Genomic DNA, 72,089 nt, shown 5'->3' with positions numbered 1-72,089 from the left:
ATACAAAGAGAGTTCTGTCTCATTTTGGCTCTTTATTTGAGTGATTGTAAGATTTTACATTTGGGTTTATCAATTACTTTATAATTTGCCTGTTCTCTGACAGACAACTTATGGTAGGAACTTTACCTGCTTTATCCTTCTTCTGCTCAGTAGTATTTTTCTTCACATCAGAACAAGTAAATATTCAATGTAAGTTTGTGAAAAAGAAGCAAATATGTGTTAGTCAAGTTTTTTTTTTTTTTTTTTTTTTCCCATTACTGTGTCAAAATACCAGACACAAACACTTTACAGGAGGAAGGACTAATTCTGTCTCAGGGTTTTAAGCCAAGCTCGTGTGGAGTCATTGTTTTGGTCCTAAAGCATGGCTTGAGGAAGAGGGGGCACTCCTTGTGGTAGTCATAAACAGAGCTAGTGAGTGAGGGGAGAGGGGGAGGGAGGGAAAGGAAAGAGAGGGGGAGGAAGAAATACAACGACCAGGCAGATCTCTTTGACAGCATGACCCTGGTGACCTCCAGTTAGGCCCTACTTCCCCAAGTTACCACCAATTCCTCCACAGCACCTTCAGCTGGGACCCAAGCCTGTGAAGGACATTTCATATGAAAATGTAAACACTATGTGATGATTCTGCGGTATCCACCAAATCCTCAGCTTCTTCTAGGGTGAGACCATTCTATGGGAACAGTATAACTAAAGGACCGTGTTCACGATGAAGTGCTTAGGCTGCTACCGCCACCATAACATTACCTTCACTTAGCTTGATCTGTTTAAAATAATTTCTCTATTCTCTCTCCCTCCCTCATTCCCTCCCCCCTTTCTCTTATTGTGGGTGTGTGTCTGCATCCCTCCCCTTTCTGACTCTTTCTCCCTCTTCCTTTTTCTGTCCATACTTCTCACACACCATCTTTCATCCCTTAATTCTTCATACAGATCCACACCACAAATTTTAGTCATGCAAATATTTAGTGATTAATTAAATATTAATCAACTGTAGTCTGTTATGATAATATATCTTAACATGTATAACAAATACCAGAGAAAAGAAACAAACAAACCAACAAAAGACCCCTCCCTCAAAAATAAACCCAGCCAAAAACCTTTCAGTTGGGCAAAACAAGATTAGTAGTATAGTTTCCCCTCTCAATGCCTTTGCCTTTTTTCTTCTTGGATCCATTTAAGAATTCTACAAGTTGCAGAGAACTAGTAATCCAAGTTCTTATTATCCACAGGAGTGCAAAATGGTTGTTTGTGCTGGGATGCTATGGAGGCAAAATTCTAAGGTGACCTTTTGCTGTGTGACTTTTCCTGGACAGATGTTTATTTGTCCCAGATAGGGCATGAATGACAAGCTTTAGAAATGATTCTACTCAAAATCTAGCTTGGTGAAAACACGAATTTATTGAAGTTACTTACAAGAGCGTGGGGTGAAAATTACTTACTGGAGCAAGCATCCGCTGAAAGTCCGCCCAGGCATGTGATGACTCAAGAGAACAACATTATTGGAGTTACCTCTTCAATTTGCACTCAGTTCCACTAAAAAGTCTCCTCCCACCCAGCAACTGTTTACTGCTTTTATAAACATAGGGAAGTGCCTTGAGACTCTCTTAACTTTCTGAACTTCCTGGGTCTTCTATGTTTCTTTAGATTCTTGAGTCTTATGAGTCTCCTTCTCCCCTCCAGGAGGAGATGCCTCAATTCAGAGGAAATGAACACCTCATAACTTCCTCTGGCTTTTACATTTTCTAATGTTCCATCTTTGCCCATGTTCTATGATTCTAGGAGGGTGTGTTGTAGATGTCTGACATTTTTAAAAAATTACGTTTTAGCTCTGAACTACAATGTTATGGCAGTTACTTATTCTCAACAGCTTGACCAGTTACGAGTTTCTTCAGAAAACACTGCTACTTCAAAACAAAATAAAAAACAAAGGAACAAACTCACACACACAAAGACAAGTTACCCTCCATTATCAAGAGAAATAGCAGTGGTGTTCTATGATGACAAATATAAATGTTTAGAAGTCAATTAAACAGGCATATCACGTTCTTTTAACAACACAGTAGTAGTTGCTTCCCCACTGTAGCCAATGACATCTCCAGCCATAGGTTGTTGTCTCATGAAGCCAAATACTGTTTCTCTTCCATGGAAAGTGCCTTAAATCCAACTGGAAAACAGTTGGTTGCAAAAACAACAGTTATACCACTGTTTCATCAGTAGGTATAATCTTACCTAGTATCTTGGTAGTGTAGCACACAGGATCTATATCTAAAAGTGACTGCCAGCAACAACTCTATTCCAGTGATTTGCATATTGTCAACTAGCAGGACAAAAGCCAGTTGTTAGGGTGACAGCATCCCAATCAGTCTCAGTCTGAGCATTAGGTATCTTCAGCAATAAAGTCTTATCTTCTAGTTCTGGCATATAACTAACAGCAGTAATAACAGTCCATATTGAGTTGTGGGTTACTGCACACATCTCCAGCACTGACAGTTTTGTTTTTTTGTTTTTTTTGTTTGTTTGTTTGTTTTTTTTGGGGTGGCTTGTGCTGCTGGTCCTGACTCAGGCCCAAAGTAGGGGCATTTTCTAGCCTATCATCGCTACAACTGGACATGGTTCACTAGTTCTGATAAACTATGAGTCAGGACTGTGGCACTAGCTTTCACATAAACTATATCTAGTTGTTGAAAAGAACCCAGCAGGGGAGGGGGAAAATGATCATTATCCCCAAAATGCTTCTTATAGGGAAGGAATGTACACAGCACACTTTGGGGAGATAATTACCCCCGCCAAAAACAAGCTTAATCTTTTCACCTGCACTATTGCATCGTTTATGCCATTTGTGGATTGTTTCTCAGGCTTTCAAGTCTTCCATGGGCTAATTAGCACAAGTGGGTTTTTTATGGCATTATTTTTACTGACAATAAATTACTTTCACACAATATATTCTGATCACAGTTTCCCCTTCCCCAGCTCCTCCTAGATCCTCCCCACCGCTCTATCCACCCAACTCAATGCCCTCCTTCTCTCTTTCTTTAGAAACCAAATAGTCAAACACTAAAGTAATCAAGCCAGAATTTAAAAATATAACAAAGGCAAAGCACAAGAAACACACACACACACACACACACACACACACACACACACACACACACACTATAAAAATACACAATTGGAAACCATAATATCAAAGAAAAAGACCAGAAGGACAAAAAAAAAAAAGCCCAAACAAAGTCATGTTAAATAAAAAGTCTACAAAAATGCCATTGAATTCATTGTGTACCTTAGGTTTTTTTTAATCAAATATTTCCCTAGGTACTCCTAGCTTGTCACAGTTTTTCAGTTTTGCAGTCAAGTGGACAGAGCCCTGTGTCTGTTTTGCTTTATTTTCATGATCTTTATCAGTTTGTCCATTTTACAAACAGGAGCTTGAGTGGTAAAGTTTTAAGAGGAAGACTGGATGTGGTGGCAGGAAGTGAGTACCCAGGAAGTGAGGCCAAGAGGAACAAGCAATTCTAAGTCATCCTAAAGGACATAATGAGGGAGACCAGCCGAAGCTACAGAGACCCCATCTACAAATGAAAGAAAAACAAAGAATGATAGAAAGAGAAAGAAAGAAAAAAGCATAAAGAATATGACTTGGTTGATAAAGCACTTGCCTTGAAAGCGCACAAAACCGAGAACTTAGATAAAATTCAGAGTGTGGTAGCACACACTTGTAATCCCAGTGCTGGGGGGAGTGGTGTGGAAATGGATCCCTGGGACTCACTGGCCAGCCAATCCAGTGACTTGAGAAGTTCTAGGTCAATGGTGACTCCATTTTAAAAAAACAATGCTAAGCCAGTGAGATGGCTCAGAGGGTAGAAGCACTAACTAGGAAGACCTGACAACCTGGGTTCTAGACCACATCCCATGGTGAAAGGATAGAACAAATTCCTGAATGCTGTCTTCTAATCTCAAAATACACACTGTGGCACAAGTGTGCCAGAACTCATTATGTATTCACATGTGCCTGTGCACATGGACACACACACACACACACACACACACACACACACTATAAATTATTTTTTTCCATGTGGGAAAGTGGGGGATGGGATCCAAGGCCTAACATGAGACACCCGAGATTGTCCTCTGACTTCCATTTGCATACATACACATGTGCACCTGCACACACAAACATTCACACACCAAATGCTTGTTTTCTGATTATAGCACCTTGATAGCTTCAGAATGAATCTAGAGTAAAATTCAGTATTCCTGAGGGCTCCGCAGGCCTGGCGTTGTGGTCCCTGCCTACCTCTTCAGGATCAGCAACACCACTTTCCTGGTCTTCTGTTTGCTGTATCAATACTGATTCTGCTACTGTGTCACATTCTACCTCGGGAATATTCCCATTTCTCCTTTCACATGACTCTGTTGTGAGTGACTGTCCTTGGAGGCAAGCAACTGCTGTCTTAGGGAGTCCAGTTGTATCCCCTACCAAAAGGATTATCTCATCTGAGCTTGTTGACTATCCTCCTCATAGAAGAGTAGAAGGCATCATGAAACTCTCACCTGAGTTTCCAGCCTCTCCCTACTGTATGTTAAAGGCTACTCTGCCTTCATTGCACATGTCCTCTCACAGGCACTAAAGTACATAGGCTGGGGCAGACTGGAGTGAGGGTTGGATGAGGAGGATGCACATATTGGGGCCACAGGGAAAGCCTCAACTCTGCTAAGTGAAGACTTTCCAGATGCTGCCTGTTGGGGGAGGAGCACCCATACCCCTGTAAGTAACCCTTCACCTATGCTCTGTAAGGGAGCCCAATTAAGCTCATTGGTTCTCCAGACTGACCACCTCATGTTGGGACCTTAGGAGGAGTAGATGTTGCTTATGTCCCTGACTCCTAAAACTGTCTCACCCCTGCACTATAAACAAAGGTCTCCCTCCCCATCTTCATTTTTCTTTTACAATAACAATAAACATTCTGCAGAATTGTATTTGTTTGCTACTTTTCTTTTCCACTTGACTTCAAACTCCATAAATATGAGTACTATGTCTTGTTTACCACCACCTGCATGTCTTGACATCAATTGGCAAGATTTGTTTATCGAATGGATGGTTATTTGTTTGGAATTTTAGTAACCCAAATCCAATCCTGGCCCCTCTACTTCACTAACCATGAGAAATTGGGCAAGTTACTCAACATTTTCCTCAGTTTACCTAATTCTAAAATGAGAGTGTCAGGAAGTTACTGTGAAACTTTAAAGGAGAGACTATGGGGAGCAGTTTCCATCAGCTGGCATTTATTAAGTGCTAGTTGATTTTAGATGTTAATCATATCAACAGTGGAGTGTCTGACTTGAGTTCCAAGAGAGTACAAACTTGGAGAAAAGTCAAATTAAAGGATCTTTATCATCTCTACATAAAGTTACATAGTTACTTATTGACTTTGACAATAATCTTATAAACCTGTCTTTCCAGAAATATACTATGCAAATGGATGAGTACAGAGGACAGTATTGATGTCTAACACATTCTTTCTCTTCCTTTGACTAATAACATGATTCCTATCCCATGCCTTCACCAAGGACTCGTTTTCACCTTGACCTAACTATATGCCTTAATGGCAGACCCCATTCCTGGTTCAGTAAAATTCAGATTAAATAGTCATGAAAAATCCCCTTTATTGGCAGTGATAGACTAGGCACTGGACATATAGTTCTAAGAACTAAGGTTCTTGTCAATGGAGAGGAGGGAACTTGGATAGACATTGAATGCAGCTGGGGATACTTCTTTTTATAAATGATCACAAAAATAAACTGCCCCTCCCGTGCCTGAACCCTGGCTGTAGCAGGCAAGCACACAGTCATTTTTGTGACTGCAAATGGAAATAGCTTTAGAAAGAAGCTGCTGTAGAGATGGTTTCGCAATGGTATTACCACATTACCATTATTCCATGCCTAATAGTCACTGCTACAGTTTGGGCAAGGTTTGTTCCCATTGGAACTCATTTCTCCTTCCAGCTCCTGGCAGTAGGAGGCAATTTCCCCTAACATTTAGGTCTAAGTCAAGACGTAATGTGAGATGTAGCATCTCAACCAAAATCCAATGGCTAGTTAGTTCTTCAGAGGCTGTATGACCCTGAGGGCTAAGGACCTTGTGCTGCCCTTTCAGCTTTGAGATAACATAATGACATTTAGTCATTTATTAGACAAAAATTACTTGATGGAGTTGGGGGAGAGTTTAAAAACAGTTTTGCCAGTAAACAGAAGTTCATATTTGAATTTTTGTAAGTGGGTGGAGTGATATAAACACACCACTCCCAGCAGCAGGATGGTGCCACAATGGGTCCAGTGAATAGGCTCTTGTTTCCACAACATTATTCTTCCACTGTCTTGCCAGTTGGAAAACATGGTGTGTTTTTCCTCTAGAGATAGGGGATCAATTCATTTCTCAAGTGTACCATAATAACATCCATTGCCCTGAATCTTTAGCCCTGTATTGGATAATTTCTGTTTCTCTGCCCTAAACCAAGAAGTCTTAGGAGACTCTAAAAAGGATGTAGGATTGTCAGGCCTACCTGAATAGGAGAACCAAGTGCCAGGTCCTATCAAGCCCTAGGGCAATGGAGTTAGTGGCGAACTGAATATTTGTGGTCCAAGAGCACTCCTCATGTATTTGTCTCACTCTACACTGAGGCCTGTGTTAAGCCCAGGAAACTGAGAAGCACAGTGGCGTTGCTGTTTATGTCTGTCTAGCTTGCAATGTTAACATCTGAGGCAATTACATGTAGTAAAATCATTCTTGAAAGACCCCTTAAAATAATTGATGTAGAACAGTGCACATATAGTTTGCTGTGTACATCCCTGTGCATATATGTGTATGGTGTGCAATGTATTTGGTGATGTAGAGCAGTACCTAAGAAAGAAGTCAAGAATGTGTGAAAAAAAAAGTGGCTATCTTGGTTAACACTCATCTAGGCAAGAAGCCTACGGCATGGAAAGTCAGAGGAAACTGGGCCCACAAAGGGTACAACAGCAGTTCTATAAAGAAACTTCTACAAAGAGAGAGATGGATCTTCAAAGGTATCACTGAATTACTATTATTCCATGCCTAATAGTCATGTCTCCCAACTTGATACTCTTTTCATAAACACAGTTCGTTTAGCCAACTATGCTTGCAGTTTTGATACTGGTGGGGCGTGGCCGAGGACACTTTCTGTCCTAGGAGAAAGACCAGGAAGCTTGTTCAAAGTCCTTATAATCATGGAAGCAGAACTCTTCAGTGCCTCGCTCTGGCTGCAGTAGACATGTACGTCCAACACCAGGAGGTTTTGTTTGTGCTAGAGCTCCACATACCCGCCCAGGTGTGCCCCATTTTTTAAGAAATATGATGCTTTTTATAGGACACCTCGTGGGGAAAAAAAAATCAGTGTGTGTATCATAAAATGATTAAATGAGTACATGGCTGCCAAATCCAATCTGCAGTATGTTGGCAAGAGTGAAAGGCTTAGGAAACATCATCCTTCCATTCACTTTCTTCTCAGGTCTGCTCTATCCTCCTGCTCCCTCCCCCTTCTTTTTCACAAAGTTGTTACAAAAGTTTAATGTTTATCAATTTCCTCAGTGGATTTCAAAGTGTGTGTGTGTGTGTGTGTGTGTGTGTGTGTGTGTGTGTGTGTGTGTGTGTGTGTCTATTCTGATCAGGGGTTAGAATTTAGGACCTTGTATATGTTGAGCAAACATTGTACTACTGAGCTATATCCCAAGCCTCCAATATGTTAAATTTGTATTATTTTGAGAGTCATGAATATGGTTTATAAATTCAATTTCATGAGACATCAAATTGGGTGGTGAGGAGCTGTGGATGTGGACTTTGTACATGGCTTCTGACAGCCTGAAGATTGATTTGGGTTTGGAAAGAGGTTGGCTGAAATTCTTTTGCATTGAGTATTCCTCAGTATTGGTGGACTGGGGTCATAACCAGTGGAACTTTTGAAGATAGCATTATGGGAGGAGGAGAGGAGGCTAAATGTGATGGAGTACTCAGTTCTGCTAAAGAAATTAGCTTGAATGAGACAAATTACTTTCATCAAAAATGGGGCCTGTTTGCCTGATGCTTTTAAATAATTTGTTGTAAGGTCCCCAAACTCTTCCTCATTCTTACTCTACTGAAAATCTGAGAGAGTTAAGGGAGAGAAGATACTTTAGACTCCACTTTTATGTATTTCTAATATTTAATACAGAAAAATAAATTGTACTTGATTTATAGTACCTTTTTGTGCTTGTATTTCTCCTCGTATCTTTTATCTTACCTGGCATTGGGTGGGCAGTTGCAAGCAACTCCCAGGGAATGTCCCTACACACATCTCCTGCTTCCTGTAGTTTATTTACTGGCAGCCAGAGCACTTGTTTCAAAACATACACCACAGCAGTGTCAAAAAGAACCCTAATGTGAGCCACACACATGAACTTAAATATGCTAGTAGTTATGTTAATAAAAAAGAAACGTAAAAGTAATTTCAATAATATATTATTCAATGCATTATGTATCTGTAATACTATCAACATGCAATGTAAGGCAGCATGTAATCAATGTAGAAAAAAATTATTGAGGTGTTTAACATTCTGTTTCTCATACTAAGCTTTTCAAATCCACTACATATTTGTACTTACATTGCATCTCAATTAGGGACATCTATGCTTCAAGTGTAGATGCCTACATATGTGCATTGACACCCAGAAAGGACGGGGCAAATATAATTAACCAAGACACTCCTTGCTATAACCCATTTCCCATGCGGGATATTTTCCATCTGTTGTGCATTATTTATATGTAAATTCTGTGAAAGCAGAGATTTAGGTTACACCTCCAGCACCTAGAACAACAGTGCTTATCATGCATCAGAGACTCAGCAAACACTTGTTGAACAAGTAGTTTATCTATGAATGAAAGGGAAAATGATTCGTAAGGAGCTGGACAGGAAGGCTCATATTTGTAATCACAGTACTTGGGAAGTGGAGGGAGGAGGATTGGGAGTTCAAGGTCATCTTCAGCTGCCTAGAGTTTGCTGAGGTCAGCTTTGATTAAGTAAGACTCTGTCTTCAAAAAAGGAAGAGAGACTGTGGCTGCCTTGCTCTCTTGCTGATGGGCCTCATATGGGCAGCCAGCTCCTGTCTCAAGATATTTAGACTTGAAGTTCCCACTACCTATAAGGCCTTCCCCTCAACATCCAAATGGTTTGCTTCTTTAATTCCAGCCTTTCTTGACCATCTCATTTAACACTGGACCCCTAGACCCCCAAACAACTCAAATTTACTTTTCTCATGTTACAACATAAAATGTATTTACTTACTTACATTACTACCTCTTATTTCCTGTTAGATTTTATACTTCATAAGGCCAATGGTTTTGTTGATAATGATCTGTTTTACTCACTGCTTTAGGTTAGCTACTTTCAAAAACACATGGGCTTTGGTGGGCATTCAGTAAATACGATAATAAGTGATATTGAGAAAAGAGCACTGGTCTTGAGAATCCCTAGCTTCTATTTTGACCATGTCAAGACTATCTATGTGGCTCTAAACAAACACAAAATACCAGACAAAAATTATGACAAGTGGGTACTATCATTGACTAAGCACTAATTTCATGTCAGGCACTGGTTTGTAATTATACATTATTTAATCTTCACAATGGGTATTCTTATTGGTTTTCATTTGGAGGTGAGGTTTAAGGAGGCTGAATTTTATCATCTGTAGAATAAATAAACTGGAGCTAAAAAAAAATCCCCAATGTCTCTTTCTCCCTCAAAACTTCCAAGATAATTATGTATTTCTGTTGGTACAGATCCATTTATTTACCCACTATGACTCAAAGGAAGGAAGGATAGTCCCAAAGCTTGCTCACAAATGTGTACTTCACCTTACTGTAAGGTAAACTGTCTTCCACATCTTTGAATTCTGAAATGCTCACCTAGTTTGGTAGATCTTGGGTAAGGTCTATGGAGATCAGAGGCCCCATGACACACTCCTTACACTTGTAAATAGCTTCACATATGAAGCAGTCTGGAGCAAAAACCTTACATTTTACAAGGAATTCCATGGCCAGTTATTTTTAGGGAAATGGGAGCTTGATGTTCATTATCATTTTTCTATTAGGGGTGGGATTCAGAGCTATTGTCGCCAATCCTCTTTGCTTCCAGCTCAATAGTCTTTCCTTAACAGCTTGTCACAAGAAAATGGGTTCAGGCAAAGACTCACAAGACTGCCTTCATACCCCAAATTACACACTTGAGGACTGGGAAGGACCAGAATAATAACCTGAGGCAACTGTCTGATTTTGCAGATGAGAAGAAAGGCTCAGAGAAGGTAAATCACACACCAAGCACACCCAGCCACCACCCGACCAATTTAAAAATATGAAAAACAATCGATTTTATGCCATCGTATAGCAATCCCTCACAGTAGATTGAGGAACAGTTTCTTGTTTCAGATTTTATTCAAAGCATTTCTCCCCCTCATAGCAAATGTGGTAGAAGAGACTAAATGTATAACGTATTCTTATCATGTATTTGTCACATATCCCATTGCTGTACTCAAATACCCAACAAAAACAGTTCAATAAGGAAACGTTTGTTTTGACTGACAGCTTCAGAGTACAGCCCATCACAGTGGGGAATTCCTGGGGCTGGGGCTTTCATCAGCTGATTACACGGCATCCTTAGTCAAGAAGCAGGGGAATGAATGCTGGTGCACATTTGGTTCATTTTCTCCTTTTAATTCAGCCTGAATCCATGGCTAGCACATTTAGGGTTGATATTCCCATTTCAATTAACCTAATCTAGATGATCAGAAATTTGTTTCCCATGGTGATTCTAAATACTATCGAGTTGACAAGATTAACTATCACACACAGCATATTCAAGATTTGATAAAAATCAAATAAGATTTCGAACACAAATAGATTAAGATTATTGTAGGGGTAACTGCATTACCAGAATTTGTAAATGGCACAAATATGCAAAAGATAATAAGCAATAGACTGAGTTATAAGTACTTCTTTGTATTTGAGACAACATAATGACAATGAATAGCTTTGGTTAAGCCCATTTACATATTTTTAATCTATCAGGCATTGTGCGATCAGTTTTAAGCTAAAACTCAGATGCAGCAATGTGTAGTGGTTGCTTGTCTCTACATTTGCTGGATGTTGAATGTAGGCTCACTGTGTGTTTAACTTCTCTATAAAATAGAGATTACTATGATACTTTTTAAATATTGTTTTTAAGGATTAAGCGTGAAGTTTTATGCTACTTGCCAGTCTCCATTAAGAGTCCTCAATGAGTACACTCTCATTTCATTTAAGCTTTATTGAAATACATCAACAATGGCTCTGAGATGTTTATTTCCTTCACTGTCACTGGCACAGTTATGTAAAGGATATAGCAACAGTGTCTGGAACATTCCAGAAACTCAATAAATTTTTATTTAATGAATCAATTCCTGAGCTATGTGCCTGTATAGTCCTCATTTTTTCAGACTGAGAAATTCGGCTTTTTTTCTTTGTTTTCATAATGCATGCATGACTCAGACATGTGATTTGGTGGCATAATAAAATGTATGATAAGCATGTTCATTACCTTGGTGTGCTAGTAGTTACATGGAAATGCTCCCCAAAATGCATTTATTCAGCTTTTAAAAATAAGAGTAAAAGTCTAATAAGGAATTCCCAAAGCCAGGCATGGTAGCTTTTGCCTGTAATCTTAGCACTTGGGAAGATGAGGAGGGGGCATTGCCATGAGTTTGATATCAGTCTGGGCCACAGAGTCAGCTCAACATTATCCTGGATCACATAGCAAGGCAATGTTTTTCTCCCTCCATCATACAAACTACAACTATACTCAGCTATTCAAGAAGCCAAGGTTAGAGATCAGGAGCTCAAGGCAACTCTAGAGAGCCCTGTCTCAGAAAGATAAAAGTACTCGAAAAGCTTAAGAGTTCCCTTTATCAATAGCAAACATCTGTGTAACTTTTAAGCATGATGGCTTCACTTTTATATACATCTTAATGTATGTAAGAACACTAAGATTGATTTTGTTTAATAAAAGACAATGTAGTTAAGAATGAGACAATAGAGATGTCTATAGATCTGTTAATTTTAATAATTATAATTGTGGTAGTTTGAATGTAATTAGCCTTCATAATCTCATAGGGAGTGGCACTATTAGGAGGTGTGACCTTGTTGGAGGAAGTATATCATTGTGGAGGTGGGCTTTGAGGTCTCCTATGTGCTCAAGCTACAGCCCAGTGTCTCAGATAACTACTTACTGTTGCCTGCAAGCCAAGATGTAGAATACTCAGTTACGTCTCCAGCATCATGTCTGCCTGCACGCCATCACATCACACCATGATAACAATGGACTAAACCTCCGAAAATGTAAGTGAACCACCACAATAAATGTTTTTCTTTGCAGCAATAGAAACTCTAACAACAATAATCATCAAATTTCCAAATGTGGCTACTCTTACCATTTTAAGGTATGGATTACTGGAGACATACTTGATACCTGATTGGGATACATCAGAATGCTAGAATAAATTGTACACCATGCAGAACAATAAAGGTACTAGGCCTTGGATAATACATTAAAGGAGTATAAGCAAGATGAGTGTGGCATTAGTGTTGTGCATGAAAGACTGGAGGGATGTCCTGCATCAGGATGGGTTAAAACAGTACTGAAACTACCTTAGAGTTACCCAAAACCATTAGATAATTACCCCAACCCTTGATCTCACTCACCAGGATACAATGAGTGGGAGGAAATCTAATCTAGGCTGGTAAACTCTAAGTGGCCTCCAAGCACCCTCAGCCCAGGTAGGAAAGGCTAGATGGTACATCTGCTTGACCCCAGGGATATTGATAGGGTCCTTTGCAGGGGAAGAGAAAAATTTGATCTGGGATTTGCCTGTGACTGTCCCAAGGGATGGTGTGCATTCATGAATAATCCAGAGGGAATTCAGAACCCCAGAGTGTCTGCTGTTCTGAAGTCGCCTGGCTTGGCTAGCAGAGAAGTCAGGTTGGTAGTAGTGACCTGTAGGGTCATTGCCTAGGTCAGCCTAGCACAAATTTCCCTGCTCCTGTTCTGCAGCATCTCAGTTCTATATCAACAGAAACCTGGGAAGTACTGGGATTATGGTAGAGAAGGGGAGGGTGAGAGGGAGAAGTAATAGGAGACAGGAATGTCTCAGCTAAGACCTGTGGGACACAGGGTCTTGCTTGGCCTGATGACAAGCCATAGAGGAAGTTGGGACCAATCAGGTCAACATCAATTACTCAAGAGAGTGAAAGCATGTGGCCTCAATACACACCTTATACTTCCACTAATGAGAACTACTGGAAAGCAGGAAGTGAAGAAAAAGGTGCTTGTGTTAAAAATCAGGATGTGCTAAGATAAGGATAACACAGAGGACAGGAATTATTGACTTTTTGTTGTTGTCTGGCAGTTGTACCCACAAGGCTATGTCTACATGTGTAGATGAACTTAGGGACTGAGTGAAAATGAGTCCTGATTCTGTAGAATCATTGGATATGTCTAAGACTAAAGAAAGTAACACTGTGCAGCAAAAAGAGCAGGCACAGATATCTGTGTTCAGATCTATCAGAACCCTTTTCTGATAATGTATCCTTGAACAGGTTATATCACTTAGCTGGGATTCGGGTATACTACCTGTCAAGTAAGGTTGGCAATTACACCAATAGCTAATGGTTTTTATTGCTAAGACATGCCAGGATCATAATTATATAGCGTAATGTATAAAAGTTATACCTATAGATTCAATCTACATGACGAGCTAGTTATGCAAACCTGGCAAAATCAACTTTTCTGTTTTCTTAGTCATTCTCACATCAAGAGAAACTCGTAAAAGCACTCCGTTTAAATAGGAAAGCCCTCATGGATATGAGTGAGGATTGAGAGGATGCCATATGATAATGTATGTGTAAAACTACACCTAGTGCTTGGCACAGAAAATCATTCAAAAGATATTAGCTATGATTATCAGTTAACAAGAGTGAGTAAACAGAAAAACATGGAAACTAACAATCTATTAGCTGTTGCTTGCTCTGTTTGTAGTGCCCCAGCCCCTTACATATTTTCCTTTTCAGCAGTATGAATGAATCTTTGAAATCTCTCACCTAACTTGACCTCCAGCCAGAAATCTCTGCTGTTCCAAATTGGTTATAACTGGGAAGTCAATATAAGGTCAATCTGTCCAGTAGATCTGAGAAGTGGGTCCTTGGTACTGGCCTATACCCTAGGTGCTAGAAGATCCTCCTCTGGATCATATTCTTCCTTCCTGATGTGCTCCACTACTCAGAGTGCTTGACCATCTCAATAAGTCAGATACTATGGGAATTTCATGCTCATTTGTGGGCTCTCCCCCACCCCAGATGCTGATTTTTATCACAGCTCATGTGTACCATGTACCTCACAGTAAAACATTGGAGTCTTCCTTTGCCAGGTTCAGCAGCTCATGTTAAGCAGGCATGCTACAGTATGTAAAACACTTTCACCTGCTCTGAGCTCCCTTATTTTTCTTCCTCTGGCTCCTAGAAAAAGGCCTGGCATGTGTGGTAGACACTCAGCACACTCGGTATAAGAATGTGTTTTGATTCTCATTGCAGCTCAGTGACATTAGAAGGGTGGCTCTTATTCTTATCATCCACATCTCTAGCAAGGAGAAAGAAGGCTCAGTAGCAAAGCTAAGAAAATAATCTTAGCTTCTAAGTCCATCCTCTTTCCAATAAACCACCCTTAATTAACTACATGCTTATTTCCCCATTTGTGTTTGAAGTTTTTCAGTAGTCTGAGTCAGATTCCACACTGTGGAGATACGGGTATTTCCATGTTTCCTCTCATATTCTTCTTGACTTATGGGTCTTTGTTATCTTTCACTTCCTGGCCACCCTGGCTTCAGAGATTGACTGACTTTTAGTTTTCCTACATGGACATTTGCTCGTTCCCTGCTTCTGGAATATTCCCCTACCAATGTCTGGCTCTGCTGGGATTACCAACTCTCTGAGCAACTACAGATCCAGTGTATAAATGTGCCAATTCTCTGTAGGGCAAACTGTATCCAGCCTATTGAACAATGTGCATTTACAAATATTTTAAAGGCAGATAGATACTTTATAGTTGGTGGTTATTAGAAGAGAATTCTACATTATACTCACATTTGTGAATTGAAAAGAAAACCTGTTTGCAAATATTATTTTTATAAAAAGATGTTTATAATCAGTTCAGTGAGACACACAGGACACACTCTAGTAAGTCATGTGGGATGACAGCATTAGATCTGAATTATCCCACTTCTTTCAAGGTGGTACCTATTCTGTCCATTCCTTACCTAGCTTTGCTGACTCAGTGGTCTCTTCAAGATATCAAGCTCTAGGTCTATTCTACTAGCTTATTTATATTTCTTCTCTTTGGTTTGATGAGGCCCTGGTGACCGAGTAAGTGATCTCCAAAAATGAACTTGAATTTTATCAGGTAAAGAAGAACTGGGCATCCAGGCTCCAAAGGTAAGATGGTTGTAATCTAAAGGTCACTTCTACAATGCCAGTTTCTGTTTTTACTGTGAAACTGAACACTGCATGTTCTGTATCACGAGACAAGTATCTCAAATAATAGTTATGTTGTCTATGTCCTGGATTGAGCTTCCTTCTTTAGGTAAGGGGTATTCTCTGACAGTTTTACAGAGGAGATGGCCTGAGACTTTCTTGCTGATAATGGCTATCACAGGTTTTTGTTTTTGTTTTCTTTTGACTAGTGACAACAGTCAATCTACTTATTATGATTTACAAAACCCTTCATAATGGAGTACCAAATTGTGTCACCAGGCTAATCTTGCACTTCGCTTACCTCTCCTTAGCCCAGTTTCCAGTAATAATTAATTTCTTCATTGTTCCACAAATGTAGCCTTACCATCATTTTAAATTACCCCTTTAATTATGTTTTCCTATGTTGATACCATTGCCTATGGTGTACAGAATGTCCTTCCCACACAATCTGATGAGTGTTTCTGCCCCTTCTAGCACCCATTGCTTTCTTCATCACCCTTCTACAAAAATCCCTTTTAACCCATCTTACTTTAATTCTCTGATTCTGCTCCTCTGGTTACCTCCAAATAAGACTTGAGTCACTCCTTTTGGGGTGCCTCTAGAAGTCCCCTTTATAATATCTGAGTTGGCACCCAATTAATATGTGCTGAAGAAATGCATGGGCACAAGACAGCAATGTGTAGGTCGTTACCTTGATGGATTGAATGCAGAGGAAATAAGGAAAGAAATGGGGGGAGCTCATTTTACTGGAAGTCAAACGGATTAGCACTTGCAGCATGCTGTATAGCTGACCACTCCCAGAAGGGAGACATCCAAATGTAAGATGCACAGCATTAAATATTGAAAGCAAAAGTTAAATATTAAATTTTAATATGAAACATTAATGCCAATAAACAAAACCAGCCAGAAGGGGGACAAAATTAGGACCAGGCCATGGCCAAAAAGGAGAGACTCATGGATTAGGCTGAAAGCTGACCATGACCTAGACTTTCCCAGCAGGGCTCATTGGTAACAGTCACACCCATCAAATTTCCCGGGAGAAGCAAAGGAGGAGGGGAAAAGCCTTTTATAACCCACAGCCATAAAACTCAAGTCTTTCCTACAAAACAAAGTACAGTAAAGTGTTTCAGGACCGCCAAGGCTTCAGAACTTATGGTACATTGGAACAAAAATAGAGGCAGCAGAGAGGAAAAAATGAGATTGCTGAACCCTAGGGGCAGGAATCCTATCTTTGTTTGCACTGTGTACTATGGGGCTTGTGTGCGAGCAAATTGGACAGAATGAAAGAAGAGCCATGAAAGGGGCAAGAACAATGTGCTTATTCCTGCTGTTGCCAGTGCTTGTCTGTCTGAATGGGAAATCACCAGGAGAGCAGAACTGAAACTACAGCTCAAGATTGGAATTTGCCACAGCACAAACCTTAGCCCAACTGAGGATACAGGAGCACTTAGGTCTACCGTAACTGTCCAGGATCAATGGCTCCAGCCAAGTATGAAGTCTCATAAGTTGTATGTTCCATCAGAAAGTCCATGGGCTCAGCCAGCAAGATAGCCTTGAGGTTAGGTATCCCAAATGTCTGGTTAACTTAGTCTCGCACCTAGGTTCAAATATTGCTTTAAAGCCTTTTTTTTTTTTTTTCTTATTCTGAAATGAAAATTGGGGCTGGAAGACCAGATCAGATTCTTCTGTGGCAACTGTGGTAAGTAAGGTATTAAGAATCACAATCCATGTCCACTGTAAGAAAATTACTTCATGGCTTTGGCACGCTGGGGGGTAAGGTTGAAACATGGCTATTTTGTCCTGCTTTAACCCTTGGAGGTGAAGGGAGACACGAAGGATTCTGAAGGCAGACCCCCATCACTGAGAGTGTCACATCACCATTACCTAAGATGTAGGAAATTTAAGAGGTTTCTGAATAATACCTCTATTCTGCCAGGTGGTCCTTAAACTTGGGAACAAACCCGAGCGTGTACAGGACATCAGGATAGAGAAGTATACTGACAAGCTTCCCATTCTCTAAGACCCTTTTTAGTTTCTGGGGAGCTATGGATACGACAGTAATGAAGCGGGGCTAATTCAGCCAGAAGGATAATCTTCGCAAGAAATTAGCAAGCGTAGAAGGGGAAACGAGCACAGATTGGTGGATTAATTTTAACCATATGGAAGGATTAACTGATCGGTGCTATCGAGTAACCCTATCCCATGAAAGTCAATCAGGAGACAGCTTGGGGGGAAATTGGGTTTTCTGAAAGGAAACGAAGTGAGAAAGGGCATGCTGGAGTGAGAAAGCAGAGTCTACACTGGGTATTGCTTTATTTCTCGGGGCTTCTTTATTCCTTGTATTTTAGATGTTTTCTTTTCTTCCAAGGTCTTTTGGGTGTATTTCTCTGGCTTCCCACCTCTTTCTTCAAAGTTCGTCCTCTTCTAGCTATTCATGTGACATTGACAAAAGTCAGCCTAGGAACTTAAGATGGTCTGATGAGTTCCAGAAGAGAGCAAAGGATTTCAAAGTGGACAAGCTTTGCCTTTCTTCATGTACACAGCCTTACCTCTGTCTATATGGGAATGAATATTGAATACAAATGGATCCTCTGATTGAGTAGTGAATTTCTTGCAGGTAAGACTGAATACATTTTGTAGTGGGAAATAGGAATTATCATCATACTTTATCAGTGACAATGAGTTATTTTTAATGCCTCACAAAATGCAGGATAAAAATATTAACAAGTCACAGGGTCAGGAACAGAGCCCAGTTTTCACATTGACTCATTGGATGACTCTCAGGTGAGGTACTCAACACTCTCAGACGTCAGTGTCCATATCTAGAATTGATGAGAACAGAGATGATTCTCAGACCATAGCCCACAGGTCCCCAATGGCTCATGGAAAGGTGATGCAAGGTACCCATTAAAGTAAAGGCAACTGTGAACACTCACTCTTTTAACCAAGTGAACTTCATTCCAACCATCTTGCTTACCTTGTCGGCTTTTGTGTAATAAACTGTATTTAAAACTGTGTTCATGCTTCAGCAAATTGAAACATCACTGGACTATAATAAATAACAACTAATATTTAACATATTTCCCTTCACCAGTTCCTTTTACATACAAATAGTCCATCTCCCAATAATGAGGGAATTGTAATAGACTCTCAGGAAACTTCTTTTTCTTGACTTGTCATTAGTGACTGAATCAAAAGATTGTAGGGTTTTTTTTTATTATTATTATTACAATGATGGTAAAACCCAGGATCTTAAGTGCTAGGGCCCTGTGAATGACATTACAGACTGAGTGGTTTAAACAACAGAGAGCTTTCTCCATATGGTACTAGATGCTAGAAGTCTATCAGAAATGGCAACAAAATTGTTTTTACTCTGGTCTCTCTTTTGGTCAACACAAGGCTTGTAATCTTCTCTCCCCTGCTTTGTTGCACACACATTCTTTCCCTGATGAATGCCTGTGTCATCTCTGTCATAATTTTCCCTTCATACAAAGTCACTAGTTGTACAGAACAAGAAGCCCCGATGAACTCACATAACCTTCCTAACCTCTATAAGGGCCTCATCTCCATGACAGAAATATTTTAAGGTTCCAAATTTGGGAGAGAAATGCCACAATTCAGTTCATAACACCTGTTAGTCATAGAGACCACCCAGAGAGCTCTTTGCTTCTTAATTGCTTTAATACTTTTGAAATAGTAATCTAAGTACTTTCTAAAGATCAAGTGATTCAGAATGGACATATTCTAGTTTTTCTTCTCATGTACAACTACTATCAATTCTTCTTATCCCTCTTTTCTGGATAGTTTATTAACATTCAAGCCAATAGTGGATCTCTCCCTAATATTGCATATACTGGAGAGATTTATGACAAAACTTCTCCCTGACTCAATTCCAGATTAATTAAATCAGAATGGAGTATGGGTACTCCCAGATGTCTACAAGGATAGGGGAGATTTGAAAAAGCTGCTCGAGTTTCTTGCTGCTCATACTGTGGCCTAAGGAGCAGAATTAGTATGGGCTAGGCAGTGAGTGAAGTGCACACTGTCAGGCCCCACATGGCCTATGCATGGAAATCTATATTTTAATAAAATCCCTTCATGTAATTTTAGTGTAGGCAAAGTCTGAGAAGCTAAGAAACTTCCCTGCTTACTGGAATTTCTGCTTGGTCTATACATTGATGAAGAAAAGGCTACACTAAACAGATCTGATAAGAAGAGAAGACAACAGCTAATGCCTCCATGGGTAGATGGGTTTTCACAGGGGCCTGTCATGGCCAACAAGCCTGGTGATTTCATGTCCCTTAGAAAGAAGAAGGGACCATTTCCAAAACTGATTTGTGTGCCTTTCTCCTGTAAGTGCTCAATGCCTAATTTGGAGCTGGAAGTTACTAAAAAGCCTGCTACCTCCTGCTACTCTAGTTCTGTGACTGGACAATTATTTGGTAGAGAATGAATGTGTGTCTACTGTGAGCTGGAGAATGGTCTCCCCTGTAAACCACAGTGAACACATTGCTGAATTGGCAGCGTGGCATTTCTCTGGCCTGGTGTAATAAATTACTGAGGCCATCATCCGTGGCAAATAACCTAGCCAGGCTGCCTCGCAGGCCCAGGAGGGAGAGAAGACGGGAGGGAAGTGTCATTTAGTCAATTAGCCACGGAAACAGCATTCCTTCCTGGAGGGTAGATTTTCCTCTCTTCAGCACCACTAACTCAAATGTCAAACAAGTTGTAACTGCCATGGATAACAGGCTAAAGACAGCATTTGCCTTCTGTAATAGAGAGAAACAACCGGCCCATTTCAGTGTTACTGTTGGGGCTCTGGGATCTGGAGTGGGGCCAGGTGGGCTGTTTGTTAGCAAATTCTTTACCGTCTCCCTGCCCCGGTACCAGCGCTGCTCTTAGGTTCCCCAGTGCTGTTTGCAAAGCCAGCGCTGGAGGAGAAGGCGAAGTTTTACTCAAAGTGACTGTGGTTAGATGTTGGCCCTAATTAAATTAGAGCACATTTCCAGCATCTCTAAACCCACCCCAAAAAGCTAATGAGGATTTGGATTCTGCCCAACCTGGAATGAACTGAGATGCCCTTCATGGTCCTGCAATGCCAGGTGTTCGCCTCAAAGAGTCATTTATGAGAGACACCAGTTTTGGCAATTCCTTTTGGCAACAGCAAATGATCCATGGGAACTGACCACCTGGGGAGAATGGTAGGTGCCAAGAGCTTCTGTGAGTTGCTTAAGATCACTTGGCGTGGAGATGACTGGGATCACAAAATTTCTGAACATGAGTTCCCAGAAGGCAGGGCAGGCAGCACAGTTTGTAAACTATCTTAATGTGGGGCCTGGGGGAGGCTCTTTGGAGGGGAGACACAGAGGAAAATCTGAGTAGTGAGTAATGGCAATGATGCTGAAGAGTGGACATTTCTACCATGTCCTTTGCCCATAAGAGCGCATCTGCCCCTCCATAGGATGTTACAGCAGGTGGACAATACAATCTGGGAGCAGACAAGTTTTCAAGTGGTTCTCAGTTTCCTTCATTAGGAGGACTTGGGGAGGGGTATGATAGTGCACCTTGAATTTCTATCCAGCAGGGATTGTTTAGCCTCAGGGAAATGATGCCCAAGGACTGAAAGGGTATATTACCCAAGGAAATCAGGAAAAGGAAGCCTTGTTTGATGAGTAGTTATCGATTCCTTCTAGTAGGTCTGAATGACAGAGGCAGAATTCTAAAAGAAAAGGACAGGCTTAGAAACAGAATACAGAGTGAGACAGTTAAAAAAAATGAGTTGTATCAGATAAGACCATGGAGAGAGATCAAGAGTAGGAATAGAGAAGCGGCGGAGATGGCTCAGTGGGTAGAGTGCTGACCGAACAAACGTGGGGACCTGAGTTTGAATCCCCGGAACCTATGGAAAGCCAGGAGCAGCAGCGCATGTCTGTGTTCCTACGATGACATGGAATCAGAGACAGAAGAATCTGTAGACGCTCCTAGGTTAGCTGGTCTGGCCGATGCAGTGGTTCAAAACCAATGGGAGGTGAGGATCAGCACTAGAGCTTGGCCCACTGAACCACACAGGGACACAGGTACCTGCTCTCACACACGGGCTCACACACACCATGCACCATATACACATGCCCACCTACATGCTGGTTTCTGTTTTCCCCTGGCTTCCAGCTGGTTTGGGCATGGTTTCTATTAGCTTGTTTAAAGGGCTAAAGGAAGGTTGAACATAGTTTGAGGCACAAATTACAAGTGTCTTACTTCCTCTTCCTGCCATTAACTCGGCTAAACAGTGCACAGAAGGCTGTGGTTATAAGTAGGTCCCTTTCCACAGCTCTGGCCATTATGTACCAATAATACATTAATTGCGTACTTGGGGCATGTGGGCAATGGCTGGCAAACCCTGATCAAACCACTCCTTTCATTTCTCAGAGATAAGCGGAAGATTCATAAACTGTGACCTTCATTGGGAGCTTGTCTCATTTCCTCACTTCAATAGTCAACTAAATTAATAGGTCCCAATAATATAGCATGTTTCAGGTATCATTCTAGGTATAGTAAAGGTACTTACTCATTAATTACCACAGCAACACTCTATGATGGGCACCGAGATTATCCCTAATGAGACAGCTGAGGTACACAGAGGTGAAGAAACTTTCTCAAGGCCATATCTTACTGACAGATAATAGAAAGTTGGCACACTTTATACAGAACTGCATTTTGAGATTGGATTTCCGCTATCAGCTAAATCTGTAGTATTTGACCCTAAATTGGTCGGGGAATTGGCAAAACACCTATACAGTAGACACTTTATAAAAGCTCTCCATATGTGTATATGGAAGAGGTAATAGGGTGAAGCCCAAGCCACCTTGGCCAATATTCTTTTGGAGCTCATGGGTAAGTTTCCAGGAAACATTTCGTGCAAGAAGCATCAATGCTGATTCTCATGAGGCCACACAGCAAATGCCTCAGGAATAGGACTGTAATTCAATATTAACTGGAAGTCCCTATCATCTTGGTTGTACCTAGACTCAGACAAAGAAATCCAGTCAGAATCCAGAAGAAATGATTAGTGAGTTTTGATTTCTTAGTTGTTTATTCAAAAAATGGGATTCAATGGGATCTATTTTATAAATCACAGTCTTTTATTTAAACAAAAATCTTTCCCCCTCATTCCTAATGTACTCATATTTTGAAACCTTGCCACTCTTTTCCTCTCTCCTAGGTTTCTCTAACCCCCCCCCCCTTGCTGTTCAGGTAGTCCTTTCCCAAAGAATCACTTGGAAATACTCCACTGTGAAGAGATTAGGCAGCACTGGACCCTCTTCCCCTCACTCTTACTTCCCAGAAGACTTGAGAAATTTCTAAGATCTTAGAATTCTGTGTCAGGAATGAATAAGGGTCAAAAAGGCAATCTCCAAGCAGAAAGGTTCTTCTAGAACTGGTGTTTACAGGAGTTGTTAGAACAGAGTGTGAAGACCACAATACACATTCCTTACCATATCACAACATCTCAACCTTTTTACTACACATTTACCACATTGTTGGAACTTTCCTCTTCCCACATGTGTCCTCCCCAGCCAGGTTTCCCTTAGAATCCACCAAGCTTCTAGCATCTTTTAACAGCCACAAGCCGTTTCGCCTTCTTTCCTTCCTCATAGAAGAAGGACTAGCAGTATGCACTTGTTTCCTGCTGGGTCCAAGTGGTATTTTCCACTTACAAAACAATTTAAAAAAATAAAATAAAGTCCCTCCCTAAGCTCTCTCAAGTGTGTGAATAGGAAAGCCAGTCCGTTCAAAATCAGAAACAATGTCCTACAGGCAGGATCCAGGAAGGGTGGGGCCTCCAGCTACATCAGTGAAGGGAGGGACCCAGGCCTGGATTCAGCTCTAGTGCAAAGGGCACCTACCTGGTGGGAAGGTCATTTGGCATTGTAGGAAGAACAGCAGTCAGGGGTGAGTGACCCAGGGGCTAGCCCTTGTCTGTCACTGACTACTCAGGAGTCACTGGCCTCTCTGAATGTCATCTCTCTCTGCACTTGCAGTGATCAAACAAGTGCAGCTCCAAGGGTCTACTTCCCATCAAAGATTCTAGTAGGGCTGCATGTCAGATCATCTGGGAAGCATTCCATATCCTCATTCTAAGACAATGAAGCATGTCTCACTTCAGACTCTGGGTCATCCTGGCTAGTTTGATTTCCCCCTCCAGCATTACACTGCAGTATAGTTGACTTTTACTTACACAAGGTTGAGGTGGTTGGTGGTAGAGTTCACTTACACACCTGTTAAGCAAATCCACGAAATGCTTCCTGTTTGCCAGGCACTGTGGTAGGTACGGGCGATGCAGCAGAGATACACTCTAGGTGGATTTGTGATATGCTTATTGTCTCTTTAACCTTATAACAACTCTCTAAAGTAGATACCGAGCAATTATTACCAACATATTATTAACAAAGAAGTCAATCTTCGGAGGAGATGAGTTAGACTTGAGTTAAGATGGCTGTTCTTGGAACTCTCCCTGCCCAGTATCACAGTGCCAGGCTGCTTTTTCCAAGGTATTGGCTGTCAGCAGGGTCTTAGACTTCCAGTGTCCCTGCCTCTCTGAGCCATACAGGCTTTTACATCTAATCCCTGCTTCTTCCACTCTAGCTTTTGGCTGAGTCCTTTCTTAAAGCTCTAGACTACATTCAAGATGCTTACCTCCTTTCTAGGGAAACTCACTTCTCAGCATTCTGGGACCTTCTACACTCAGTCTAGAAAGCAACGATTGCCTTTTTTCTTTTCCGACAGTTCAGTCAAGCTGGGGGCTAGCCCCACAGCCACCTCTGCTACTTCTACTGCTCATGTTACATTAAAGTGAAAACTTGCTTTCCAGACCCACCATGCCCAGGACCCTGTGTACCCATGTCAACTTGGCACCCACCTTGGAGCATAGCCTTAGAGAGAAAGGAGTCTATGGAGCTTGACATGCTTTCTGTAGTCTTTGTTCACTGTAATCCTGCTGTTGTTCACATTTTATAGAAGTGGAAAGAGAAGTTAGACCGACATCAAGCAACAGGTACAGTTAGAGTTTGAACACAGTTTTGCGGCTCAAATTTCATGCCCATCATGGGTGTTTTCTTTCTGTCTTTGTTCACTTTTGTTTACTTTATTTTGGAGTTTTGTTTTGTTTCAGCTTTTGCTGTTTTGAGACTGGGTCTCATTGTCAGCTGGCTTTGAAACATAGCAAACCTCCTGCCTTACTGGTGGCATGAGACCACACACTGAAAGCATGGGCATTTCCTTAATTTCAGTTATCTGTTTGCTATTTTCATGATTTGGGAGGCCATATTCTTATATATGAACCTTATAATAGTTTTCTTTCAAATAACCTACTTACAAGAATTTACATCTTGTGTCATTACAATTTATATAATAATACGTAAAATCATAGCTCAAGAGTTCTCTATCCCCATTGTGCCCTGCTTTATGCCTAGGAGCCACGTTGGAACACCTCGCTGAGTCGGCCCCAGAGCCCTCATGCCATGCTGCTGCTCCTCTACTCAGCTTTAGGCTAGACTCAGGCTAAGCAGCATCCTTGTTTTTTCTTGCCTAGTCAGTTCTGAACCCTCACCCACACCTAGCTGGGAGTGACATTTGCACACACTATTTCCAAGACTAACCCAGGACCCTCACCATTCTTGGGGCCCATCACCTCAATGTTCAGCAGGTGCCACATTTGAAATCTCTCTCTGTGAGTCCAACTCACTTCCCTCTCCTCTCACACCTCCCAATGTCAGGCTCAAGTAGGAGACAAGGCATCTGAACTCCCTCCTGGGAGTCTGAGCCTCACCTGGTGCTGCCCACTTACAGTGTCCCTCCAGCCCCAGGTAGGAGCCTCATCTGTGAAGACTCTTGGCCCAGGCATCCTCATCTCTGTATCTTTTATTGTTAAGTCTGATCCCGGTCTGCTCTCCAGGCCTACGCCTAACCAGGAGTCATGTTCACATGAGTTTTCAGAGTCTGGCTGGTCCCTCACCCCACTATGATTTCCTATGCCCAGACCCAGCTTGGAGCCTAACCAGGGGATTGTTCTGCACTTCACACAAACAATCTCACATGACCCTCAAGACATGTGCATTACACTTGTTAGCAGTGACTTGGAGTCACCCAGTTTCTTTAACCTGTAATGGATACTCAGTACCTGAAGGACTGGCCTGCTCATTTCCCTTCTCTGACTTAAATCAAGTTCAGACAACAGCAAAAACAAAACCAAACTTCTACTCAACATAAGCTGGCTAGAATCTGCTATAGCACATGCAATAAATAAAATAAATTTAAAAAATGGTTCGAGAAGCCGGGCGGTGGTGGCGCACGCCTTTAATCCCAGAGCCAGGCGGATCTTTGTGAGTTCGAGGCCAGCCTGGGCTACCAAGTGAGTTCCAGGAAAGGAGCAAAGCTACACAGAGAAACCCTGTCTTGAAAAACCAAAAAAAAAAAAAAAAAAGTGGTTCGAGATATCGGTGGGTTTCATAATTATGTGCTCAAATGAACGCTTCTTACACTTGCATAGGTATGACTGCTGCCCCCGGGCTTCCTTACCATTCTCCACAGACCTGATGTGAATAGCAGGGATGATGATGGGCAGTCTGGGAACTAGAAAGACAACGATCAATGGGAGGGAAAGATGGATCCTTTGCTTTGCTATAGCTATATAGCTACAAAGCCATCTGACTTTGAGAGCAGAGACAGCAGGTCACCACTTCTAGTTAGAGAAGATTAGTTAGTTGTGTCATCCTGAGTCAGCAGCCAGGTGGCTCTAAGCACTCCCTCTGTTTTCCAGAGCTGTTCTGAGGATTTGGTGTGTCATGTATTCAAGTTATTCATCTTAATGTCTGGTACTACAGTACAGCACAGCACAGTACAAGTGCTGGGTAAATACCATCTCTTCTTCACAATGCTGCCACATTTCAGACCTCCCTCCTAGAAGAAGTCCAGGTTGGAGAGGTCAGAAGTGGTAGAAGAGAGATGGTAATTTCTTCTCATTTACCTAACTCTCTGTCCATCCCCCATCCCCTCTCCCACCTGCCAGGAACAGAGATGAAAAAGAAACCAGAGAAGAGAGACTGGTACAGCTGGAGGCAGCTAGGGATGTAAAATAATCAGAGGGCAGCAGGCAGGTATCGCTTTGCAGTGAGTGCTCTGGGAGGTTGTGTGGAAGTGAGAGACTGGGTCGCAATCATGAAACATTAGCACATTGACACGCGTGGCCTTAGCAGTGTAGGTTTCTCTGGTTACAAGAGAGCTTGACCTCTGCCCTAGTACCTCAAAGCTGGTCAACAATGACCCTCAGCAGCAGATCTAGGGCCACCCTTTGTGTATAGGTCCCATTGCTCTAGAGAAACTTTAAACTCTTTGCTTAGCTCTGACCTATGGCCCTGGGGATACTTCAGGGGACCTCCATGCTAAATAAACTTCAGTGTTCCTGTCACATGCTAGGTGAGGAGACCTGTTGATGTTAAGTTCTCTCTGTTTGCATCCAGCTGCCTAGAATACAATCCCAAAGAGGCTATAAGACTTTGTGCAAAGTCAACTCACTCTCTGAGTCAATTTCTTTGTATGTAAGCAATAATAAATAAATCAAGCTGTCAAGGTTAGTATGAAGGTTAAATAAATATTGCCTATAATAGCCTTGGGTAAAATCGCTAGATAAGATCAGTAGAGAAAGAGAAAAAATTATTTTAAAAAAATCAGGGGAGATTAAAAATCTTTTAGAATAGTAAGGGAACTAGAGATAATATAGGGATTCACTTTCTGTTAAAGTGGGTGGGGTAGTATCTCAAGATGCCTGTGGCTTTTGAAGGGCATTCAGTGAGCTCCTTCCTTGCTCACTCCTACAGGGGCTGTGCTTGCAGGTGAGATGTCCTGTTCTCTAGGAAATATAAGTAAACTTACAAGGCTCATACGGGTTAGGGGCTTGAGTGTGATCTATGAATAAACATGTGAAAGATGTGGAGATGTTCAGAGCTCCGAGAGAAGACTAGGTAAGTTTTTCAAATCTCATCCTTTTGTGGTCATTTGTACACTGATAAACTCCTGTCCCTCATCTCCAGCCTGTCTGTCACCAACTTTTTCCTATGACGATTCCCAGAGATTTTCACCTGCTGACGGGCACAGCCTGTACAATCTTTTCCTACCCTGAATCAAACCAAATCTGGGTTAGAAGGTATGACTTCCAAGGCTTGGTCATAAAAGGGATCATGGCTTCCTTGTGGGTCACTTGAGTCACTTGTTCTCAGGAAGTAAGATGCAATGTTGAAGGACACTCAGGCACCCCTGTGGAGATGCCTTTGTGCAGAGGAAGTAGGACAACAGCTGTGAGTGGGCCATCTTGGATATGAATCTTCTAGTCCTAGGCAGCATGCAGATGACTACAGCCTACATCCTGATTGATGTTGCACAATGAGGGGTCCTTGAGTTCCACCCAATCACTCAACGTCTCAATTTTTAACCCATGGAAACTAGGAGAGATAATACATTTTTGTTGTACCCTTAAAACCACTAAGCTTTGGGATAATTTGTTATCATATATAATGAATATAGACTATAGCTAGAAAACTCAGCCATAGGCCTCTATGTTAGAATTTGCCATCAAGAAACTACATTTAGACAATCCTATGTTGCCATACCCTGGCTGTCAAATACTGGAATCTTGAGAGAACTTTTAAAAATATATATTCCTGAGTCCTGCCCATGGAAATTTAGATTCATGAAGCTCAGACTCTATGAAATATATATCTTTAAAACTACTTAGTAGCTTTTGGTGAATAGATGATTTAGAATCTCGAATAGCATCCTTATACATATCAGGGCTGAGATGAGAAGTGGTCTACTAAGGCAGGAAGGCAAAGAAGGGACTGAGGAAGGAGCAAATCTCCAAGGTCCCAGCATTGAGTTGGAGACTCTTGTCCCACAGTTGTAGGATTATCAGAAGAATTCTGATATGAAAACAGGAGGGCAACTAGGGGGCAATTTATTTCAGGTGTGGAGACAGAGCACAGCCCGTTTCCTCTGAGGATGCATTGGGTGGGCAGCAGCAGACAGGCAGGCAGGCTCCACTGTCTCTGTGGCTGGACTAACCACACCATCTCTGCACAAATGCACATAATAGCATTGTAATGAGCCTGCTTTTAAGGTTGCAGTGAGAGAAGATGGTTGTTCAGTTTAGGATGAACTTCCATCTGCCAGTCCCAGCCAAATGCCTCAGTACCGTAGCAACTAGGGTTGCTGCACCCATGTTTGCATGTATGAGTGTGTGTGTGCGCGCGCGTGTGCACACATGTGTATATAAAGAAATGGATATGATGGCAAGAGTATACCTGGAGGTCCAAATGCATGACCATGTGTTTATGAAACATGCGAACACACACATCTATTTGTGTGTTCCTTGATAATATTATATCCTGTTCTGCAGAAAACCTGCGTGGTTTGTAAGCGCAGGAAAGTATCTTTGATGTTACACATGTTTTTTTGTCCATTCTTGGGCTATGCATGGTGACTTACAAAGATGATGTCCCATATTTCATCTGAATGAGACCTGACATGGAGTCGTCAATCTGGTGACTTGGTAAATATTTTCAGTGTTCCAGTCACAATGAGCATTGAGATCTCTATGCAGATCAAAGGCCTCCCCTGTACCATGGTATTTGTGAAGAGAAAGGATGTAGCCAACTAGGTGTCCCGACAATTCTGGAGAAGAGTGTGGGGAGCAGATGATTACCTGCCAAGACGAGCTGCCTTCCCGTTGCTCTCTGTCCTCTAGCTTTGGGTTCTGGCTGTTCGCCATGTGGGCTGCTTTCCAGCTGAGCTAGGGATGGGCTGTTTTAAGCAGAGCTGTGCAGTTTTGGCAACTTGGCTACACATCAGTCTCTGGCTTCAATGCTCTAGTTCTAGCAACTAGTTGCTGGTGACTCCAGTGACTGCCCTTCTCTCCAGCTTCCTGAAGCTTCTGATGTATGTGCCTCTGCGGTAGTTATTTCTCATGTTGTGCTACAGAAATTCGTTAAATTGTCCCATTCCCATTCCTCCTTGTCCTCAGCTCTTTGTGGCAGTCACTCTGCCTTCTTGGCTGGGATAACCTCAGCCCCTGCTTCTGTACCTGGCATGTAAGCAATGGTGTCAGTAGTGGAGGAAGAGGTTATGAACTTGCTTCTGTGACCAAGCATTTTTTTTAATTATAAAGCATTCACATTTAGATGAGTGCCTTTTTACCTTCACCCCACTTTCTTTCTAAAGCCCTTATTCAGCAAACTATTGGAGACCCCAGGTTTTAACTTTGACTACCAGAGAGTATCTCTCTTGGTATTACCAGTTCCAGAAGAGACAAAGGTCCTGGCCATGACTTTTAGCCTATGCCAGCATGTAAAGACAAGCTCAAGTCAAATTCTACCTAGGCCTGTGCTATTTGGGATCCTGGAGCCCTCAATCTTCTGCCTGATGTGAGGCCACTACCTCTGTGTTCTGCTGTTTCCTGGTATTTCTAGTCCACACGGAGCAGCAATCTCTTTTGCTAACCAAGGCTAATAGCAATAGTTATCCTTTTTCTTTTTTCTTTTTTTTTTTTTTTCTGGCTTTGTTCTTTTAAGACAGAGTTTATCTGTGTAGCCCTGGCTGTCCTGGAACTCGACCTATAGACCAGGTTGACCTCAAACTCAGAGATCCACCTGCCTCTCCCTATTGAGCTCTGGGATTAAAGGTGTGTGCCACCACTACCCAGCTTAGTTATCCTTATTTCAATTATAAAATTACTGTGAATCTAGAGCCAAGTGTTCAATATTCTTAGTACAATTCTTACTTGTAAACTGAGGCTCAGGAGAGTTAAATAAGTTACTCAAGGTCATAAGGCTTCTGAAGTCAGGAAGCAGCACAGTGAGCTTGGGAGGGACATAAACAATGACTTATGAATGCCTTGATCAGAGCTTGGCCACTCATTTGACAATAAGGAAAGCAATAGCTGCCCACCCCTGACTTGTAATGACCCCTGATAGTGTTTCAGTCTCTGACAGGACTTACTTAGCAAGCATTCAGGAAGTGCTGATTGCAGTCTATCCTCTTCTGATTCTCTCTTGAGTTCAGGAATCCTGACAAAGAGGAAGCACAATGATGTAATTTCTGATCATCAGAACTGTCAGGGCTATGCTTTCCCCTTGTCACCTCTTTATCTCATTGTCTCTAAGGGAGCGTAATGAGAAAGCCAGTATTCACTATTCTTTAAAAACTGTTCCTCGAGACAGTAAATGTTTTCCCCCCACCATGTTAGATCAATGTGAGGATGACAAGAGAGAGCCGTATAGAGAAGCAATTATTCTAAGCAAATGAATCCCACACGGATTCAAAGGGAGTGAGTACAATGAGAACAGAGACATACATTATTAGGAAATTAAAGTAGAAATCAAATAAGGATTGGGAACTCTGATTCTCAAATATTTAATTGTCATAATTGCCTAATTAAGAATGGTTTTTAAAGCACTCCTCCCCCTTATCCATGAGGACTAGGAAGGCTCTATTTCCAGGAAGACAATTGCAGCACTTAGACTTATCATAACGTGAAGGTTGACCTCTGGCAAACCTCCCTGAAAGAAAAGCTACGCTGTCTCTTCATTCATTTTCTCATTTGGCATACACAGAGTGTCTCCTACTATACACAATTTCATAGGCAGCTTGAGGGACTGTCCTCTGGAGGTCAATGAGTTAAGAGGAGGTCTCTGGAATCAAGGTGAACTGACCTGTATTGCTCTAAAGACTACTTACTCATGGCTTACCAAATCAGAAGGGAGCCCAATGGTAACCTATACATGAAGTTGGGTCATGGCCAGAAGGTGGGTCAGGCTGTAGGGAATAGCAAGGGCATGACCCCAATGAGTCACACAGCAGAGAAAGGTCTAAGAGCAGAATATGTAATTGAGAGAAGGGAAACAGCACCATTTAAATGTGTGAATTCAGACATTCCCCAGGATATCTCTGTGCTCAGTGTCCTCTGTAATTCTTGCTAGACAGGTTTGGGAGGGTAGGCACTTACTTGTCTCGTGTTCAATGCCTAGCTCAAAAGAAAGGCTTGAAATACAACATTTCTTTAAGTTAGATCTTGATTCAAGTTAGGCATTCAGACAAGATGGGTATCTGCTATGCCTACCACATAGTAAATGCTCTGTAAAATGCCTTGAATGAATGAATGTGTGGCTTCCTGAATGAATGAATGAGTGAGTGAATGGATGGGTGGATGGCAAGCCCTGTTGTACATTCTGGAATAGGAAGATGATTAATGTATGGCTCTTGCCCTTGAATAGCTTGAGATAAATGAGGGACATAGATTTTGGACCAGTTAATGAGAACCAAACCTGCTCTGAGATGAGTCATACCATTTATCAAGAGTGAGAGTTGGCATCTCATTTTCATTAATGTAGGTACTGCTGTCAGGATCATTTTTGTAGGTCTAGGAGACTTTCTCTCTCCAACCTGAGGGTAAAGTTCCTGAGGAAGGAGGCCTGTAAAATAGTAGGCTATCAGTTTGCCATTGCAGGGTGAAGTGATGAATGAAAGGGCAATGGAATGTCCTTAAGTAGAAGATTTGTCTAATGTTGTTTTTCTATTATATTGCCCTGCCATCTACATATATACTGTTGTGGTATCTGCATCCATATTTGTCTCCCCACTTGACAAATATTTTTTCTCTGACACCCCAGACACTTTTAAATATTCCTTTGGAATGCTTTCAATAAATCCACTATAAATCCTGTGTCAGAGACTACACAAAGAAACAAGAAAACATGCAACTTTATCTCTACTCTTTTTTTGGAGGGGGGAGGTTTGGAGACAGGGTTTCTCAGTGTAGCTTTGCACCTTTCCTGGAACTCGCTTTGGAGACCAGGCTGGCCTCGAATTCACAGAGATCTGCCTGCCTCTGCCTCCCGAGTGCTGGGATTAAAGGCGTGTGCTTCCACCGCCCAGCTATCTCTACTCTTAAAAGCTTTATTTAAACTCTGGGAATAACAGAAATCCACAAAGATACCCCCACAATAGACTGCTGGCAATGGTCGAGAGACAGCCAGAACTGACCTACTCTGGTGATGGGATGGCCAAACACCCTAATAGTTGTACCAGAAACCCCATCAAAGGACTGAGGAATCTGGATGCAGAGATCCACGGCTAAGCCCCGGGTGGAGCTCTGGGAGTCTAATTAGCGAGAAAAAGGAGGGTTTATATGAGTGAGAATTGTTGAAACCAAGGTTGGATAAAGCACAGGGACAAATAGCCAAACGAATGGAAGCACATGAACTATGAACCAAAGGCTGAGGGGCCCCCAACTGGATCAGGCCCTCTGAATGGGTGAGACAGTTGATTGGCTTGATCTGTTTGGGAGGCATCTAGGCAGTGGTACCAGGTCCTGGGCTCATTGCATGAGTTAGCTGCTTGAAACCTGGGACTTATGCAGGGACGCTTGGCTCAATCTGGGAGCAGAGGACTGGACCTGCCTGGACTGAGTCTATCAGGTCGATCTCAGTCCTCAGGGGAGGCCTTGCTCTGGAGGAGGTGGGAATGGGGAGTGGGCTGGGGGGGAAGGGGAGGGGGACAGGAGGGGGGAGAACAAGGGAATCCGTGGCTGATATGTAGAATTAAATGGTATTGTAAAATAAAATAAAAGAAAAAAAAGAATAGTGTTGAAGAAAATGATTAGTGTTAAAGGCTCCAGAAGGGCTACTGTTCACACACATAGGAGATCCCATATATTGAGAGTGCATGTGTTGTGTACAGTATGTGCTTTCTCTGCTTCTTCATTCTGACATAGAAATTAGGTCCACTTGATGTGCCATGTGTTAACCCCAATTTAACATCAATAAAATGCTATTCTAGTAGTAAAAAATAAAAAAAAAGAAAAACTCTGGGAATAAAGCCTAGACCCAACAAAACAACTCATCTATATATCAAGAGAAAATTACAGATCTCATGATTGACAAAAGAATAGTCCACCTCGTTCATTATATCCTATCCTTAAGTACTACTGCTTACTAAAAGAGTTGGTGAGTCTGAAAATGTAGATACATTGGGGTGGACCTACCTTCCTATCACTCTGATTTAAAATTGAAAACACCAAGGCCCAAGACTGCTTTAAAGAACCTCAGGCCACATGGGCCACACGCTACATGAGACATGCGTGCACTGACACTGTGAGGTGTCAGAGGTGTGTCAGGGAGTGACTTAATTTGAGAGGTAGCACTTGAAGAGTGTCTTGAAGAGGGTGTAGAATTCTAAGTGTCACTAAGGAAAGTGAAGCATTATGCTAGGGTTGGGAAAAATGTGCCTTATCTCAAATCAACATTACAGTCTAAGGAGACTGGTCGTATTTGTATTGAGAAAACTGAGGTCCAGAGAGGTTGATTCATTTGCTCACATATACTCTGTTTCAAAGTGGTCATGACAAGCTCATTTCTTCTTCACCTAATTCCACATGGAGGAGTTGGCATAATAGAGTTGGAACATCAGCTTGAACTTTCTGAAATCAGTCGTAAGGCACGGATCAGGATGATATTGAAATGCTCTTTTAATTTACTAGCAGTTGCATTTGCTTTTTTGGCTGAATCCTGTAGTTATTTTTGCTTCATTTTCAAAGTGAAATCTCTGCAGGGTGAAGAAGCAGTCATGTGACTGACAACTTCAGTTACATCCAAACTCCAGGTCAGTTATTTACAGTTTCTGTCTTCTGGAATATAAAAAGCTTCTTTGAGGAGAAATTAATAGAAAAACAAGAAAAACAAGTGAACTGGGAGAAAATTGAAATCCCCCCTCCAAAAGTTATAAGAAGCACTGCTTTAATTTTCAATAATCCAATCATGTGACAAAGACCTAGGCCTGGCGGCACTCGTCTGTCACCCCCAGCACTCTTCCAGCTGAACTAAGACCTTAAGCTTGAGGTCAGCTTAGGCTGCACTGTAAAACCCCGCCTCGGAACTACAAAACAGAAAACCAAACACAAAGGAACTCATATTTTCTATAACACCTACAAAATCCTGGAGAATTTTGAGTACATAAAAATACAGCATCTTGAAAACATATACACTCTTTTGTCTTGCCAGTCTTGCTGCGGGGAAACTGTTGTAAGGAAAGCATTTACAACCACAAAGTTGGCCTCTGATATTTTCTTGAGGTTATCTCTGGTGACAAATATCACATACATTACCCTGAGTGCCTCCAAAAAGGAAGAACATACAGTAGAAATAGAATCAAGGATCTAAAGAAGAATCCATGTTTTTCAAAGTAGATAGAGATGTGCTGAATAATTTACTTCTTTGCAGGATCCGAGGTAACACTTGAAAGCTTCAATAAATAAACGTAATGGGCTCCCTTTAAAAATGTATTGGTTGGCAATTTATTTACTCATGTCTATGCACCTTATGGTATATGACATGCTGCTCCTCCTCCCTTTAAGGAAAAGTACGCCATAATATGCTTTAATAGGTGCTGGCAGCTAAAGCCAGGGAGTCTCTGTTTCACACTTAATGCCTTCATTCTGCAGTCTTCTGTGTCCATCATTCCTTCTCTTCTTTCCTTTTTCCTGTTTCGTTTTCCCTTCCTTCCTCCCTCCTTCCCTCCCTCCCTCCCTCCTTCCCTTCCTTCCTCCCTCTCTCTTCCTTCTATAACTTTACCCTTTTTTTCTTTTCATTCTACACTCTCATTCATTCATTCATGCTTCAGTAAATGCCAATGAATTTGGTCCAGAGAGAGCTCCTGGTTGCATGAGAGAAAACATGTGGAGGGCAGCATGGTACTGTAAGTGATGTAAAGAGATAACACATATTAAAGTAATGCAAAATTCATACCTTAGTAGAATAACCAAAGTTTAAAAAATGTATAAAATTCACCCAGCAACCTACTCTGGGTAACTATCATAATTATCCTAAATGATGGGAAGAAAAGTAACCCCACCTCCCAAACATGGAAGAAGTTTTATGCACAAAATGTTCATCATAACATTATTTGCTTACAAAAGTAATAATCATTCTAAATTTGGTTGCAACCTAAATTGCTTAAGAAGTAATAATGCCTCTCTTCAGCTCAATCAATTCTAGCTGAGGTAAGAGTTGTAAAGTCTCTAGAAATACTCCCGTAGAGAGTTAAGAAATAACCAAGGTCTCTGGTCAATAATGAAACAATTATGCCAGAAACCAAGCCAACAAGCCATGTTGAGTAACTATCCGATGACATGCAATGAACAGGATTATTTTGACTTGCCTGTATCTCATTTTCCATTGTTGAGCACCTACTATGTGGGTGTCTGCTTGATATTTAGTTTGTGCTTTGGCATAGGTGATTTTATTTAATCCTTCCAGGAATTCCAAAAGCTTAATAAAGTTATCATAAGAATCGTTCTGTTAAATGTCATGCAAATGGAGCTCTGAGAAGATAATTGATGTGTTTATGATAACTGAGTCTAGGGACTTACACACAGTCTCTCAGCCAGTTTTGCTGCTTGTTCAATGACACCTCAGCTGATTTGATATGAATTTGTGTATTGGCACATGAATTATTCAAATCTCAGAGCCAACTACACACAAAAGTAGAGGAAGTACTTATTCTTGGAATACTGTGTTCATTTATTTCTCAGTAGGAAAAGGCTCCACACCATAAGAGATCAGGACATCAGTCACTAACATTGTGGCATCAAGACAAAGACAACTTACTGTAACTTGTCTGAAAGGCAGATGAGAACCATACTGCACCTATAATATTAACTGAATTTCATGTTTTGACCATTTACACCAGGGCAGGCTCAGCTGTGTGGAGGATTGTCATGGGTTGAATAGTTTCCTTGCTTCTGATGTCATTTGACTTAGTCAGATACTACCATTTCTCTGAAGAGAAATGACCATGATAATACATCACATGGCAGTTTCCAAAGCATGTCTGGACACATTTTGATTCTTACCATGACTATCAGCTAGACTAAGCAAGCTTCAGTTGCCTTATTTGATCGGTGAGTGAATTGATGGGAATGTGTTGTTGATGGCAGAGCTGTAAATAGGTACTTAGATGTGGAAAAGTCAGTTGAGTACATAAGACAGCAACTTGAAAACGTGTATATTCTTTAACCCTCTAATCCAACCCATGACGAATTATCTTCTAGAAAGAATCCAAAAACATGGGAAAAGTTGTGTGCCCAATGGCATGTAAATAGTATTCACAATAACTGAAAACTATCAATATATTCAGTCGTACAGCAAAGATTAGGAAATTATGGCTTATTCATCCTATACTCTATATCCAAGCAAATAAGATGGTCTTTCAACAAAATGCTTTTATTTCTATGTTTTAATGTGTGTGTGGGAGGGGTGTGGGTATGCATGTGTGCTTGCAAGAAAGAGTTTATGTGCACCCATGCATGTGTGAGCCTATGGAGGCCAGAATAGGCTGTCAAACCCTCTGAAACTTAAGTCAGAGGCAGTTAGAGGCCCCCTGATATGGGTACTGGGAACTAAACTAATTTTATAGAAGAACAGCAAGTGTTCTTAACTGATGAGTGCCCTCTCCAGCCCAAGATAAAGTTTTTCAGCCTACAGTTCTACTCTGTCTGCTAAGAACTTTGTAGCAGATTGTACATGGTAATAGCAGAACACCTCTCTTAACGTTTCGAAAGAAATTTCCTACCACCAGTAACTTGGGAATCAGGACCCCAATCACAAAGGATATTTGAATGGCATCCATGCTACATTCAATTCAGGAGATAGCAGGCACTATTTTTATCATTAGGGCTCTACACCTCATAACCCAAATCCTTCTAAAGGCCCCTCTGCTAATATCAATCACATTGAGAGTTAGGACTTTAATGTGTATTTGGGAGGACACAATCATTTAGCTCATAGCATCTAGTCAGCACTGTGTGCTTGTTAGCTATTAAAGAGTTATCAGAGCACCATGGGTAAGGATGGGCCCAGAATTAAGGAAGCCTAAGTTTACAGACATATATGTACGCACACAACAACTTTAAAGGAATTTAAAACAAAACAGAAATTCCTTCTTCTTAAGTAGCCTGTGTCAGGCATTCCATTACAGTAATGAACAGTTGATTTACAGTCTCCGTGGTTTAAAAGTTGTTTGTCTGGCATACAAAGGAATGAGTTTCATTGTGGCATTTTCTGTATTTAACATTATACTTTGTTCTTACCTGACTCCCCACAGCCCTCCCCTTCCTCTCTCTCCTCTTGATAGTTTCCTTTTTCCTTTCGACATAAATATGAGTCATTACCCTCTCTTGTTCCCCTCTCCCAACATTTTAGAAGTTTTCCACCCTACCATTCTCTCCTTAGTACTTTCATGTCCTACATATATATTTAAATCTAGATTCCACATATGAGAGACAATATGTGGTATTTGTTTTGTGTTTAAAGAAAAACAAACATACAAAATATTTTCTGTTTCATTTTTAATTAATTTTACAAGTTAGCATACAAAGCCATTGGGTTCCATTACAGAATTTTTTTACATTTGTGTTATACTTTTTTCTAATTCATGGAACTTCCCAGTGCTCACTCCCATGACCCCTCCTCCACCCTGGATGGTTCTTCCCCACTCCTAGAGAATACCCACTTGTGCATTCATGTGACATACCTTGATTTACTTTTCCTTCCCTTTAAGGTATTTCCCCCTCTCATTATCTCCTTTATAGTCCTATAATCTACATATACACGATATATAACATACACAAATGTAATGTAAATACAGGTTTTATGTATAAGAAAAAATCTGAGGCTGTTTGTCTTCCTGGGTTTGGCTCATATCTCCTGACATGATAGTTTCCAGTTCCATCAGTTTTCTGTGAGTATCATATCCTCACAAACAAATAAAATACCATTGGATACATACTATGTTTTCTTTCCATTCATTTATTGATGGATATCTAGGCTGGCTCATATCTTGATTATTGTATATGATGCAGCAATAAGTATGAGTGTATTGTGGGAACATGTGGCACTCCATTTTTAGATATTCAAGGCATCTTCGTACTGACTTAGATAGTGGCTACACCCATTAATATTTCCACCAGTAGTGCATAACTCTTCCTATTTCCCCATAGCCTTTTTGGAATTTGTTGGTATTGTGTTTTTTTAAATGGTGACTTTGCTATCTATCTATATATATATATATATATATATATATATATATATATATATATATATATATTCTTCTCTCAATTTGTTACATCCTGACCAATGTTTCTCTTCTCTCCCCTCCCTACAGTCTCTCCCCCACACCTCCTTTCTCCCCCAGATCCACACCTATTCCATCTCCCATCAGAAAAGAGCAAACCTCCCAGGGTCATCAACCAAACATGGCATAATATGCTACAATAAGACCAGAAACATACCATCACATCAAGGCTGGACAAGGCAACCACAGTAGGAGGAAAAGGGTCCCACAGGCAGGAAAAAGAGTCAGACACAGCCCATGCTCCCACTGTTAGGAGTCCCACAAAAACACTGAGCTACTCAGCCATAACATATATGTAGAGGAACTAGGTCAGACCCATATGGGCTTCCTGATCTCTGTGAGCTCCCACGAGTACCAGTCAGTTGATTCCGTTGGCCTGGTGTCTCTGATCCCTCTGGTCACTCCAATCCTTCCTTCTCCTCTTAATCTGCAGGACTCCATGAGCTCTGCCTAATGCCTGGCTGTGGGACTCTGCATCTGCTCTTATCAGTTGCTTGATGAAATCTCTCTGGTCTCTTTGATGAGAATTCTTCTAGTGAGGATATGGAGCAAGGGGAATACTTCTCCAGTGCTGGTGGGAGTGCAAACTTGTACAGTCACCTTGGAAATCAATATGAAGGTTTCTCAGAAAATTATGACTGATCTACCTCAAGACTTAGCTCTACCACTCCTGGGCATATATCCAAAGGATGCTCCACCATACCACAAAGAACACTTGCTCAACTATGTTCACAGCAGCTTTATTCATAATAGTCAGAAACTGGAAACAACCTATATGTTCCTTAACCAAATAATGGATAAAGAAAATGTGGTACATTTATACAATGGAGTATTATTCAGTTGTTGAAACAATGACATCCTGAAATTTGCAGACAAATGGCTGGAAGTTGAAAAAAATCATCCTGTGTGAGGTAACCCAGACACAGAAAGACAGACATGATATGTATTCACTTATAAGTGGATATTAACTGTAAAGTAAAAGATAATCATGCTACAGTCTACAGACCAAGAGAGGCTAAGTAACAAGGAGGGCTTACTAGGGGACACATGGATCTCTCTGGGAAGAGAAAACAGAATAGATTTCACAGGTGTACTGGGGTGGGTGGGGTTGGAGCAGGAGAGAACACATTGGGCAGAAGGGAGGGAGAAAATACTGGGAGAAATGACTGGAATTTGGGGACATTTTGGAGATGAGGTGGAAATCTAGTGCAATGGAAATTCCGTAGGATCTATGAGAGTAACCCTAAAAGGCTCCTAGTAATGGGGGACATGGAGCCTGAACAAACCATCTTCTGTAAGCAGGTGTCTTGGGGTTTCTATTGCTGTGAGGAGACACCATGACCACAGCAACTCTTATAAAAGAAAACATTTAGTTGTGTGACTTACCATTCACAGTTTCAGTCCTTTATCATCATGGAGGGACACAGTGGTATGTAGGCAGACATGGTGCAGGAGAAGGAGCTGGGAGTTCTACACTGTGGTTATATTGTGTTCCCCAATATATTGTGCATCCTAACAAACTTATCTGGGGTCAGAGAACAGAACAGTCATTAGATAGACATAGAGACCAGAAAATGGTGGCACACACACCTTTAATCCTATCACTTGGGAGGCAGAGATCCATCCAGATCTCTGAGTTCAAGGCCACACTGGAAACAGCCAGGCATGGTGTCACACACCTTTAATCCCAGGAAGTGATGGCTGGAAGCAGAAAGGTATATAAGGCGTAAGGACCAGGAACTAGAGGCTTTTAAGCGTTTAGGCTTTTAGCAGCAGTTCAACTGAGATCCATTTGGATAAGGACTCAGAGGTTTCCAGGTTGAGGAAACAGAATCGGCTGAGAAGTTGGCGAGGTGAAGTTAGCTGTGGCTTGTTCTGCTTCTCTAGTCTTTCAGCATTCACCCCAATATCTACCTCCATGTTTTTGTTTTTAATTAATAAGACATTTTAAGATTTGTGTTACACCAAGGCTGAGCAGGGAGGAGGGGACTGGACCTGCCTCAACTGAATCTACCAGGCTGGGCTGACTCCCCAGGGGAGACCTTGCCTTGGAGGAGGTGGGAATGGGGGGTGGATTGTAGCATGAATCTTGAAAGTTCTTATCAATAAAATCAAACCTGAGGCCAATTATTAGGGTGAATGCTAGAAGATCGGAGAGACAGAACAAGCCACAGCCACCTCACCTCGCCAGTTCCTCAGCTGATCCTGTTTCCTCAGATTGGAAGCCTCTGAGTCCTCATCCACATGAATCTCAGCTGAACTGCTGCTCAAAGCCTAAAAGCTTAACCAGCCAAATGCTTCTAGTTTCTGGTCTTCATGCCTTATATATCTTTTTGCTTTCTGCCATCACTCCCTGGGATTAAAGGCTTACTTCTTGGGATTAAAGGCATGTGTCACCATGCCTGACTGTTTCCAATGTGGCCTTGAACTCACAGAGATCCAGAGGGATTTCTGCCTCTTGAATGCTAGGATTAAAGGCATGAGTGCCACCATTTTCTAGCCTTTGTATCTAATGGCAGTTCTGTCTCTGACCCCAGATAAGTTTATTAGGGTACACAATATATTTTGGGGAACACAATAACACCACAGTGGATTAGGTGGGGAAGCCTGGGGGTGGGAGGAGGGAGGACAGGGGAATTTGTGGCTGATATGTAAAATTAAATTAATTGTAAAATAAAAATATTTTCTAAAATAAATAAAAATAAAAATAAGATGATTCTTAGTAAAAAAAAAATCATGTTACACTACATCTTTGATCCACAGGAACAGGAACTGAAATGAGGCACTAGGTGTGGCTTGAGCATATATGAGACCTCAAAGCCCACCCCCACAGTGACACACTTCCTCCAACAAGACCACACTTCCTCCAACAAAGTCAAACACACACCTTCTAATAGTGCCACTCCCTATGAGCTTGTGGGGACCAATTACATTCAAACTACCATATGAAACAAGGCCTCAAGTGGAGGAATTAGGACACCAACCTAGCCACAAAACCTTTGATGTACAGTGTGTCCTGCCTACAGAGTGTTCTGGGACCAGAGCCTAGCAGAGTCATTTGTGTTCTTAATGTTAGTCATTCTAACTGGGATGAGATGGAATTTCAAATAACTTATTTATTTATTGTTTATTTTTGAGAGAAAGTCTCATTATGTAATCCTGGCTGGCTCAGAATGTCTAAGGTAGACCAAACTTGCCTTGAAGGTATGGCTATAATTTTGTAACTGCCTATTAAGTTCTGTGATGACAGGTGTGACTTACTAGACGCAACTTCTCAAAATAAAATTAATTTGCATTTTCCTGATGGCTAAATATGTTGAACATTATAAAAAAAATTGCCATTTGTCTTCTTCTTTTGAAAACTATCTATTCTGAGGAGAAAAATGGCTCAGCAGTTAAGAGCACTGGCTGATGTTCCAGAGGACCTGGGTTCAATTCCCAGGCCATCAGGTGTCCAATCACACCAGTCAATTGGCCTATGTAATGACTGGATGATTTAGGTTTATAGTATTTGAACTTTTCAGTTCTTTATAGATTCTAGATACTATTTCCATGTTCGATGCACAGCTGCAAGCATTTTTCTTGCTCTATAGGCTGTCTCTTCATTCTCACAACTGTCTTTTCTGCTGTGGAGCAGATTTCTTTTTTCATTTTTTGTCTCATTTGTTCGTTCTTTGGATTACTTCTTGGGTTATTGGAGTCCTCTTCATAAGCCCTTGTGCTTATACCTTGAAGTGTTTTGTCTCTGTTTTTTTCAACAATCGAAGAGCATCAAATCTTACAATAAGGACTTTGATCCATTTTAAATTGTCCTTTGTTCAGAGTGAGAGATATGAATCTAGTTCCATTCTTAGATATTTATTAGAATGCATAGATACCTTTTAGTATTATTCATGTCTTTCATAGGCACAAGGGCAGAGTTGAATAAATGAGGCACAGGCCATGAGGTCTACACACTCTAGGAAATGTTATTAGCTGGCACTTTTATAACAATGTTTTCTGACCCTTGATTTAAATAGTCACTGAGCTTATAAGGCTAAGGAGGTACTTAGAATTCTGGTTTTCTTCTTGGTCCAAGCATGAAGGAAAATAGGTAAGAAGAGAAGTAAGAATGACCATAAGTACAGTTCTATGCACAACATATCATGACCCAGATATGTGGCATTCTCTTTGACCACATCATACTAGCTAAACCTCGAACAAACGGCATGACTATAGTACTTTCAACTCTCAACTTCACAGCAAAACCTTGCAAGCATAAAAGCACCAAAGATTGACTCTATGATCTTTTGTATATTGTCAACATTAAGACCAGTTTTAAAAACTTGGGTGAGCTCACATTGGAAAAATTGAGCAGACAAATTTGTAAAGAATATTCTAGACGCCGGGCGGTGGTGGTGCATGCCTTTAATTCCAGCACTCAGGAGGCAGAGGCAGGCAGATCTCTGTGAGTTTGAGGCCAGTCTGGGCTACAGAGCGAGTTCCAGGAAAGGCGCAAAGCTACACAGAGAAACCCTGTCTCGAAAAACCAAAAAGAAAAAAAAAAGAAAAAAGAATATTCTAGTCATTTCAGAAGTTTTTCATAAAAAAAAAGGAAATTCAGTAAATAGACACACCCTCTTGAATTATCAGGGTCATTCCATCAAAGTAGGCCTTAGGGGCATTCCAGATTTGAAGAAGGGAGGAATGATACTCAACACTCTATGAAATGAAGCAAAGTGTCCAGGAGACTAAGGAACAGATCATATTACAATAATAGTAAAACTGACACTAAAAAGTGAATATCTGAAAAACTGGAACTGACTCATTTGGTGAATATAGTTGGCCTCCTAAGAATAGAAATATTCTTACAGCAACATAAAAAGTTGAAAATTATCTAAAAGGAAGCTGTGTGTATTAGTACATACCTGAAATCTCAGGGTTCAGTAAGTAAAAGCAGAAGAACCTGCCTCATATTTGAACCTCGTCATGTCTACATGGTAAGTTCTAGGTCAGCAATGGTTGCTTACAGAGATCCATCCAAAAGCAAATGCAGAATAAGGAGAGAGAAAGAGAGGAGGAGGAAATGAAGATGGAGGTTAGGACAGAACTCATTTTTTAGTATCAGGGTATATTTTATGTACTGTATTATATTGTTTGCAAACATTATTTCATATTTATTTGTATTTTCTCCAGTTTACAGATGAGGTAACTGGGGTTCAGAAACACACACACACACACACACACACACACACACACACACACACACACACACATCTCCTTCTTTTTCAAGCTCACACTTTTAATAACAATAAGAAAAACTTGCTGAGAGTTGTATAATAGAATGGTTAGGACTTTCTAGAGTCACGATCTCACAAAGTCAAGAGTTAAAAGCAACAACCCAACTCCAAAGTTGACAATGCTGACCATGTCACTAAACTGCATCTATGTGGTATGTAATACAATTCTATCTCCAGTGGCAGATTTTTTTTTTGACAAAATATCCTCTTTGATTTTGCAGCTTTGCTTGAGCATATTCCATCATGGGAGATCCAGAATGGTCCTCAAGCCTCAGATCTGGCTCATCCTCCAAGTTACTGTCTGTCACTTCTAGTATGTGTCTCATACCTGCACTGGAATCAATGGGTGTTTTAAACCTAATGACGCCGTATCATTTCTCCAAGTACAGTGACAAATCTTGCTCAGCATAGCTTCCAGCTGGGCATATTAAATGCCTTCATCAAGCTCTGAGAAAAAAGATCATCTTGAAAGGAAATCTAGGCAGGAAGCAAATAGACAACATGGCAATTCACATCTGAGGAGAATGTGTATCACCTGTATGACAGTTTATTGGGGCACCAAACAAAGTATCAGATTTTTTTTTTTTTTTTTTGGTTTTTTTTCGAGACAGGGTTTCTCGGTGTAGCTTTGCGCCTTTCCTGGGACTCACTTGGTAGCCCAGGCTGGCCTCGAACTTACAAAGATCCGCCTGCCTCTGCCTCCCGAGTGCTGGGATTAAAGGCGTGCGCCACCACCGCCCGGCTAAGTATCAGATATTTTAAACAATAGAAATTTATTTTCTCATTGTTCTGGAGCAAAAGCAACCAAGATCAAAATAACAGCAGGGAGGTTTCTCCTGAGACCCCCTTCCTCTATGAAAAAGAATAGTATTAATAAATAAAATAAAGAGACCAGTATTTGTATCAAAGAATCAGAGAAGTATTGTCACCAAAGACAATGGAGACTCGAGTGCTGTACCACATTTGGACCTACAAAGACTTTTGTTTCCTCAAATCATGGGAAAGATATAATCCCTTGGACTCCCTGTCCATTAAAAATTTACTAATTTTTGTGTGTATAAATGTTTTTCCAGTTTTTATGAACATTTCTTTCATTGAGTATATTTTAGTCACACTATTTCCCCTTCTCACAGATCCTTTCCATCTTCCTATCCACTCAAGTTCATGATTTTTCTCTCTCAAAAACAAATCCAGGAAAACCAACAACACAAAACTAAAATTCAAAGCAATATACTAAGAAAGAAATAAAGGAAGGAAGGAAGGAAGGAAGGAAGGAAGGAAGGAAGGAAGGAAGGAAGGAAGGAAGGAAGGAAGGAAGGAAAGAAGGAAGAGAGCCAATAAGACAAAAAAATGACAAAACAAAACAGAAAATGAACACACACACACACAGAATCTGTTTTGTGTTAGCCTACCACTCCTGGGTCTCGGTATATGGACGTTTTGCATGTTTATGCACAACATGCATGGTTGGTGCCTGCAGAGGGTAGAAGAGGATGTTGGATCTTCAAGACTGGAGTTACAGACAGTCATGAGCTGCCACATAAATACTGAGAATCAAACCTGGGTCCTTTGGAAGAACATCCAGTGCTCTTAATCACTGAGCAATCTTTTCAGGCTGTAAAACTTAGCCATTAAAAAAAAGTTCAATTAAAAACATTTTTAGATTTACTTTGTGTACAAGTATTTAGTCTACATATGTATAGTGTACCATATACCCAGGAAAGTGTGAATAGTGGAGCAGATCCCTTTGAACTCGAGTTATATATGGTTGTGAGTTGTTATGTGGGTGCTGAGAAACTAACTTAGGTCCTCTGCAAGAACAATAAGTACTCTTAAATTCTATGCCATCTCTCTAGCCTTATCCTATCCAATTTTGAACATTACATTTTAAAAGGAACTTTTCTAAATTGGAGACAAAAGAATAATGAAGAGTCTGAAGTAGAGACAAGTTACCCACCAGAATTTGATGTTAAGACCCTATTGCTGAAGACAACATATACATTGGTCACAAGACATGGGAAAATCAAGTTGGTATTGGTCAGGAAGCTTCCTTCCTACTGGCTATCTCTCCTGGCCCTGACAGATGCTGTGCAGGCTGTTGGAGGGAAAATTACTAAGAGTCTTATGCATCTATGAACTCTGTGAACTGCAATAATGACCAACGTGGCAAGATATGCTTGCTCATAGGTGCAATAGTGATACCAATGTTGTGGGGGTAACAAACCATTTTCTGATCATGTTTAAGACCTGCTTCAAAGGAGGAAACACATGCTTGGTATTGCATCTTTGGCCCAAAAGCCATGGTTGGGGAGCTCACAGAACCTCCTATTATTATTCTGCTAAATGAGCATAATCATCAGTGTGCTAAGTTGATATCTCTCTATCCACAGATTAATGAAGTTCTCAGACCTCATCAGAAAAGTTTCTTTGTTCAGTGGGTGGCGGCTAATTCAGAAACTAAAAAAACTGGTCAAAGTATAGAGAATAAATTTCTGTAGAGTGCTCAGTACAAAAGGGTTATCTCTATCACACTCTGTGCCAGTTTGCTTCTTATTGCTGTGATAACATACCATGCCCAAAAGCAACTTAAGGAGAGAAGGGTTTATTTGGCTTAATTATCCTGATCACAGTCCACAAAGGAAGTCAGAAACTCAAGACAGCAACCTAGAGGCAGGCACTGAATGAATGCTGCTTATTGGCTTCCTTATAGTGACTTGCTTCAGCTTTTGTTTTTGTTTTGTTTTGTTTTTAGAGACAGGATTTCTCGATGTAGTTTTTGGTGCCTGTCCTGGATCTCTCTCTCTCTCTCTCTCTCTCTCTCTCTCTCTCTCTCTCTCTCTCTCTCTCTCTCTCTCTCTCTCTCTCTGGACCAGGATGGCCTTGCCGCTGCTGCCTGGCACCATGACTTGTTTAACCTGCTTTCTTTTTTCTTTTTGTTTATGCTTCTCTCATACTGTACATACTGACCACAGTTTTCCCTCCCTCCACTCCTTCCAATTCCCCATCACCATCCACTCCTCCTCCATTTCCCTTCAGAAAAGAGTTGGCCTCCCAAGGATATCAAAAGAAGATGGTATAACAAGTTACAATAAGACTAAACACAAACCCTCATATCAGGGCTTGATGAGGCAACCCAGTAAAAGGGAAAGGTACCTAAGGGCAGGCAAAAGAGTCAGAGATACCTCCACTCCCACTGTTACAAGTCTCACAAAAACACCAAATTAACAACTATAACATATTTGCAGAGGACCTATTGCAAATCCATGCAGGCTCCATGATTGCTGCTTCAGTCTCGTTGAGCCCATATGAGCCCTGCTTAGTTGATTCAGTGGGCCATGTTCTCCTGGTGTCCTTGACCCCTTTGACTTGTACAATTCTTTTTTTCTCTTTTCTGTGGGGTTCCCTGAGCTCCAAGGAAAGGGATCTGGTAGAGATATCCAATTTGGGATCTCTCTGTGCCTAATGTTTGGCTGTAGGTCTCTGCATCTGCTCCCATCAGCTACCAGAAAAAAAGGCTCTCTGATGATGATTAGGCTAGACACCAGTCTATGACTATAGCAGAATATCATTAGGAATCATTTTACTGATTTTTTTTCTATCCCAGGTCCCTGGGCTGTCCAGCCTCCAGTTCTTGGCCATCAAGGCATTGTTGGGCATGGGCTTCCTTTTGAGGTGTGGGCCTCAAATTAGACCAGTCATTGGTTGACCATTCCCACAAGATCTGTACCTTCATTGCCGCCCACCCCCCCATCTTGCAGACAGGATAGAGTGTAGGTCGAAGGTTTTCTGGCTGGGTTAGTGTCCCAGTCCCATCATGGGAAGCTACCTGGTTACAGAAGATGGCCATTCATTATCCTGCATTCTTATGCTCTCCACATAGATTATTCATCAAGAAGATAACCTCTAGACTTTGCATACTAGCATTCTGGTAGAGTCATTTTCTCAATTAAGTTTCCTTGGTCCTGGATGACTCCAGTTATCTTATGTTGACAAAGTTTTAACCAGCATACACTTCAACCCCAAAAATCAGAGAATAAACTTGTGGAAGAAAGGTTTTAAGAGCCGGAGGTTCGGGAGGCCCACACAGTAAAACAGTATATTCTAGACATGACAGGACCCCTGTACCCATGAACTCGTGAGCAGCTAAAGATGTCTGCACAAGTTCTGTACCACATCTGGTCAGTCAATATTCTAGCATAGAAGAGGATGCTATGAGTTCTCACCCCTAACTGATGAGCTCTGAACAGTTGATGGCTTCTGTGTGGGTTCTGCTGGGTCAACCATGCACCAGTGACCACCCCATACCCAGTAGAAGGTTGGTTGTTAAAATAAAAAAAGATGGCATAAAGTTACAGGACTATGGGGGGGAATTAGAGGTATATCAGAGAGGAGTTAGGAGGAGGAATTAGGGGTAAATATGATCAAAATACATAACGTGAAATTCTCAAAAATTTAACAATATTCTTATTGAAATAAGACTGATTCAAAGCTTTCGGAGAGCAGTATGGGACTTGGGTAACTGCTTTAAAACATATTTGGAGATTTAAGCCTCTTTTCTTGAGTTGTTAAGTATTGTGCAGGCTTGGGTAGTCTGTACTTCTGAATTACTCTCAAAGGTGATTCTCACATGCACCACCTTACTACAATCTGATTTCCTTACCCCATTTGTTAGTTTCTCCATCTCTCTAACAAATGCATCTTTTATCTCATAGGAATGCATTTGTATCTCTCATATGCCATGTATCAAATTATACTTTAATTTTGTCATATACTTAGCTGTGTTGACCTAGATGGTAGAATCTATTTTATTATCATCTTGCAAACTCCTACAGCATTTACCACAGTGCCTAGCACAGAGTATCAATATGGTTCTGAGAATACACAGAAAGTAACATTAATATTATATTTTTCACTTCTCCCACTCTGGCAAGAAGATCTACTCAGAAAGTACCTAATTGCTGTGTGATTTGCCATAGTTGGGTAGCCAGGCTGTGATGAGGGTGATTAATTACAAGTAACATGCTGTGTTGCCCCAGAGGCTGGTCGCCTATGTTATAGTCAATTAGCTACCAGACACAATCATTTATGTTGTTATTTATTACTGGGTATGTCTGAGAAATGAATCCTGTAAGAGAGAACAAGTGAGGGGACCCATCACTATGGGCCTCCAGGCAGAAAACACAGAGAATGTCAGGGATCACTAGGGGCTGTTCTCCTCAAATAAGGCGACTGGAAAAGATCCAAATCCTCCCACCTACAGCTTTCAATACACAAGATGAGAAGGAACTGAACAAATTCTCTTCAGCCAGGGGCACAAAGCACCAGGGAAGCCTCTGAGGTAGAAAATATAGACACAGGAATGTAAGATGCTGGCTGAGAAAGCAGCATGCACCAGAGAAGAGAGAGATCATGACTAGCAGCTTCAAATAGATTCACATGACCCTAGTGAGTGAGCTGTAGCTGAGAATCAAAAGCAGGCTCTGAGAAGTAAATCACCATTATTGGAAGACTAAAGGAAGGAGGGTAGACCAGGGAGGAGGTGGAGATCTTAAGAGTAAAGGAAAGGAAGTTTCAGTAAAGAGGGAGAAAAACAGTTTGAACATCACAGACACCACCTCTCAGATATTCTACCCGACATTGTGAAAGACAGTGCTGTGTAGTGGAAACAACATGATGTTATGACCAGATTCAACCTGACTTTGAAGATCTTGTTTCTGCCACTAACCTTGGGCTAATTTCTTAGGCCATCTGGAAGTGTTTCTTAATCCATAAAAAGGGGGAAGATACTTATCTCAACGCAGTTTTGAAGATGGATTGAGATAACCATGTACGTGGAACACTTGGCAGGTTCTCAACAATTGTTTCCTCAGTACATTATGCTTCTTACAACAGACCCATAAAATTGGCTTATCCGTTCTACAGAAGGGAAATCTGAGGCTTACAGAAACATTCAATTTATGCATGATTGTAGGTTGGTAAGTGGCAGCGTCATAACTGAAACCCATGGTTGGGGTGGGGGAATTAGTTCAGTGGCAGAGAACAAGGCTCACCTGTTTGAGACGTTGGGTTCAATCTCCAGGACCAATGAGAAAAGAATAAAAAAAGAAACTCACTTTTGTTTGACTCTGAAATTCATGCTTCTCACTTTACATTTTGAAGCTCGTGAAGTAACACAAATTTACTTAAGGCAAAGTGGGTACAACATTTTGTGGGGAAATGAAATGGATGGAAAGGTGTATGCTGACTCTTGGTAACAAAATAGAATGGTGCAGAAGGGTGCTAATCATCGGCTTTAACCTCTTCCTTCCTTCCTTCCTTCCTTCCTTCCTTCCTTCCTTCCTTCCTTCCTTCCTTCCTTCCTTCCTTCCTTCCTCCCTCCCTTCCTTCTCTCCTCTCCTCTCCCTCCCTCCTTCCCTCCCCCCTCTCTTTCTTTTCTAAGCTCTTTAGCACACTCTTTCTGTGTCTCTGTTGTGCTATTGCCTCTGAATTTTGCTACTCTGGATGTCTATGGTGGTTAATACTGATCACCAACTTGCCAAGACAAGTTGACAAGTCTCTGGGCATGTCTGTGAGGGGAATTTCTAATTAGGTTAATTAGGGTGGGAAGACCCACCCTAATTGTGAGAGGAAACATTTCATGGGCAGGGGGCTTGAGCTGAATGAAAAGGAGGAGGCAAGAGTGCACGTGCATTCATCCCTCTCTGCTTTCTGACTGAGGGTGCAATGTTTCCAGCTCTCTCCACTTCCAGCCGCCATGACTTCTCTACTATGATGGACTCTTCCCACAGACTATGAGCCGAAATACAACTCTTTCTTCTGTAGGTTGTTTTTGTCAGGTATTTTGTCTCAGTAACAAGACAAGTAACTAATGCAGTGGCCTTGATTCCATTGTCTCCTCCACACTCGTTACCATTGTTCATATTTATTGAGAGTTGAGGGTACTTTGACAATATGTTGGAAAAACTGTCCATGAACAGAACAGCCCAGCTGAATAATTTCTTAGGTTTAAAGACTAAAAAAACAGCTTTGCAATCTTATACTTTGTCTTTTTCTTTCTTCACAAGGTGTGCTAACACAGGTAGGGAGGTAAGGAAAATAAATGTTAAGTACCGGTGCTCCAGAGGATTCAGAATTACAGCTCTACTGAGATGAGTAAGCCCTTTGGAAAAATGTAGTTCTGAAGGCCAACTCATCACCATATGCATTTTTGTTCAAGCAGTCCCTCCATATGAAACCTTTGCCTACCTGAGTTTGAAGCATTGTAACTGGGAATGCTTTTCTCCAATTTCCAATTACATTATCATAAATAGCTACTATGATAAGGGGTTTACTTAGACTCACTTTATAGTCACTCTGGAATATTGATGCTAGTATAGCTATTTGCTTGTTAAAACATTACTTGCATTACACTTTTCAATCTATAAAAGTCAATTTTCTTAGCCAGAAAGCCCAGATAAAGATAGCCCCCAAGTATGTGAAAATAAGGCTCAGTCATGAAGTCTCTTCTTGGTCCTTTTGCTTTTATAGGGACCAGGATTTCCAGGCACTAATTTTTCCACAAATAATTGAAGTATTCCATTTAAACAACACAGATATGTGACCTATTCCCCATCCTCTTTCTATTTTTTTTTTTACTTTCTACCTTATTATTCTATCCTCCTATTTGTTGTGGATATCATTCTGTATAAATAAAACACTGATTGGCCAGTGGCCAGGCAGGAAGTAGGCAGGACAAGGAGAGAGGACAATTCTGGGAAGTGGAAGGATGAGTGAGGGAGACACTGCCAGCCGCCACCATGACAAGCAGCATGTGAAGATGCTGGTAAGCCACAAGCCATGTGGCAAGGTATAGATTTATAGAAATGTGTTAATCTAAGATAAAAGAAGTAGATAACAAGAAGCCTGCCACGGCCATACAGTTTATAAGTAATATAAGCAATTGAGTGATTATTCTATAAGTGAGGTGTCAGACTGCCAGGGCTCGGCGGGACCCGGAGAGAAGCTCTCCAGCTACACGTATTTTACTTCTCATCAAACTTTTCCATAACACATAAAGTCAAGAAACACTACCAACCTCATCCTATGAAACCAGCACTATCCAAATACCAAAAATTAGACAATGATGTAATAAGAACAACAGAACTATAGATCAATTTTACCTACAATAGGGTTGTTTGACTCCTTCATTTACTATCTGCATCCTTTTTATATTTTTTCTTATTTCTCTAAATAAAACTTGACTTTTACTAGATCAGAGTGGGGAAAATGGGCACCCTTCCCTCATTCTACATCTGGGAGCAAAGGTTCTCAGTTTATCCTCATTTAATATACAGTCCTTGTTATATTGATGCATGTTCCTGCTGTTCATTGTTTCTTTAAGGGAATTTCATCATAAAGGGATGTTGAACTATGTTCAAGTCCTTTTTAAATCAACTGAGATGATCATATGATTTTTGTCCTTAAGTGTATTTATGTGCTGAACCACTTATTAATTTGCATATGTATACCCTACCCTCAATCTGTAAAATCAAACCAACCTCAATCTGTAAAATCAAACCAACTAATTATAGTGTATGATCTTATATTGTTCTTGAGTGCAATAAGCAAGCATTTTATTGAGAGTTTTTGTGTTTAGTTCATCAGGGAAATTGGTATATGTTTTTCATGATTTGATGTACCCTTAACTAGTTAATGCTGATACTGTAGAGTGAGGTTTGTAGCATTTCTTTCATTTTTACTTTGTGAGAAGATTGAAGAACATTGGTGTTTTCTTTTCTTTAAAGGTTTGGAAGAACTCAGCCATGCATCCATCTGATTCTGGTATTCACAATGTTGGTAATATTTTTTATCACTACTTCAATCTCCTTTATTATTATAAATCAATCTAAATAGTTTATATATTCTTGATTTTTATTAGTTATGTCAGATGTGTCTAGGAATATATTCATTTCTTGTCTTTAAATGTGTGTTCCTTTATCTAGGTTTGGGGACATGTGCTATAATTTCATTAAATAAATTCTCTATGCCTTAGAATTTACCTTAGCTCCATCTGTTCTGTGGTTTCTTAGGTTTGGTCTCTTGATCATTTCCCAGAACTCTTGGGTCTTGTGGTCATAGCTCCTATTTAAAGGACATGAAGGCAGTGTTTGTATCACCTTGTCCTCCAATATGCTATCTTTCTTCTGCTTGTCTAATCCATTGGTAATACTTTCCCCTGAATTTTTTATTTGATTCATTGCATTTTTATTGATAACATTTCTATTTATTTTTTCAAAATATTAATTACCATGTTTAAATTTTATTTTGTGTTGCTTTTTCATCTACATTGCTGATTTTCTCATTCATATTATTACCTATTCCTCTACATCACTGCTTCCCTATATAAGGCCTGATTAAGTCCACCTGTTGTTTTTTATTTCCTTCCATGTCATTCACCATTTTTACTAGCAAATGTTTGCACTTTTCATTTGGCATTTTACCTATTTCAGTATCACTGGGTTCAGGAGTTATAATCACTTGGAGGAATCATGTTGCCTTGTTCTTATGTTTCTTGTGTTTCTGTTTCATTATTTGTGCATCCATTGGTTTGGATGTTTTTAAATGTGTGTGCATTTGTGTGTGTGTGTGTGTGTGTGTGTGTGTGTGTGTGTGTGTATGTATGTGTCTGCCTGTGTGTATATACATATGTGGTATGTGTGTATGCATATCTGTGTGTGATGTGCATCTATGGATATGTGTGTGTCTGTGTGTGCATGCATGTGTACATATGTGTGTATATCTATATGTGTATGTATGTATGTGTGTGTGATGTGTATGCATATGTATGTGTATGATGAGAGGTTCCTATTAACCAGCCTACTCTTGAAGGCTCAACCACCAATAGCACTAAGAAAGGAGGAAACAACTTTCTATAGCAGTAACTACATCAAACCAAAGAAGATATAGAAATGCATTTAAAGTCAATTACATCCCACAGATATATTTTTAGAGAGTAATAGTGGAAGTGAGAAAATTGTTTTAGAATGTCCAATAAAGTTTAAAATTATTTAGAGTAAGTGTGGAAATAGTAGATGAATGGAATAAAAGAAAGATATAGAAAAAGGGAGCTAAAGAGAAGCAAGGTTAAATAGATGGAATAACAAAAGAGAAAAAAATCATGTGGAGAGGAAGAGATACAATCAAGCCATTAAAAAAATACAAAAATTAAAATCTGAAAAGCAAACACATTTCCCTATAGTGAAAATGCTTAAAAAACAGAATTGGGTATGTATAAGGAATGAATGACAATAAAAACATAAAGTTATTTATTTTAAAAATCTAAAAAATGTAAGGTCAAGATACTACTAAATATATGGGGGTGGAGAGAGAACTGTGTGCAAAAATGAAAAAAATAGGAAATGAAATATATATTGTCTCCAAATGAAAAAAAAAAACCCACACATGAGCACAATTGGATTCATGTGTAAAAGGGAATAATAAATTTTAAAAATGAAAACCACAGTATAAACCTGCTAAACATGTACGAAACAAAAAGCAAGAGCTAGGCAGATGACCCAGTGCTCATTGTGTAAACGTGAGAAGCTGAGTTCAATTCCCACAGCTCTTGTAAAAAGGCTCTGAGAGGCAGCACGTACCTGTAACCTAGTGATGAGGCGATGGAAACAGAGGGATCCCTGGGGCTTGGTGACCAGCCATCTGGAGAACTCCAGTGAGAGATCTTGTCCCCAAAATATGGTGGAAAGCAGGTAAGAAGATACCCAATATCAATCTTTGGTCTCTACATGCATGCACAAACATATGTGCACACTTACCTGTACACACATTCTAATATGTACATACACATGTAAAAATGTGATGGGGCAGAATTACATCAGAAAAGAAAGAAAAAGATGTGTTTGAGGTGCTCCTGTCTCTGAGTCCTCAAATATTGGAGATTGCTAGTTATAGGTATGGAAAGTCAAGGATCAGCTGAACTCTGGACTCATATTTCTATTGGTTACACTGTTACTGAGTCTTTATTGGAATCTATGCCCATTAGAACTTGCCTCACAGCAGCTATTTTCCTATCGGGGGCTTCTACAGGCCATACTTGTCTCTGTATTTTATGGATTGTGCAGGTTCTCTCACCCTCTTCCCCAAGAATCCCCAAATATTAGCCTGTCGTAGTAGCTAATGTATTAGCTGGGTGCTGTTCACTAAATGCACTGGGGGTATTGGAACAACCACAGTAATGAACTGGTCCAGACAGAAGACCTGCCTTACTACTTTCAAGGCCTCCTGAGCATCAACAGCCTTGCTGGGGGTGGAGGCTGCTGCTGCTGCATGTATCATATATATCCTTAGAACTTCAGAGTTCCCAGACCCAACAATAGTAGATAGCAGAATGGTTACCCCAGAATCTAATCAACATGATGTCCTTAGGCTCAGACTTAACAAAATCTGGAGTAATTCTCAGTTGATGAGATTTATTCTCAGCCACAGAAGGTGAGGATGGTATGACATCTTCTTATGCACTGTCTAGTCTGGGTGGGGCTTCCAGCACTTGCATCCTTCACCCATTTTGTGCCCAGCCATTCTGCTCCCCACACCTGCCTCTGTATATGCCTTTCCCAACCATGATGCTGTGGCAATATCAGCTTGGACTCCCCAACTTGAGATGTTCCCCAAATTTTCAACCAGAGATTCTCTCTCAAAATGGCACAGCTCCTGCCCTCCATGTCATATGGAGGATCAAAATGAGATTTCTCTCAGCTGTTGACCCACCCACAAGAAGAATTAGTACCTCGGCCACATCCAGAATTGAATTCGAGGCTTGTGAGGACCACAGGCTTGTCCTGGAGGTATGGTTGCACCACTTTTGTGCTGTGGTATGGTCTTTCTGTATGCTGTGAATATGTGTTGCTATGATTGGTTAAAAAAGAAGCTGGTCTGGCCTATGGTGAGTCAGGTTATAGCCAGGCAGGAAATCCAAGAGAGAGAGACGGGAAGAAGAAAGGCAGAGGCAGGAGAGACACAAAGCCCACCACCCAAGGAGCAACATGCCAGCAGACTGGTAATGCCACAGCCACGTGGCAACACATAGATTAATAGAAATGGGTTAATTTAAGATGTAAGAGCTAGCTAGCCAGAAGCTTGAGCCATAGGCCAACCAGCTGGTAAATAATATAAGCCTCTCTGTAATTATTTTATAAATGGCTGCGGAACTGCAGATGGGAGAAATTTGTCCTGACCGCAGGACTGGGCAGGACCTGAGAAATAACTTCCAGTTACATTTTTGTCTCTACTACCTGTTGAAAGTGGTTTTGAGGCCCTTCCTCTATCAGGTAACCACATGGCAGGTGTGTTCTTCTGGCTTCTCCAATGAGAAAATTGAGCTGTCTTTTCCAGGACCTTTCATTTCCTTTGTAGAATTCTGAGACTTTTATGCCCTCTTTAGATGATATCTATTGTTTTCTTTTCCTAACTCTGTGCTTTACCAGCCACCACAGAGGCAAACACTAGCTACTCTTCTGCCTGGGAGTCCTGCTTTTACTTTGTAGTTTTGACACCAGGACTATGATAGTTACAAAGAAGTTCCCTGGTCATGTCTATTTGGAATTCTAAATACTTTGTTTCAATGTTCATTATCTCCCCCCCCCCCCCGCCCAGATTTTGGAAATTCTTGGTTATATTTTCACTGGCTAAATTTTCTAAGGTTTGGTTGCTTGGATGTACTCTTGGAAGTTTTGGTCACGTTTGTTAACTTTATTCTTATATTTATATTTATGTATTATGTCTTGACCTTCTCTTCTGTCTCTGAAGTTTCATTCTCCTGCTTGGGCTCATCTGTTGGTGATGCTTTCCATTGAGTTATTTATTTGGTTTATCTGATCCTTCATTTCTGTTTCAATTTTCCCACCATGTTTTCAAAGTCTTCTGTGCAGTCATTCATTGTTTCTAGAAGTAGGACTTGGAAATAAGTCCTTCTGTGGCAAGTCTGCTATCTCATTTTCTTGTCTGTTTCTCTGGTGCCTAGACCTTGTAAGCTTGTGTGGGGTCAGAGTGGATTACTCTCTGGTGTGTTTTATGTTCCTTTGTTGTGATTTGTACATCTATTGAGATAGATGTGTCCTCTAGTCTTTACACTCACCCCCTCTCCCTGTATTTTTGCTTTATTTCACCTGAGTACTTCTACTGAGTTGTCTTCATTTGAATTTATGCTTTACTTCCCCTTACTTCCAAATGCAGTCACAAATAGAATGGTGTTAGAGCAGCTCCAGTGTTAACTCTTAATAGTACTAAACAGAGAAGACACCTGTGCACTTACCGGGTCAAGGGAGAGCAGCACCAGGGCACTAGTTAGGCAAAATACAGTTTTAATTACTTTAGGGTTAACTGGGTTCATAAGTAGTGAAGTGAGAAGAAAACAGGAAAGGGGGGAAGAGTTAGTAAAGCAAGAATGAGAAAGGAAGTATGTAGGTTAGAGGTAGTGCTGTGTACTTGATTTAAAGAAAGACAAGGACACAATTAGAAGCGTTTCTCGTGAGACACAAGTTACAATGCAACTGAACAACTGAAGAACAAAAATATAAAATCCAGGCGGTGGGAATGGGGGGGGGGGTTGGCTGGGGGGAAGGGGAGGGGGGCAGGAAGGGAGAGAACAAGGGAATCTGTGGCTATTATGTAGAACTGAATAGTATTGTAAAATAAATAAAAAAATAAAAAAAGATAAAAATATATAAAATCCAACAAAAAACTGAAAATTAAAATTAGCGGTACTGTCTAAAATTAGTGCCATGTCTTCAGTCAGTGTCCCTTTCTTCCCTTATATTGTCCTTTCATAACCAGTCTCCAGAACCAGGGAGATGGCTCAGTGGGTAAATGAACTTGACGCCAAGCCTGGCCACCCGAGTTTGATCTCTGGGACCCTTATGGTGGAGGGAAGGAACTGACTCTGGCATGTTGTCCCCTCACTTCCACATATGCACTCTTGTATGTATGTGTAGATGCACACATACAATAAAAACTTAAAAAAAAAAACAGTCTCCACAGGCTTTGGGAGGTATTGCTAGTCTCAATAATTCAAACAAATTAAGTCAGTATTTCCTTCCAGAGAGAAGAATTTTTGTAGCTAAAACCCCTTTCTTCCAGAATTATCCCAGTGATTCCCAGTTTGTAAAATACAACCCTGCCTCTGGTACTCTGGGGACCAGTTGTTCTGTTCAGGACTTTAAGTGACTGAGGCAATGTTTGGGGCCTGATCACCTGTGTTTACCTTTTTAGGTCCCTTAGGATATTGCAGCAAGTTCTGCCAAAACTCCCTGTCCTGACAATGACAGGGATGTGGGGAGGGGCCAGTGAGGCTCCTTCAGCTCCAGACTCCCGCTCCACACTTCTGTGGCTGCCCCCACCATCTGTGCTGCTTGGAGTCTGCTGCTCCCATCAGGATGTTGTACCAAATTCTACGAGCACTTTCTGTGCTCTGGATCCCTTGCTTTTCCAGGTAATTGTGGGGAGTGGGAGGAAGGAAGGCCAGAGTCCCGCCAATTCCTCTACTTCAGCCTCTCACACCTCTCTTCTGGTGCTGTGTCTGCAGTCTGCGTGTGTACATGCATTTCTATATGTAGAGGATAAAACCCAGGCAGTGAAACACAACAGTGCCCGCCTTCATACAGAGTATGTGATAGTGCCGTATACATTTGGAGCTTTGCCAAAATGACAAATTAAAGAATGGCTTTTTTTTATCGTAGCCATAATTTACATTTTTTCTTGTGAGTGAATGATGATGAATACTCTCTCACGTACCTGAGACATTTGTATAGTATTTTCCGTGGCTTCCTTGGGAACTTCATTCTTCCCTGTTAGGGTGCCAGCTTTTACATTTTTGAAAATTATTTGTAAGACTTATTTATGTGGTAGAGAAATTAGCCCTTTGTTTTATGAGCTGAAAATTGTTTTCCTGGTTATTCTTTGCTTTGTTTGTTTATTTATTTTTATTGTGCTAAGGATCAATTTCAGAGCTTTGCACATGCTAGAAGACATTTCTATCACTGAGCTACATATTTTAGGCTTTTTTTGTTTCTTATTGTGATATTTTGGCTATCTTTATTTTTTTAACTAGTGAAAATTATTATTATTCAGATTTTATGATTTTTTAAATTATAGTTAGATACCCTTTCCTTCAGTGAAATTATAAAAGTATCCCATCATTCTTTTTAATATCTGTATTTTACTTTTTATCTTTAAGGTGATTGCTTTGTACTGTGATAAAGTATGGTTTATGTATCTATTTCCCTTAGATTATTAATACATTTATTGAAAAATATTGAATATCTCTTATGAGTTGAACTACCACCACTTTAATTTCCTATTAACTTTCCATTCTTATGTTTATTTCAAAACTTTTAAATTTTACTGAGATATTTTATAGTCAGTCAAAACCACATGATTTTAATTATAAGGCTTTTGTGATGTTAATCTTAGCTGTCAACTTGACAGTACTTAGGAACACCATGGAAACAAACTTCAGGGCATATCTATGAGCAATTTCTAGATTGGGATAATAAAAGTGAGAAGAGATATTCTATGTGGATGGTACCATTCCATGGGCTGTGCTCCTGGACTAAATATAAAAGACAGGAAGCTGGGAAGGATATTTATCATTCTTTCTTCCTAACTGAGGATACAATGTGACCAGCCACCTTCAGCTATTGCCGCCATGATGGACTGTACGCTAGTATTCTGAACCAAAATAAACCCTTATTTCTTTTTCCCCAACAGCTGGACAAGTAATCAGCAGTTTTTATGGGGAAGTTCTTATTCTCTTGTCATTCTTATTTCTAGGAATTTTTATGGATGTATATATTTTTATTTTCCAAATAAACTTTAATGCTAACATATATATCACTAAATCAAAAAGTTTAAAAGACCTAGTCAGTATATTCATGGGATTGTTTTTCACCTTCACCTACCATGAAGTGATGTCTTTTTGAGGCTGTATTTTTCTTTTGAAAATTGCCTTTTTCATTTGTTCAATTCTTTTTGAATTCCTCAAAAGGATTTTAAACTTTCATCATACAAGTAGTATGTATTTCTTTAAGTTTATTTCTGGGTACTTCCTCTTTTGTTACTATTATAAATGGTATAGTTTATGCTGCACTTCAAATTTTGCTTGAAGGTAATCTCATGTAACTCATGGTCTGTGGGGACTTCTCAATTTTGAACATTTCCTTTACTCTAAAGATTATGTGTCTCAGAAAATTAAATGACATTTGTACTATACCTCCTGAAAATGTGAGTGGGTTGATGGGAGGAACCCCTTTGCCTTTAAAAATCGGGGTAGTTTTAGTCCCATTCTATGTTTTGTAGAAGCTCTCAGAATATCATAACTGGATGACTGCTGACAAGTCAAGTGATTAAATCCTTTGATGTGGAAGATGAGAAAACAGATCATAAGAGAGGGAAAATGACCTGTTGGGGTTGGGGAGAGTCTGGGCTCTAAGGTTCATTCTGGGATGTGTCCAAGACTGGATGTAGATGGATTTCCTTGCCACCAGTGTTAGGCAATACCCTTCTCTTCTGATCTTAATTTCTTCATACTTTATTGATGGTTGGAAAAAATGTTCCTCACTCAATATATCTTTTGCCCTTTTCATATGATGGTTGCTGTGATGCCTTCTACATATGCAGTGTTTTTTTAAACTACACAGCTCCACCTCCTGATCTGAGATGTCTGTAAATGTTTGTCTTCCTTTTACATAAGTAAACATTTCTTTTTCAGACCCAGAATGATATTGAGTTCCCTTTGTCATTGCCTCTGAAGTCAAAGTTGGACTATTTGGATTTGGTTCCCACATCTTAGATAACCAGGATGTGATTGCATTTTACCAGAAAGATTACTTAGTGATGACTGCCACGCCCATAGCTTTTCCAAATGATCTTGTAGAAGAAGCACTGTCCTATAGAATTAAAAGACCTTGCTTTCAATTTAGCTCTAATGCTTATAAATTGCACGAGCTAATGATTACCCACACCCTCAAGCTCGTTTCTTCCTATACACCATGGGGATGTCATATTGATTTAGAAAATATGAAAATTTTGGCTAGGAATCTTGGTGAACATCTATAGTCACAGCATTTGGGAGGAGGATCAGAAGTTCAAGATCACATAGGTCATATTTGCTTAGAAAATTTGAGGCCATCATGACTTATGTGAAAACTTGTCTTTTAAGTGGTGATATTGTCATTGTAGCTCAAAGACAACCTACTACCAATAATTTCTTATGATTAAATCTAATAATACTTGTGGAATTGTAAAGAGTAGGGAAAACAGTAATCATGAGAGACTGCTTTAAGATACTCCAAATATTCCATAAATAAGGGAATGATTGTATCTCTCTTCAGAATATTTGCCATATAAAGTAGTCCTGAAATAGTTCAAAGGAAAGGATGTGTGTCAGTAGAGTTTCAAACAGATTAAAAATTAAAAATTTCCACACCTTGTACAGCAGGCTGAGTAAAGCCTAAATAAGTCCTAGTCCACAAAGTCTGTGAAGGTTATTACTATTATTATTATTATTTATTTATTTTTAGGGCAAAAAGGATTTGTTCACTAAGGGATTTTCTTGGATTGTTAGGCAGTAATTGTGACACACAAGAGGATTGACATCAAAAGAGATGGTGATGTGACTGATGATGCAAGACTAAGTGACGACCAAGAAAAGGACCACAGACCAGGAAACACAAGTGTCCTAGACATTTGAAAGAAGCAAAGAAATAAGTGTTTTTCTAGAACCCCCAGAAAGAACCACTGTGCAGAACATTGATGTCAGCCCCGTATGTCTCATTTTAGATCTCCAAATTATAAGAATAACTATGTGTTTTGTTAAACTCCCAAGTGTGTGGTAACTTGTTACAACAGAGAAAAAAAAAAACATGGCCTGTGACCTGGAGATTTCACTAAGTAAATAACACAGAGAAACTTACCAATAAACATACAATATATGCATCACAATAGCACTGATCACAATAGCAAAACTGGAAAAACCTTGACTGGCCTTTGATGACCATGAATAGATGAACTTTAATAATATGTTATTCAGAAATCAAAAGTATAGGAATGATGGTGATCTAAGAATATCTGGGTGAAGCTTGACAATATGCTTATTTCACAAACTTACAGAAAACTTGCAAATATAATTTAAATAAGTTTCTATTTTCATTTGAAAACAATTTACCATTCTGCTAATTTACCTCCAAAGAACATTTTTGAATATATTTTACACAAACAAAGGCATTCTCCAGTATATAACATGACAATCAAAAATCAGAAAGCAACACTGATATCTAACCACCACAGGATGTGAAAATCTTGTTGAAGTTGCACCAATTCTTTCAAAATACCTTTCAGGGCAAAAGAGTCTATTTCAGAATAGCACAGGGCACTTATTGTCATGTATCATTCATTTCATTCTTTCAGAATAATTCTTTCATATTTATTTGACTTTTGTGACTTTTAGGCTTTTGAAGGTTACCATAGAATATTTCATAGAATCTTAGCAAATATGAATTTGTCAGATTTTTTATTATGATTAAGGTTTTTTTTTTTATCTTTGCTAAGATTCTTCCAGAAGCAGGGCTGTGTTTTTTGTTTTGTTTTATTTGAGACAGAGTTTCTCTGTGTAACAGATGTGGCTGTCCTGGAACTGGCTTTGTACATCAGGCTGGCCTCAAATTCACAGAAATCTGTCTGCCTCTTCTTCCAAGTGCTGGGATTAAAGGTGTGCACTACCACTGCCCAGCTGGCTGTGTTCTTTTTATTGCACCATATCAAGTAAATGATTTGCCCTACAGCTGATGGAGTTCTCTAAATAGTGTCTGCCACATTTCTCTCATATTTCATAACTGTGAAGTTACCCCTTTCCCTTTGTCAATATAATTTTAAGTAAAAATAGCGAATTCAGAGATTATGAACAGTATGATATCATTTGTGAAGTTAAACATAACTAAATTTAAGTAATGCTTGTTACAAATAAATATAGGTAAAGAGAACCACCTAAAAATGAAGAGAGAGATAATCAGCATCAGGCTGGTAAGGGAGTTGGGGAGGATGCTTGGACATCATAAGGCATTCCACAATGCCTGGTGTCTATGCTGATAGGCACATTTAAAAGGATACTGCTTTTTTAAAAAAAAAACTAAGCAAGTTAAAAAGAAAAATAAGATCATAAATGGATCCATGATGAGAGTAAGTCAAGAACTATAGATTATGATTAACCCAATTGTACATGCCTAAGGTACAAATTTTAAAACTTAAACCATGTAAAGTAGGTAGAGAGACAGTGGAAGGCAGAAGTGAAGAGCTTCTAAAGTCACTCCAATAACTACATCCCCAGGCCAACCTTGCTTTTGGGAAAGGAGTTGCTGCTCCTCACCATTCTGCTCCCTGGGCCAGTTCTAACTGGTTTGAAACCAGTAGACAATTCAGATCCAGGAAAGATACTAAAGCTCATTTTGACAGTAAAATATAGGAAAATCATCTCCTTCCTGGGGGAATTTTGCATCCCATGGACATTTGTATTTTTCCAAATTCATTTCCATTTTGAAGACCCCATAAAGGCCTGAGTAGCAGTTCAGTGAGTGAGTCCATGCCTTCCACCTGTGCAAGGCCCTGGCTTTGATACTTTGTGCTGTAAAACAAAAACAAACAAAACCAGAAAGTGCCCAAGCCTCTACCCGTTCTAGTCCCAGTTCTGGCATGCATATGTTTGGTATAGTTGACACAGACAGGCCACTATTGAATAAGATTTACTCCTGATTGCATCTATAATTGCTAACAATTATAGACAATTATATCAAGACAAATTATTTCCTTTCTTTGGGCCTCAAGGTATCCACCTGGGATTACCCATCATCCTCTTTGCCCCAGAGACTCTGGTGTAGTATGTCAGGGTAGATAGAGTCTAGCAGCTGTATTTAGAAAGACCTATTCAGTAGGTATAATTATACTGTTGACTTTTCCATTACATCTCTACTGTTTACACTATTTTAATTCTTTTGTTTCTGGATGTTCTATTGTGTAATGGGTGCCCATTGAGTTGGGGGGGGGTTCTCTAGAAAATAACCTACCCAAAGAGATGGACAGTTGAATTTCTTTCCTGTCATATTATCCCTAGCTGCCCTCAGTGATTAGTGGTTGACACCTAACTGAAAATACTTTTAGTTTTACCTTAATATTTCAGAGCTGGACAAAGTGATTCTGGTCTCAATCTAGCCATTTTGTGAAGCTCAGAACAATATTTTTTCACTGTTAGCTTGAGAACCAGAAAAGTTCCAGAATGAAGTTGATGCACTGAAAGGAAGAGGTGGCATGTGAGTGCAAGCTGAGATCTTGGCTGTTTTTCTTGGTTCCATCCCTTATGGACAACTTATATCCTTCTTATCTTTGGGTATATGAGATGGGGAGATAATAAAGTCTTCTTTGTCTTGCTTAAAACGACTCTTTGGGGATAATTTACATAGGGCCTTCTCTCTCCTGCCCACTCTTCAGCCCAGCTTCCATGCTGGACTGGAAAAATTATGCTTGGGGCTAATGGACTACAGACTTAATGGCTATCGGTACAAACCATCAGCTGATCAGAGGTGGGGAAATAAAAGAGATGTGAAAAATAAGCTAAAGTTCCTGGCTTGTCAAAGGGCAACAGATCCTTACTAACCCTGCACATTAGACAGGTGCATTTGAGCATGTGTGATGAAGTTTTCAAGCTGACCAAATTAAAATGAATGTCTTTCAAATAAGTAGAGTAAAATAAAGTAGGCAGTGCAACTTTTATAACTATTGATACTGTAGATGTCTTTGGTGGAAAATCAAAACAAGCCAGGGAAGGAGTTTGCTTCAATAAAAAGTACAGTGATATGGAAGCAACAATAAGATAGTATTGGTTAACTAAATACTTTAAAAAGGCTACTTCTGTACAACCATAATAGACAACCTAGATACATAAGGAAACAATGGAGTGTCCAAGTGTTGTCACATATTCATGACATAGAAGCCCATCAATTAGAATGCAGTAGAACCTACTAGTTGCTTAAGGAAAGATAGTCACAGAGGTTTAAATAATAACAAGATATAAAACATTCTAAATTGAGCTCTATTAATTAATTCATAGGTCTATATGCCTAAAACAACAATGGAAGGATTCATACCATGGTATCAAGGAACACATTTCCTTTCAGTAATAAGATTATTGTATTTTTTCCTATTTCTGCAATTGGTTTGTTATGATAATACCTTTTTCTATGATGACCTAAAATTAACTCAGAGCTTTCATATTCAAATTCCATTCGAGCTATGTAACAACCCATTGAGTGCTGCAGGTAAAATATGGTCATTATCCACTTCTACTCATGAGAAGATGAAAATCATTAGCAAGAAGCAAACCTGGCAATTTGCTTGGAACTTCCCCCTGAAAACAGTAATCTTTCCTCTATATCATGCAAGAATGGCTCAGCAGTGGTGCATAAACAGGTTAAGTGATTCAGATATTGGTATGATATAATGTGGCACATTAAATGTGGGTCTGTGGATACAATAATGAAATATGATAAGCAAGAATAGAAGAAAAAGCCCAATGAGGTGGTATATACCTATATTATCATCTTTGAGGCAGAGGGAATGTCACATGAAATAATCTCAAGAATTCACAAGTGAGATTACATGAAATTAAAAAGCTTCTGCATAGCAATGGAAGCAATAACCAGAATGCAGAGACAACCTACATAATAGGAAATATAGCTACAGACACACATAAGACAGGGGATTACTATTTAGAACATATAAAAATGCACAAATTAGAAAGCAACACATTATCTAATTAATATAATAAATGTACTAATGAACGAGATAAACAGTTCTCAAAAGAAGAAATATAGATGCCAAGAAGTACTTGCAAAAGTGTTCACTATATTTAACCAACAGGAAACAAAAGTTAAAACAGATTTTAGATTCCATCTTTTCTTAGTCTGAATGACTATCATCAAGAAAAAAGACAATAAATTATGGTGAAGGTATGGGGAAGAAGAGCTATTAGTTACTTTGGTGATAATATAAACTTGTACATCCATGATGGAAATAAGTATAAAAGGTTCCTCAAAAAACTTAACATGCAGCTCCATGTGGCCCAGCTATACCACTGTTAGGAATACACCTGGATTCTATGTCAATATATCACAGAGATACTTGTGGTGATATTTCATTTGTGCTGAAATGTGGTGATATTTTATTTGTACTTTAATAAATAAAGCTTGCCTGGAGATCAGAGGGGAAAAAAACAGCCATTATAAGTAAACAAAGAAGTCAGGCAACAGTAGTACATGCCTTTAATCCTATCACTTGGCAGGCAGGGATCTGTCTGGATCTCTGTGAATTCAAGGTCACCCTGGAAACAGCCAAGTGTAGTGGCACATGCCTTAAATTCCAACACTAGTTAACCATGGAAGTCTGGAGGTTTGTACAAATAGACAGGACATTACAGAGCTGGACAGGAAGAGGAAGTGATGTAGCTGGAGAGAGAGCAAATCAGATGGCAGAACCCCAGGGCATATAGGCATGGGTAGACAGGAAGTTGCTCACATTTGGAAGCTGTGGAATTGGTGAGATGAGGTTAGTTCATGGCTGTTCCTATTCCTCTGATCTCTCTCAGGCTTTAACCCCTATATCTGGCTCTGTGTTTTTTTACTAATAAGAGCATTTAGCAATTTGTGCTATAGATACTAGCACATTCAAGTTCATAGCTACACTGTTCACAGTAGTTGGATACAGCCTAGACGTCCATTGATGAATGAATGGATAAAGAAAATGTGGTCTAACTGGTCAAAAGAACACTGATCATGGGACCCAGCCCTACTTGATATACCTATAACATAACTCAGGAGACATTGTGGAGGAAAGATTGTAAGAGATAGAGGACCAGGAAATCTGCTATGAGATTATCTTTCCTAAAAATGTCAGGGAAGTTTTACCCAAGTTACCTTAACAATATGGTTGCCTAAACAAGATCTGAACAATACCAATAGGCTTGCTAACATGGAAGAGAGAAATTTCATGGGGCCACACTCCCAAAGAACTATGGGTAATTAAGAAGTTCTGAGAGCAGGAGATATAGATAGCCTTCCCTAGGGATGAGCCCCCTAATTGGTTATCCAGTACCAAGTGATCAGCCCTGAAATTACATCCATAATACTAAATGGAGCAAGCAGATTGTATTCATATATTTATGCATATATATGTAACAATAACAATCAAAGAAAAATAGAGCAGAAATTTTATAGGGAGAAAGGAGGCATAGGAGGGGCTAGAGGGAGGGAAGGGAAATGACGTGATTTTATTTTGGTTTAAAAATAGTAATTTTTAAAGAAAATGTGATTCATATATATTATGGAATTTTATAAAACTGTAAATAAAATTGAAATGAACATTGGCAGGAAAATGTATGCAACTGGAAATTATTATATTGTGTGAAATAAGCCATACTCAAAATATACTAGGTTTTCTCTACAAATAGAATCTAGATTTGAAATTATATATTGTTCTCTCTGTCTCTGTCTCTGTCTCTGTCTCTCTCTGTCTCTGTCTCTGTGTGTGTATATATTTATGCCTTTATATCTTTGTATTTAGGTCATACAACTAGTAAGAGAATCAATAGGTGGTGGAAAGAGATCTTTAGCAAAGAGAAAGACAGTAGGTAATTGAATACATACAATAAGAAAGTGAAAGTTGGGACTAGTTTGGGGAAGAAAAGGGGACAAGCTGCAGGTTGGGTGTTGAACTATGGAGGAAAGAAGTGGGGAATGGGAATAAAGTATGGATATATGAATAAAGAGGTCATGGTGAAATACATTACTAACCTGAAATTAGACAACAATAATAACAAAAATATAAAATTATGTAGGTACAAATGTAAAGTACTGGAATAGACAGTAAAGGCAAGATGATCAGTATTTTCCAGTTCGTCCTCAACTAAGAGTTTTCCTAATCTTTTCAGTGCTAAAACTGAGAAAAATATTGACCAAATCAAGACAAGCTATTCCTGATACAAAGTAGAAATAAAAGAGTTGAGGCAGAGTTGAAAAAGAAAGTCAGCCAGAATGCAGTGAGTGGAGCAAGAATCTGCACAGAGCCTATACCATTTTACTGTTACATTTTTGATTGATGCATGCTATATATACACATTTATGGGGTATAGTATGATAATCCAATATATGAATACAATGTGTGATAAATAAATCTTTTATGTGAAAATGCAAAGGCTGATTGTTGTATATCATTTCAAGAAGGAGGAAGCAATATTTCATACCTGGAGTTGATTGACAGCAGAAATAAAAACAGCAAAATATCAAAACAAAAGTATTCTGATATTCTGGGTTTGCACCTTGACTCTGTAGCTAAGTGTCCTGGGATAAATTCTTCAACATCTGATGTTTAAAATAAGAATCCTTGTAATCTCATTTTAACTGTGGTTACTAATATAGTTACCACTAAGCTAGAAACAATAGTGGCCCCAGGAGAGGCTCTGTGCATTTGCATTTTACTGTCTAGGAATGAGTCTTTCCATGTTCACAATGGTCTGATCTCCCATGTTCATCCCAGCTACTGAGATCCTGCCTTCAACTGATGCTCACCTCCCCATCCTGCCAGATGCTCTGCAAGAATCGTTCTTTGCAATTTATCCCTTTAAACAACCTTTTGGTGAAAACACCATTTTATATCTCTTCTTCAGAAGAACTTGCCACATCCAAGGAATGCATTTTGAATTACTATCAAGGACCTTGTGGGAACAGAGTCTCAACCTAAAGGGACTAAGGTTTTCTAAGTGATGTTTTCTAGTCCCTCCCACTCATACCCACACCCTTTCTACTAGGTCCCAGTCATGAGGAGGAATAAACCTGGTTTTGTCTACCCTTCTTGGGATAATCTTCAGGGGGTCCAGGAATTGAAATGCAACCATAGTTTCAGTCAAAACCGAATTTGACAAGCACTTAGCAAAAACAGTAGAAAGACAAGGGGCAGGCCTAGAAGAAGAAAAGAGAAGATCATTTCTGAGCTGACCTTTAACAACCACATTTAACAGCTGGTTTTTAATTTTTGGAAATTCCCTTACCTCTGTTGTCAATGCTATTACCAAAGGAAAACAAGTAAAAATTAAAAAGCCTGTGGATTCTGTTGTAGAAGATGATTTGCCTTCAGAACCACATGGGAGAATTCCCAGATGATTCCTGTGAACATTAGTCAGATGAACCCTGACAATAGGGAAATGTTAATGGTGGTATATGCAAGTAGAAAACAGGATGAAATCTTCCTGGTCTTACATGGTGTTGAAATAAATTCCACAGAGACTGTTATGAAAGAGCTTTTCCCTGCCAAGTCTCAGTCTTCACTGTGACAGTAAATTATGAGTTTCCAAAGGACTTTCATTCATTCATTCATCAAATATTTATTAAGGTCTTAGGTTGGAACTGGAGATCTGGGAATCAACAAAGCACTGCCCTTTCCGTGTAGAGTCTCACACTTTAATGAAAAGAACAGAGCATTACCGCTTAAATATACAACTGAAGGTGTAAGGAGTCTAAAAGGGGTTGGTTAGTTTTTCATTGCTGTTGCTTTGTTGTGTTCCTCTGAGACATAGTCTTACTCTGCAGCCCAGGAGGGCCAGGAACTCACTATATAGCCCAGACTGGTCTCAAGTTTCCAGCAATGCTCCTGCTTCTGTCTCTGGAGCAATGAGTTTACAAGCACAGCCACCAAGCCAGGTTAAGACGAGGGTTTTAAAGAAAGTTTTCCACAATGAGGACCACTGACCCAAACTTCAGATAGTCAGATACTAGCCTGTCAGTAAGTAAGACCAGAGGAAATGTCCTATAAGTGGCCTGAGGTGATCTGAGAAAATGGTTCACTTGTCCCAGAAAACCCTACAAAATCATGTAAATCAAGAGATTCAGTTCTGCTTGTTCACTTTAAGAACACCTGTGAAACTTTCAGGTCATCAGGGGTATGGATATCTGAAAATCCACCAAGTATCTGAAAGATAACACTTTAAAGGAGCAATATGAGCTTTTCTGGTGGTACAAGGGTGGAGTCAGTAGGTACACTCAGGCCAAGCAATGGGGCTGGACACAGGGTTGGTGGCCCAAAAAGAGTGATGATTTTTTTCCTGTATATGCTTAAAAAATTCAGAGAGTGATGCTGAATTTAAGGGGTTTTATGTAGATGTAGATTCTTTAGTCATTAAACTTAGCCAGGTGAACAAAGCACCTATGATAGACTATGAAATTTGCTGGGTTCATGGCTGGATTAACCCAAACAGGAGTTCCGCTTGCCACATCGAGAATGATCCTCACTAAAAAGAACAAATTGTTCCAAAGCCAGAAGAGGTTTCACAGAAGAAATAAAATATCCCAAAAGAAGATAAACAAAAACACTCAAGGCATGGGAACAAATTCAACTCTCTCTCTCTCTCTCTCTCTCTCTCTCTCTCTCTCTCTCTCTCTCTCTCTCTCTCACACACACACACACACACACACACACACACACACACACACACACACACACACTCACACAAAGACCATAGGAATGATGCTACAGGAAGTATCTTTAATAAGACCCAGCACACGGAATGTCCACAGATCATCCTTAAGATATAAATAGGGAAGGTAAGAGTGGAGGATTTGGGGTGCAGCAAGCAGGATCACGGAAAGCAAGCAAAAGACTATGTACTTTATTCTTTAGATACTGGAGAATTAAAGGGTTTTGTTCAGAGAAGATTCATCTTGAGAACTTGGCTCTGAAATACTGTCAAGGGTGAATTTTATACGTTGAAACTGGAGTTAATGTCAGCCAGGAGGTTCTTGTAATGGTTAGACATGCTGATGGCTTAAATTAAAGCAGTAGATATGAGGAACAGTATAATTTCAGGATGTATAAGAACACCAATAATCATGATAGCCAATGATATTAAAGCACTTGTTGCCAGTGAGGCACTGCTAAATGCTCACAAAATATCTATCTAGTAGGCAGTATAATTATTCTCATTTTACAGGTCACGAGACTAAAACCAATGGGGCTAAGAAATTTGCCAAAGGCCGTTAGCCACCAAGACAGATCATCTCAGGTGGTGGTATGTCAGTAGATGGGATGTGATTGTGCCTGTGGTGAAAATTTCATTATCTTTATATGAATTAAGGCCCAATTGGGATCTGAAATTAACTCACCTCCCCTGTAGAGCTCAGAAAATTGGGCTTCCTCCAAAATTATCTGGATAGAAATATCCATTTGGGGTTTGGAGACGAAATCTCAGGAAAGCAGTCTGAATTAAACTGACAGGTTTAAGAGTTCCCCAGAAATAGATGTCAACTGAACCCCAATCAATGAAAGAGACCATCCAAGGGAAAGGAGTGAAAGAGAGATTAATAGATGACACAAGACCAAAGCACACACTTTGTTTGAATAAATCAGAAAGTTATGTAATATATTTTGTGTTTATTTAAAAAATAAAAGCATAAAAAGGCATGAAAGTAGGTGGACTTGGTGAAAAGAAGGATTTCTCCAGGAGTGGGAGGGGACAAGAGTGCATATGGGGAGTCAAAAATTCTAAGAGTCCTTAAATACTTATGTGAAAGTGCCAAAGAATGAAAACATAAAAATAAAGCATAATTTTATAATATTTTAGTATTTTTTAAAATAAAGGATGGAGAAGAGAGCATGAAGGCCAAAATCTATAAAAATACTCAATAAGAGTAAAACTTGAGAGATTCATGAATTTTAACTAACAGAAATCTGGAAAGGGCACTTTGCAACTGGGACCAAGAGTTTCCAGAGGTTAGAGTGAGTCCTTCCCCTTCCCCCATCCAGCTCCTCTCATGCCTTCCCCTCCAAAATTCATGATCTCTTTAAATACATATACACATTATATACATACACATTTATGTCTAACCTACTAAGTCTGT

The 72,089-nt window shown here is 40.1% G+C and overlaps 1 long non-coding RNA gene across 1 annotated transcript; it reads left to right on the top strand.

Annotated features, from left to right (window-relative positions):
- Window positions 1-15,391: 15,391 nt before the first annotated feature.
- LOC143272945 (uncharacterized) lies at window positions 15,392-62,888 on the top strand. Its single transcript, XR_013050633.1, has 4 exons — window positions 15,392-18,218; window positions 52,896-52,947; window positions 58,375-58,594; window positions 61,727-62,888. It is a non-coding gene; the product is annotated as an uncharacterized LOC143272945 (long non-coding RNA).
- The last annotated feature ends 9,201 nt before the right edge of the window (window positions 62,889-72,089 follow it).

Source organism: Peromyscus maniculatus, chromosome 4 (assembly GCF_049852395.1).
Source record: "Peromyscus maniculatus bairdii isolate BWxNUB_F1_BW_parent chromosome 4, HU_Pman_BW_mat_3.1, whole genome shotgun sequence".
Lineage (NCBI taxonomy): Eukaryota > Metazoa > Chordata > Mammalia > Rodentia > Cricetidae > Peromyscus > Peromyscus maniculatus.
The sequence above is the reverse complement of the archived record's forward strand: the minus strand, read 5'-3'. Positions and strand labels throughout refer to the sequence as shown.